The following is a 70,314-nucleotide window of genomic DNA, read 5'->3' as shown; positions in this document are numbered from 1 at the left end:
GCGAAAGGAGCTCGCTTGAGCGAGAGACCCTCTCGCCTGACCGAGACCTTTCTGCCTGAGCAAGGAGTTGCGCGAGGGTGCATTCTTCTTTTATGGCTTCTTTGTTCTTGGATGTTTGGCACATGATTGATTGGATTATTATGTTAAAAGCTTGAGATGAATAAATATGCATGAGTGAAATGGTTTATAGGTTGTGAATGATAAGTTTAATATGATATTGGCATGTGACTTGTATGGGATTGCTGGTTATCAAAATGGCAAGGTTTTGGCATGATAAATGATTCTATATTGATTGTTGGAAGTATGATGTTGGTTTGGTTAGGACGTAATTCCACGATAGTTTCGTGATGAGGCCTCATTGGTTAGGACGTAATTCCATGAGCCTCTAGGTGAGACCTAATGGTGGTACCTCAGTGGTCGGGACGTAATTTCATGACCCCTGTTAGTGGGAGTTCATGGTGGTGCCCCATCTATATAATTTAGTAAGGATTCAAGGTAAGTATTGCATCATGACACTCTAAAGAGTGAGTTAGTCTCACATAGAGCGAACTGACTAGAGTGGTGAGAGTAGCAGGATGCCTGAAATACTTTAAGGGATAACCTTGTGTGTGGGGGGAAGAAATATTGTAACAATTAGCTCGATAGAGCAGCTCGGTAGAGCAGCTCGGTAGAGCAGCTCGGTAGAACAACTCGGTAGAGCAGTAAAGACCACCACAAGTGCAAACATCCGCTGAATCAGACTAATTATATGTATCCGGATGAGTTGTGTCTTGAGTTTTATTGTATTGTTTGAAAAGTCATAACAAGATTGGTTGACATATGCATCTTGAACTATAAATTGTATGTAACTGTATGATAAATTTTTTTTTTTACTCTAGCTTACCCTTATGCTTGTTTGTGTTCCTATGTGTGGTTTTTTCCTTTTTGCGATGATCATCAATTTATTAATGTGAGCAGATGTGAGAACTCCCTATGGTCATAAGGATGACGGAGGTTTTGCTGCATAGCCATCCGAGCTGGTTCCACTCATCTGAGTTCCTCTTCGGGCTATGACCCATGTATTAACTTGTCTTTTAATCTTAATGTGGTTACTGTTGAACTTTGTACTCTATATTGTATTGGCATCGTGGTGTGCCTAAGGATTCCATTTTTAAGTACCTTGGATATCTTTAAGGAGTGATTTTTATACTCCGAACCTTTGCTCTTATATTACATTGTGTGACGTGTCGTTTAAGTAAGCTTATTTATTAAATGGGACGTTACACATTCCATTAGTATGGTGTTAACTGTGTTAGGGATGTTCCACGTGTCAGCTCCTTATTTTTTTGTTATAATTTTCTTAAATTTTTTTTCAAAATTATTCATGCCACATGTCATGTCAATATTGTGTCACGTGTCAAGTCAGTAAGGTGACACGTGTCAAGTCATTATCTGAATTTCAATTTGGTTTTGAATACTTGACTCACTTAAAAGACACAGTTGGTCACTATTGAAGCTGGTCAAACAAGTAAAGGATTTAAACTAGAAACACAAGTTGTCAGTACTGAAGTTGACTATCAATTTGCAAGTTCTGAAGCTAGCCAAGTAATAAAAGAACTAAAGTCATATCAGAAAGGATGCTGAAGCCGCTAAATGTAAAGATAATGAGTTTTTTGGCAAGGTAGTTCAGTATGGAGCCAATCACAAGATGCTCATGCATAGGAAGATTGAACCACAAAAAATATAGTTTTTTTTTTTTCACTTCAAATTTTGTACTTTGATTTTAGATTTTGTGTTAGATTAGCTATTTGATAGTTAGTGTGATTTTTTTAGGAGTTACTTTTGGAACATGGTTGAATTAGGAAATGGCAGAAAATTAATTGAACACATCCTTTGAGAATCGTTTTGAAAAAATAGGAAGTACAAGCAAGGAAGGAAAGATTGAAAAATCATTTGTGCTTAATGAGAACTTGACACCATGCAAGACAATTATGATTAGGAGTTAACATAAAAAGTGAACCTATTTTATACGATCAGTGAGTCAAACACTTCATTGGAGATTGAGAGAAGCACCCAAGTGACTGAGTCACTTGTTTTTGTGTTAAATTTTTTATATCCATTAAGCATGATTGACAAACTTTTTTGTGAATGATATGTATAAACTAGAGTCACAAAGCTGCTTTGCATAATTTTCAAGGAAAATGTCCTTTTTTAACAAACTAATTTTCACTAAAATTGTAAATTTTTAATCTAATTTGTAGCTTTTAGAAATTACAAACTCATAAAATTATATAATTTCAACTAAATTATATAGCTCTTTAAACCATGAAAACGTATACAAGTTTTAAAAACTGTAATTATTATTTAAATATTTATACTTTTAGTAATAATTATTCAATTCCGAATATTTTAACTGATAAGGTATTTTAAATTCAATATCTATTAGTCATATTATATAAATACTAGTTACATATAAATCTATATTGCATATCACAGTATTTTATTTAATTTTTTAAGCATAACATAAATATAAATTTATCATTATCAACACAACAACCAATACAGTTAAAGCCTTAAATTACGGAAATCTAAAATTAAACAACTCATTTTAAAAAGGAAGAAATACTGAGAAACAAAATAACCAATCTATCAAATAATATTTTCTAATGCAATCATTTTCTTATGAAAAAAAAAATTCTTATAAATATTTTCATTCAATAAGTGTGTATAATATTTTTTTATTTTTTTAAGTACAAAAAAGAAACAAGTTAAGAGTTAAAAATAAACTGGAAGAAAAATGAACGAATTGTTCTTAAAGATATAAAAAAACGTAAACCAAAGATTGGACAACAAAACACTCGGACAAAGATATATTTTGAATACTTATTAAAACAATTTGTTGATGAATTTTTTATCAAAAATATTTCAATTTATTATATAATTAAAGCTTAATCATATCATAAAAATATATCAACAAAATAATATCATAAAAAAATTTAACAAAATAATAAAATATAATGTAAGAGAATATGAAACAATCTATACATTCAATAAGAAATGATGTTAAGATAAAATAATTATGTATTCGTCGTCATATTTATCTATTTATTATCATATTTAACAATATTATTCATCATCATATTTTCTTTATATCTTATCATATTAAAAAATATTACTCATTATCATATATCTTACCTTAAATTATTCTTTTGATTATTCTATTTATCATGAAATATCAAATTGGTCTTCAATTTTTTTTTTCTTAATTGGTCCTAGTTTTTTTAAAAATGTTTTAATTTTGTATTTGTCATCAATTTTGACCAAACGATATTAAAGTTAATGTAACGTGTTAATTTGTGATTTTTTTAAATTTTTTAATTTTTTTTACACAAGTCACTTTACAATTATAACATATGTCAACATTATTCAATTTAATCCTTATATTTATTTTTAGTTTTAATTTAGTCATAAATTTTGTAAAAATGTAGTAATGTTGTTGTTCTTCACATTGAAACTCAATCTATTTTTTTGTATAAATTTTATGCTTATATTTTTATTAAAATTGATATTTTTATTAAATATTTGTAAAAATATTTTTAAACAAACTTTTTGTTTTTATTTTTATTTTTATTATTAAATAAAGTTAAACTTCATACCTAATATTAATTATTAGCCATTTTTGTCATTATATATAAAAATATCAAGTATATTATATATTACAAATTTATTGAAGATTAAAAATTAAATAACTTGTCATATATATAACTTTAGAAACTAAGTTGAAAACAAAACTAAAATTTAAAGTTTTGTATATAATTAATTTAAAAATATCTCTAAAAATATTTAATAAAAAATATCAATTTAAAAAAAATATAACTATAAAATTTATCAAATAGTGAATTGAGTCTTAATTTAGAAAACAATATTGTTCTATTTTTATAAAAATTTAGAATAAATATATAAAGACGGAATTGAATCATTTTAACCACTTTAAAACTGTTATAAGACAACGATAAAAATTAAATTAAATATTTTTTTAAAAATCTAGAACGAATCGAGAGAGAGAGAAAAATATTTGAGGAACAATTTGAGTCTCATTGAGAATTTAACCTATGTCTTATTTTCACATTCAACGAAATTACTCGTTATCATATATCTTATCATATTTAACATTATTCATTAAATCAACCCTATAATGATGAGTGATAAGTGAGATAGACGAAGGTGATGAAGTAAGGAACCCAATCGATCCCTTGCGCCTTTGCTTCGATCCACACGCATTCACTCCTTCACTCCCATTTGCGTTCCTCTAAGGTAGGGTTTTCTGAATTCCAATTCGTTTCTTAATCCAATTCATTCATCTACATTCCTCCACTCAATTTACCTCACACTCTCCTTTTCTGCGCATAGCTTTTTGCAGTTCCTTCGTCTTCTTGCTCCACAAGATGCTGTTGTAGCACTTGACGCAGTGTATCCCGTTCCTCTCTAATGAGGTTCTGGAACGGCTAGCTTTTAGTGCCCAAAACCCGTTCCTGTTAGGACATATTCGAATTGAATCGAGGATGGTTTCATTTTCTGTTTCGCCGATTTTCTAATTGATCTGCTTCACTTTTTCGTGCCGAGTGCCGCTATGCCTCGCAAAGTCAGTTATGGACTCGATTTGGACGATGACTATTACTACGATGATGATTATGACGATTATGATTATGATGATGTCGATGCAGAAGGCCATGGTTAGTTAATTTAAAACATTTTTTTCTTGCCCATAGTGATGCTCGCTGATTTGCTTATGTTATGTGGCTGCTTTCATCCGTATTTTTTTTTTCGTTTATTGAGGGTACTTCAAATTCGTGCAAGTCAGTTGATTGCAGTTATTAATTGGTAACATGTTTTCAGTCACTTCCCGGGCTTAGTTTTTTGTTGTCATTGTTGTTTTTTATTAAATGGGCTTTACCTTTTACAAGATAATTTTTTTGTTTGGTACCTTGTAGTTTTTCCATTGAAAATTTGAGAGAAGTTAGGTTTCTATTTGTAGTTATATTTGTTAGTTAATTAAGTTAGTTGGTTGAAAAAATTTGGCAAGCTGCCATTTGTAAGAAAATTAGGTAATTTGTAAGAGAACTGTCTTTGGCTTGGAAAGTGCAGTCCTTGAACTGTTTGGTGTGAATGTTAAGCTAATTACGTAGTTCAACCCTGTAATTCTGCAATAAAGATAAAATGGTTCTATCAATTGGATTTAGGGATGAGATGGAAAGAACTGTGAAGGATGGGATATCGATTGCAATAAGCTATAAATGAGATGAAAAACATATTCTATTGAATTGGAAATTCAATAATAGACTTGCAATTGGTCATTATTATCAAAATAAAAATTTATTAGTGGTTGGAAAGGAGTTAAGTTGGTTGTCAGCGACCATTACAGTGTCATTTTTTCTATATAACCAAAAAATTAACGGTGAAATAGATTAAGGAAGTATTTTTTCTACATTGGTGTTTGGGGAATGTTGCTATTTGCTGAGTTTATTTATTTCCTTATATTGTATATACCTCCTAAATTTTTCTGCTGTAACAGGAGGACCTGATACAAAGCAAGAGGCCATCAGGCCAGGTCTTTGGCAATGCTCCATCTGCACTTATGACAATGAAGAGAGTATGGCATTTTGTGATATATGTGGTGTTGTACGTCGACCCTTGCCTAACATTGGAACTTCCGACAGTAGTAAAACAGGTAATCCCGTTAATGAAGAATATTTTAGTTTATTGTTGGGGATTTTAATTTGTATTTTGTTTGACAAGGACATTACTTTTACATGGTCTAAAATCTAAATTAATCTCTCTGCCTCTTTCTATTTGTGGCACAGGGTATGGGGGTGAGGGGGGATGGAAGTTACCTTATTCATAGTCTAAGATGCTTTTGTTTTTCTGTTTTGATATGGCAAGATAGTGCTTAAAATTTCTTGGAATGTTAAGTTTGTGATTGTTATAGGTTATTAATATCAACAATTAGTCGATATGTGAAATTATATACATCTGTGGGATATTTTATTTCTATCTTCTATACCTAGAAAGTTAAGCTGGGATATAAACTAAACTTTGTTTACTACTTACAAGGATAGGCATGCTATTAGATGAGAAAAAATAGACTTCGTAAAACAAGATTGTTGTCCTTCTCACAGGGTATGATTAGATGTGGGAGGGAATCAAATCAAGAATGAAGCATGCTTTTCTGTCTGTGTTTGGTAGAATAGAAAACTGCCTTAAAATGGCTATGTCAGATGTACAGTTGTATTATCCCAATACAACTTTATAAGCAAGGTTGCCATGTGCACAATTTTATTATCCTGATACAGCTTTACAAGCAATGATGCCAGCATTCCTCTACATGCAAATTGTTCAAAGATGCAAAAACTGAACATTGACACTGTGTGCTGGCTTTATTGCTTCTATCAAAACCCTTAGAAATGAATGTTTAGGCTTTTCTCATAAAGGACACCCCGTGCTCATGAAGAGCCCCTAGAATATTCTGCCATGAGGGCTTAGTCCTGCAAACCTCACTCTAAATATCCTGTCCTGGGTCTAAGGTATTTTTATTAAGATGTCCTACATTGAATAGGAATATGGCTAAAGTGCTCCTTAAAAAGGCTTGGAAAATCCTATTCTTCTGAGCTAGTTTTTGAGAGTGAACTAGATCCAGTCCACTTCTTGACAAGAGAAAAATGCTACCATCTAACTAAAACAATTCATCTAAATTGATAAGCAATTGATTTTGGCTCATGTATTAGTTATTGTTTGGTTTTAACAACTTAGAGGGAATTCAACTCTGTTCCTGATACTGATCATTTTGCTTCATCCAAATAAAAAATTAATTAAAGTGAACGAGGATTAAAAACTTGCTATCAAATTTAAAAGAAAAATAGAGATCTAAACCTCAAACAAGGCCGAAAGAAGAAAATCTATCCAAAATTAAGTGAATCTTACAGCTGACTCGATCTTATGTCCGGGAGGTGGTTGTGAACTTGTAATTTTGAAAAACGGTAGTTATTGTAGTTCATTTTCATTGTTTCTGGTTTTTTAGCAATTTGCCAATTAATCTTTTAATATAAGGTTATATAATAAAAATTTTCTAATAAACGACATTTCAGTAGGACAAGGAATCCTCCATGGAGCAAAACCAGAACAAATACAAAGAAACTAATGACTAATTTTTTGCATATCTAAATAAGGAGACAAGGGGAGGGATGAGAGTCAAACAATATGAGAACATGTATCTGGCTGCTTAGTTTTAGGGCTACAACAATGACCACATATACATACCTATAACCTATTGAACAATGTCTTTGGTGCAGCTGAAGACATACACAAAATTCCTGGAGCATCCAAGTTGGCCAGGTCTCTTTTTCAATCATCACCACAACAGATTCCTAAAGAGGTTATATTATTTCCAAAGCCGGGTGATGGTTTTCTGACAGATGGCAATATCTTCTACAAGTTTGAGAATGTTCGGGGAGAATTTCATGAAATTCATAAAGATTTTAGTACTCAGAGCCATCCACACATAAAAATAGGTGTTGACCACTTTTGATTCAAGATGTGCATTTGATAATAAAAACATTTTCTTCTAAATTTGACATTTGAATGTCATACTATAATAATTAGGGCAAATGTAATAAGTTAAGGTTCGGAGTTTGAATTAAAACATGTCATGATTTTGTTCTTGTGGATTGCAACTCCTTGCACTAGATCAAATTACTTATTCTTTCTTTTTTAAGTACTAGTTATAAAACCACACTTTTTTTCATATACAGATCCTTTCAAGTTTGACGATCCATCCCCTGATGATGTCATTTTTACTGGTCTACATTCTTCCAAAGTGGGATTGAAAGGTATCATTCCCCTAACAAACCTAATTTGCCTGTAGAGCTCAAGTTGGAGGAAGAGTTTATATGTTGAGAGAGATAGTAGCCGTTATTTTGAACTGAACTCAAGCATATCAATTCTTTGCGGTTCACTTTTATATTTTTCATAAAATTCTTCGTTCTTTTTTAACTTTTTTAAAATAAAATGAAATATTATTACAAAGGAATACAAAATCCTAGTTTCTGACATTTCTTAATAACTTTTTGAGCACAAGTCTGAAAATGTAGCGGAGGGAGTAGTTTAGGCTCTAGCTTTTCAATTGTTTCTTATCAAAGTTGTGTCCTTGAATCACTCTTGAAAAGATTTCTTCTACTTCTTGGAGGTTGTTATAAGTTTGATATTTGGGAAAGGAATTATGTTCTAAAAGAATAATACCGTTGTGCTTGATGCCAATGGTGATGTTTCATGTATGGAGTATTGTATCTTCAAAGTTATATGGTGGTGGCAAGATTACGAGCAGAACCAGAATTCAAGGCAATATTGCTTAAGGATTATGTTGAATGCTCTTTCTGAAAATGATCGTAGGTAGTTTAGAGTCAAATTGGAAGGTCTTGCGAAGCCCTATTGTGACAAGTTGACCATCAAAACTGTAAAATAAAAAATGAAGGGTTGGTGTGTACGTCCTATGTTGCAATCAGATTTCAGAACATGAATTAGTTAATATTTAACAGAGGGAATGAACAGTTTGAGCATCCATAATATTATGCAAGCTGGGAATGGAAGACATATTAATGATCTTGAAGGAGGTGGTGTTGCAGTGTAAATGAGTTAATATTAGGAGAATCAGGTTGAAACCCTTGAATAAAGATATTTAGGTGGATTCATATAGATTGTTTCCAGATTTAGGCCTGGTTTAGTTTGTATATTTCTATCGTAGAGTATATGATGTTATCAATTTGTGAATAAGGTCAAATAAATTAGGAATTCTTCTCGTCATATTTTTTCACCACTTGTTTTGGAAGTAAATTTTATTGTTTTTTCATAAATTTATTTCATTTAATATATGGACCGAGTAATAAAAATGACATGAAAACATGGCAAGTCCAAAATTTGTTGTATGTTCAATAACAGTTTTTGCCATCTCTCATCGAGCAGTAGTATCTTTATCACTGTAACTTTTACCAAGAGATGAAGAAATATTTCTATGAAAAAACTGAATATATTTATTGTCTTCACATTCTAGTTAATGTACATAAATATTAATCTAACTTATTTATATATTTTTTCAGACAATGCTACAAACAGAAAAAGTTCGAAAATTTCATCAAGCATCAGAGAGATAAATGAACTCTCTGTTCAATCAAATGCTGAAAGTTCAAACAACTTATCTTCCTTAACGCAAAAAAGCAGGCAGGATAGTTCAGCCAAGAGCAAGCTTTCAAAAAATGTAGCAACTGGTCTGCAAGCAAGTGGTAAAACATCAAACAGCTTGCCAGGATCTCTGCCAAAAGACAAAGGTGAAAATATTAATAAAATAAACTCTTTGAAAAATGGTACAATTGATATTCAATCGAGCAAAGAGAAGTCTGGTAGTTCGTCTGCACTGTCAAAAGTCAAGGAAAGTGATAAGAATAGTTTCCCTTCTGCCAAAGATGGAAAACCGGAAAGTATTTCCAGCAATTTCAACATGACTGCTGATGTAAGATCTGGAAATTCAGACAATACTAATGCTAAGAAACCTCATTCACGTGTTTCTTATAAGCCAGAAAAATGGATGCTACCTCAACAAGCTGAAGATACATTGACTCAGCTGAATCTTGCAATTGTATGTGAATGGCAGCAATTCTTTTATATGCTCCAGAAAATAGTTCTAGGAATAAAAGTATAATATTTTTGAGTTTGTCTATTGTAGGTTGGCCATGTTGATTCTGGAAAATCAACCCTATCTGGTAGGTTACTGCACCTATTGGGACGGATTTCCCAGAAAGAGATGCACAAGTATGAAAGGGAGGCCAAGTTACAGGTATTTTCACTGTCGCTGTCTTTTTTTGTACTTTTAATGCCTGATTTTGTATGACTTAGTGCCAATTTCTGCTCCTTGTTTTTGTTAATCAGGGCAAGGGATCTTTTGCTTATGCTTGGGCACTAGATGAAAGCTCTGAAGAAAGAGAAAGGGGAATAACTATGACAGTTGCTGTTGCTTATTTTGACACCAAGAAATATCATGTTGTTTTGCTCGACTCTCCTGGCCATAAAGATTTTGTCCCGAACATGATTTCTGGGGCAACACAAGCAGATGCTGCAATCCTTGTTATAGATGCCTCGCTTGGTTCATTTGAAGCTGGTATGGATGGCAGCAAAGGGCAAACAAGGGAGCATGCACAACTTATCAGAAGTTTTGGTGTTGATCGGGTTATAGTTGCTGTAAACAAGATGGATGCTGTTGCGTACACCAAAGATCGGTTTGATTTTATAAGGCAGCATCTGGGAGCGTTTCTGCACTCATGTGGTTTCAAAGATTCTTCTCTATCTTGGATTCCTATGAGTGCCATGGAAAATCAAAATTTGGTGGCATCCCCTTCTGACACTCGTTTCAAAAACTGGTATATCTTTGATACTCAGTCTGATTTTTACTGTTCATTACAGGCAATAAAGAGGACTATGGAAAGGATGGGTTTATTTGTTTTTCTGTAAACTTCTGTTATATAGGTAATATTGTAAATATTAGTGAAAAAAGACACTGGAACTGTGCAATGGGATAGAGCCCATAGCCCTATACTGTTAACAAGGGTACTGCTCTAGTTGATTAAAATAAAAACACTGATAGCTTGGCAGCTTTTATGCTACCATATAGTCAGTGTTTATATATTGGAAATCTAGGTTTGCATTTGGTGTGATTGCATTTTAGCAAGTCAATTTCATTTTCGTTTCGAATTGTACGCAATTTATAATGCTATTAGAATTATGGTTGTGTTCATTGTGAACAGGTATGGTGGACCTTATCTGTTAGATGCGATTGACTCTCTCCAAGCTCCTACTAGAGAATTTTCAAAACCTCTACTAATGCCAGTATGTGATGTCATCAAATCAACTATGCTTGGACAGGCATCTGCTTCTGGTAAACTGGAAGCAGGAGCTCTTCGGACTGGATCTAAGGTACCGATTAGGAAATGTTATGTCTATTGATGTGTTATCAAATTAAAAATTTAAATTTGGTACACTCCAACAAATTAGATTATTTACTGATATGAAACTGAGTTCCTGCCAGGCATATTAATGTCAGATAAATATATCATTCCCAGTGTTTTTATTGTATGTACTTGGTAGAGAATAAAATAAATATGTTGAAAAGGACTCAGTAAAAATCCAAGGACCAAAACTTTGTAATTGAATTTACATGCACTATCAGTATAAATGTTTTGGTACAAACTTCCTCTTAGGTTTTACCATTTACTAGATTAGTATCCTACAAATTAATATATTGAGGGGATATGGTAGATTTTTGTTGAATGTTTGATTAAAAATATTTTATGCTTACAGTATATATAAATTAAACTCGAAACTTGTGAAGTTTTACTATTTATTATGAAACAACTGTTTACTTAATGAACTTATTTCATACAGTTATTTTTAAACGTGTCGTTTTCCCCCTGGCTATTTGGTTACACAATGCTTAGGCTACAAAGGATGTTTACCTACAACTTTTATCCTGGAAATTTGTGTAGCATGAAAATTGAGAAAATAATGTCTCAAAGGGCACAGCTTTTTTTCTTAGATTTTATTACGTGACATGAATCTGTTTCCCCTATAACTATTTTTTTTTATAAAATTGTAGGTCTTAGTTATGCCTTCAGCTGTAGTGGGAACAGTACGCTCATTGGAGCGTGACTCTAATGCCTGCACTGTTGCAAGAGCTGGAGATAATGTAGCTGTAACATTGCAAGGTGTCGATGGAAATCAGGTGATGGCAGGAGATGTACTATGCCATCCTGACTTTCCTGTTGCAGTTGCTAAGCATTTGGAGTTGAAAGTGCTAGTGTTGGATGGTGCAAGTCCAATATTGGTGGGCACACAGGTTTGTTCTATTCAAATGACGTTCACTTTATTTTCCATTTTATTCTTGGAGAAAAAAAAAATCAATTTTCTTATTGAATATCTGCAGTTGGAGTTTCATATACACCATGCGAAGGAACCAGCTAGAGTTTCAAGAATATTGTCACTACTTGATCCCAAGACTGGTAAGGTGACCAAAAAGTCGCCTCGTTGTCTCACTGCAAAGCAAAGTGCAGTAATTGAGGTGAAAAATCAATTCAAAACTCTGTTTCAATGATCTTCACTTTTTTTTAATCTATGATTCCTGGGATTAGCAAAACTTGGAATGACTTTTATTATATCTGATTTTTAGGTGGTTTTGAATGAGTCTGTCTGTGTGGTAGAGTTCTCTAGTTGTAAAGCTCTTGGAAGGGTGTCCCTAAGATCCATGGGAAGAACAATTGCTGTTGGAGTTGTGACAAGAATAATTGAGGACGAAGGTTAATTTATTGCATCATCAAACAAGATAAAACGATACCAAGAAGGAGCTCTCAACATACCATGTATCTTTGTTTGCCATCACAGTTTATATTAAGTTATGCTGCCAGCAGCTATACAACTCTCGATGAGGTTCATGGGTTAATATGTGAATTATTTAAGAATGGTGAAGTTTTGTGTTGTGTTTTCACCATATATGTATCATACGAGGGCGTGCTGTACCATAGAAACTAGTCGAACGAAGAGATAGAAGAGTATGTCAGATGCAATTTATTTAATTCATAACGCGTAGATTGATCTGCATATCTATAATCACATCTGTAATCACTGCATGTCTTGTTTAAATTTTGGGTTTGGAAATTTCTAGGCATTTTCCATGGGAAAAACATTATTTCTTAACTGCTGTCTTTTTTGTGTATGTGATGTGTGGGTCCCTGAATGATCTGGATAAATTACTCTTTTGTTTTCCTTTTTGGTAAGGAGTAGAGTTTTAGATCAATAGTTATATGAAGTTTTCAAAAATAATTAGAAACGCGTCATTAAGTTTACCTAATATAATTTTTTCTTTACTTTTCTTTTTTCATCAGAGAATATTATGAGAAAGTTGTCTTTTGTTTTCACAATTTATTTCAAATGTATTCTTACAGGTCTCAGTGTAAGTGAAGCTCAAATATATTATTCTTCATGTTTTAAGACAGTTTCTGGTGGAAGAATGTTCACAAAAAAGTTTAATATTAATTTTATTTGTGAAGATTTTGAATATAAAATGGAAGTTTATGGGTTTCGAAAACTTGAAAAGAAGATAATAATGGGAATGAGAATAAGTTTACTTAGTTTTAAAGTAGAGTAAGTTTAATTGAGAAAAAAGGTGAAAGAAATTAATCACTTAATTCAGATATAAGGAACTAGTATGATGAAGGCAATATTGACGAGTCATTTTATTATATACAAGTCAAGTCCGAAGGGAACTAGACTTGTTTTGTTTATATAAATTTTATTTAATTGTTTCAAATTTATGATAAATTTGAGTACCTTTAAAATTTCAATCGATTTTTTTTGGGTTTATTGACTAATAATTTTTTTATATTTTTTAATTGAACTTCTATTATTTAAATTTTTTGTTAATTAGGTAATGTGATTGTAATTTTATCCTTTATTTTTATTTTTCTTGTATCAAGAACAAATTATTTTTATTGTTTTCATTTAAAATGTGTTAGATAACAAGGACGATTTCATTAATCGTAGCAATGAAAACCATTGTAGAGTATCACAACTTCATTACTTCACATGTTTTCAATGAGAATAATAAAAGTCATTTGTTATTCTACATATTTTTATATTAACCAGAAAACCTCATATTTTTTAACACGTAGAGATAAGTAAAAATGATGATGAAACAAGATAACAATCATCATTCTAATCAACTAACAGATAAATTATACAATAAGAACTCAATTGAACAATATAAAAAATTTAATAAATCAAGAAAATTTACTGATGATTTAATTAGAAATATTCAAATCTACCGTAGACATGAAACTTAATGAAGTCTGTAAATTTTGAAGATAAAAGAAATATAAAAGGGAAGGTAAAGATAAATCTATTTTGCTCTATTTTTTAAATGATTTTTTTCTTAATATTTTGATTATATAGCTTAAAAAGAATTCAAATGTGACTAATTTAAATATTTTTTTATCAAGTAAAATGTTGATTAAATTATAATAAGAATTAAGCTATTACACTAGTACCACTCCAGATGATATAAAGATGGTGATTTGGAATCGAATAGATTGCTTGACTTGTATGAGTTAGGAGGAAAAAATCACATGCAAATGTACACCTGTAACCTTATTTTGAGTTACTTTGCCAAGTTCTCAATCCACCCACCTATAGTCATTACCTCCTTTATACCTCAATATATATATATTTGCTCTTCAAAGAAAAGGCAACCCAAAATCAATGCCATTGCACTCTTCATTCAATTGATTATGCTGTGAAATAACAAATCCTCTAAAACAGACTAAAATTTTGGACATTCTCTAATCACTTACGTACAATCCAAGCTAACACACGCATACCAATAATCAATTGTAACAAATACTCAAAGTTATTATGTTTCATCAAATTCGTTTATAGGACTTAAATTAGAGATATCAAAATGGGTTTCAACCCGTGAACCAATCCAACACACTACAGGCTTGAGTTGGATTGGGTTGAGAAAATTTCAGATTTTTCAAAGGTGGATTGATCTCAACCCGGCTTACTTAACCCACGGATTCGAATCGGGTTGAAAGTAGGTTAACCCACAAACATATTTCTACACTTTTTTTAATTTTTTTTAATAATTATTTATTATTCCTGATTATATAGTTTCACAATTTTATATTTTTAAAATAATGATCTTATTCTATAGGTGACAATCTATAAAATAAGTAATGATTTTAACAAAGATAACTCTTTAACATCCTTGATTCATGACCTTCCGAGGAACCCTCTTAATTATTAGCTAAATTCATCCAATTGCCACCTTATTTCCTTCCATTTTGCCTTCACCAGTTAATGAAACGTCTAGTGCACCAAAACATCATTTTTCTCTCTATAAAAAGACTATCTTCTCAAACTTTAAATCAGAAAATTTTCAACCAAATATGGCAATACGTGAGACATATCTGAGAGTTTCAGCTCCATTGCTGGCCTATCACTTGATGTGTCTCTTTGGAGTCATTGGTGAGGGTAATTTTTATGAAGACATTGGCATCACTTGGGGTGAACAAGGTGGTGTGAAGATACTAGGTAGCAACTTTCTCATGCTTTCTCTAGATCAGTTTTCTGGCTCTGGCTTTCGATCCAAGGCACAATATCTGTATGGAAGAATAGACATGCAGCTTAAGCTTGTCTCTGGCAACTCAGCTGGCACTGTCACTGCATATTATGTGAGAAATCTTCAGTTTCTGTTCATGCATATCATACGAGAAATCCTTGTCTGCATTAAACCAGCCAACATTAAATAATCATATGAATCTTGGCCACAAAAAATTTCTATATATCTATTGTTACACATGCTTAGGCAGAAGTGTTTACAACATTGTATAGATTTTATGATGTTTTTTTTACTGAGTTTATGTGTCATGCATGGTGATGCAGCTATCTTCTGAAGGGCCAAATCATGATGAGATAGATTTTGAGTTTTTGGGAAACATCACTGGAGAGCCCTACATAGTCCACACCAATATCTACACCCAAGGTATAGGCAATAGAGAACAGCAATTCTACCTTTGGTTTGACCCCACAAAACATTTCCACACTTACACGATTGTATGGAACCCTCAACGAATCATGTAAGAAACATAAAGCTTTCATTGTTCATCTATCCTATATTTTACTATTTATATCCAAGTTAAATATGTTTTATATTCCTTAAGTTCAGTGAAAACTGGAATCAGTTTCTCTATAAAATTTTGGTCTAATTTAATCTTTTAATTTTAAAAATGATTTATATCCTTTTAACCAAATCTTATTAAGTTTATTTGACATTTTAAACGCGTTTTTTAGTTAACATTAAAGTAAAAATGTGTCAAATGGTAAAAACAACTCAAATGTTATTATGAAACACGTTTGAAACATCAAATAAACTTAACAAAATTTGATTAAAAAAACTAAATCCACGTATTTTTAAAGTTTAGACTAAACGGAGACAAAATTTCGAAAAGAGACTAATTCCAATTTTTATTTAAAGTTAAGTGATCAAAAACATATTTAATCCTTATATCTATTATCTTTACAAAATTATATATGTTGATTAAAACAAAAGTGAAAATTTTCATGGAAGCATCTCTGTTCCACATGCAATGCATAGCTACTCCACTGATCCTCTATGTTTCAACATTTTGGCTAGTTTCTTGGTAGATAACATCCCTATTAGAGTCTTCAACAACTATGAATCCAGGGGAGTTCCATTTGCTAGCAACCAGCCCATGAGGCTGTACTCCAGTCTATGGTGTGCAGAGCAGTGGGCAACAAGAGGAGGGCTTGTGAAAACAAATTGGTCCTATGCTCCTTTCAGAGCTTACTATAGGAACTTTGATGCAAAAGCATGTGTGTGGTCCAAAGGGTCATCTTCATGTCCTTCAAACTCAGTTGCCACAACTCATAATAATACTTGGCAAGTTCTTGATTTGGATGCTTATGGTAGAAGAAGTCTGAGATGGGTGCAAAAGTATTACATGATTTACAACTACTGCACAGATTACAAGCGATTTCCTCAAGGTCGACCTCGTGAATGCAGGCTTTCTTGATTCTCTTGAGTGTGGAATAAGTAAATTCTAGATTAATTTGATTCTTTTAGTTTGTGTATTTAAATGTTCCACTCAAATACACGGTTCAATGAGTTCAATTTAGTTTACTTTTGCTTGCTTGAACTGTTAATTGTATTTGTTTGTTTACTTGATTTTTCCAATTCTGAACAGTGTAAAATTCCAAAACGAAGTAAATTCTTAATTTTAAAGGTATTCCAACCATACAATTTGATTTACAAACAGTTCTATTATGTTTTTACAAGTTTAAGCATGATAATTGATGCATTATCAACAACTGTAAGATCAAGAAAGACTCATTAAATATGACGTAATAACATATCAAAGTTTTGTGATTTTCAATAAATTCCAGTCAATGGTATACCTGTTCAAAAAAGTTTGTTGAAATAGTTTCTAAAGTTTTCTGGTGTTGCAGTTTCAATACAAAGAATGATAATAATTTCTTCTAGCGAGAAGTTAATTAACTTCACATGAGGCATGATAACCAGTTAAGCAAGCGAGTCTACACTCCAACAAACTCAAATGGTGTGAAAGTTGCATAAGAAAGCTTTTATCTGCTTTGTGGGATGTTCATGCACAAAAAGAATTCTTTGGGTTAGAGAACATGGAAACAACTCATGAGGAAGAAACAAATATTAGAGAATACTGAAAAATTGCTTAGTATGGAAACATATAGCTGCAAGGGTGAGGGAAAAAATGAGGTCAGAAGTTGGTGCTTCTACTTAGCAAACCTAACAGAGGAAACAATGAAGTCAAAAGAAAAAAAACTATAAGCATTTAAAGTAGGAAAGTTCAAGCGGCCACTATATATAGCAAATCGATGTACAACAAATGATTGATCCAGACTACATCAAACAATGTACAAATAATTCAATAATATATTACATATAAATTAAACTACTAGGACCAATGGCTTCATTCCCTATTCCAAACTTCAGGCATACCAATCCATAACTCCAATACCTTCAAGCGACAAAAAATCTTTCATGTGTTAAACAAGATGATCGATTCCTTGTGCCAGCCATCACAAATTTCGCCAAACCTGTAAAGTTCATGAGAAGTGGTAGCGCCACAATTTTAGAAGTAAAACAAAATGTTGAGGACATCAAAACAGTTATGTCAGGGAAAAGAAAACTAATGCCAGATTGTTGCCTACAAAACATAAATAATAATTAATATAAGGAAAAAAAGGATCATACAGAAAAAAGGAGGATAAGATACCATCAAAAGAAAGAAGAAAAATCAGTACATTAGGAAGAAAACAAGACATTTACAAATGCACACACACACACATGATGAGAAATCCATCTTGGCCATACAATCACAATAGAAGGTCAGGGATTAAAATTATAAGTAAAATGATTCTAGCCATACCTATTTCATTCCAGTGTAGCTACCCATATGTCTGAACTGTACTTAAGATTTTTCAATCCTATTTCACATAACCAATCTCTGTTTCAATCCCACCCCACCTCAACCAGACCCATCTTTTATCTTCACACTATCAGTATCCAGCTTTGCTTCACACAACACAAGGTTTCATGTTCAATTGTATGTTATTACACCATTACCAGTTTGTAAACTTTTTACATTGCATCCTCTACCCTTGGCGTGTGTTTGCCACAGTCAGAAAAGTCTCTTCACATTAATTCCATTTTTCAAATAACTTCCACCAAAAGGACCAGAATGATAAACGATTTTCGTTCATGAATACTATATCAATTTCTAGTGAAAAAAAAAACTTTCTTGAATTCCTTTCAGTTGAACTTCCATCTCCTAGTATGCTGGCTACACCAATCTCCTGGTTAACTCAAGACTAGTTACTCTGTTGATCATACACTATTCAATTAATAATGAGTAAGATTTTCTGCACATCAGGTATTTTGCTCTTTTGTCCAACTCCAAGTACTAACATACAACGGTGGATATAAGCAATAGCTTGGTCAAATTGTGTATTTACTATGAGAATATTGCCTAACAAGCTTGTGATGTTTATTTTAAAAGAGAAACAAAATCAGTATACATGGGTACATTCAAGGAAACACATTGGCAAAACATAACAATTGCAAGCCCCTCCAAACTTTTTCCAACTACCCAAAATCACATATATCTTGAACTTGGTCATAACAATGGAACAATTGGAGAAAACAAAATGGAAAAAAAAAATGGATTCATGAAGAAATAATTTGTTTTAGTAGGCCCCACTCTTGGAACTCCTTGCATTACCCATCCACCAAGTAAATGTTTGCAATACAAAGTAGCATTTTTACCTCTGCTCTAATAACCTGTCTCTTGGACAAATCTTCCATCAATATGCACAAGCGCATGAACTCTCAAGAAGGTAACATAAAGAAACAATCACTAAATATATTAACCCACTGAGGATGGATGCTGCACACAATCTTATTCAACCATAAACTCATATACTCGTTTCTTCCACTACCTTCTATCCATTAAGTATCAAGGATATACACTACTCATCAACCTTTATCTTCTCTACCTTCCTTCCATTAAGTAGTAAAGATAAAAAATACTCATCATCAATTTTTTTCTTCTCTACCTTCAATCCATTAAGTAGCAAAGATAAATAATACTCATCAATCTTTTTCCTAACATTCATATAAGCACGTCTATTAAGTTAAATCACTACATTAATCAAAGAAATACTCTTAAGAATAAACTAGATCAAATCCTTGGCCAAAAGACTGTATGCTCTAGTACCAAGAATAACAACATAAAGATACCCAAGAGGAGTACTAGTATAGTTGCACAATGAAAATGAAAGGAAGACTCACATCAGAAATGATGGTAATAAACTCATAGTGATAGTGCTCAGTGAGAGACACAACAAGTTCAGAACCAAAGAAGAAGCTTTGTATTAAAACTCAAAGGAAAAAACAAAAAAGATAAGTACTTTCACCATCAAAACTAAAACCCTATGAGAACAGAGCATGAAACAGAAGGAGGAGAGGGAAAAGAGTAACCTTTGGAGCAGAAAGCACGTGTTGAGGAAATGGGTATGAAAAATGCCATGGGATTGGGAAAGTGAGTTTTTATTATCTGAAGACAAACAGCAGAGATAAGAAGAGAGTGCAGGCAGATGAGACATTATATTACAGAGAAGTGTGTGTGTGAGAGAGAGAGGTTCTTTCTTTTTCCGAATTCCGAGGTAATGTATACGGTTTGAAAATGAAAAGCCCCACCTTTAGTTGTATTGTGTTGTGTGATGTGCACCCATAGTCTTTTCTTCGTGTTATGTTGTGGCTAATGAATTTAAAACATGCACTTTTAATTAAAAAAAAAACTAGTGAAACAAATAATTTGTATGTAAGAATGTTCATTATTAATTGATGATAATAATATATTCATGATACATAATTCTTAAGATATGACTTAATACTGCAATGCCACAAAGAATTTCTATAATTTCAAGAACTAAAAACACATAATATTTGAATTGTTTATAATTATATTTTCTTATTTTTTTAATAAATATTTTCTATGAAAAAAAGTAAAGAATATTATATTTTAATATTTATATTTAGATAAATTAATTAATTTTAAGATAATTTTTTTCATTTTATAAATATTTATTTTAAAATATAAATTTTTTAAAAATAAACTTTAAAAGATATTAGTCAAATTTAAATATTCAAATAAAATTTAATAATTTAATTTCTTTCATTTTTTAAGTAGATATCAAATTCAACTACTTTTAGTGGCACCGAAAGAATTAACAAATTATTAATTTATTGTTCGAAGAAAAAAAGTTAAGAATATTAGACTCTCGTTTCATAAATATGATTAGTCATTTAGTTTTAATTATTAAATATATTGAAAGTTAATTTTTGGATTTTTTGAATTGTGATAAAGAGAGTGTGTAAATATTGATAGTATTAATAAATTGAGTAGAATAAAAAATTTATCTTCTTCTATGCCTTGTGTCACTATTATGTTGTCTATTTAATATTTAATGTCCTCTAAGTACTCTTTTTATTTAGATTTATGCTCATTTTTATAGCTTATAACCTGAAGACTTCAAATTCAGTGTGATTTCTCTGCTCTTAGTTGAATCAATTGTTGCTCTATTGTGCAATACTTTCTCATCCAGCACACGGTCTAGATCTTGTGGAAGTCTCTCGCAATAGTGTGATGGTTTAATTCAGTCTTCCAACTCAATTCAAACCAGTGAAATATGATAAGTTGTCAATTTGTCCACACAAGTTAAGACCAATTTTTCAACTCAATCCAAACCAATTAAATAGATGATTGTCAATCCATCATTAAGCATAAATCAAACCACAAACTATTAAATGGAACCATAGATAAATATCCAGGAAATAAAAGTACATAAAATTATATTTGATTACATCAAACCTAGACACGAGAGAGTTCAACTACTCATAAAATATTACAACTCCATCAGCATCTAGACATAGATTTTACAATAAGAGCATCTCTCTCTAGCCTCACATGTCTATTCCACTCTACTACTACATTTTTAACTTTTCACTCGATGTCTAAAATGAGGACATGAGGTTTTTAATAAAAAATTTTGGGCGGATCTCAGTCCAACTTTTAGTGCTCATCCACGGAGGTTTCCTTCTTTGAAGGGTTTTCTTATGTCTTTGTCGCCTTTGTGGCTCAACACCACCTTCTTGTAGCTCAACCATGTACCGCCTTAAGTGTTGAACACCACTTTGTTGTGGCTCAACTCCAAAAGTCACATTCTAGATCATTCTTTAACCACCTTACTGGAGCTTAGTTACATATTTTGGGACTCAATTGCATCATATTTAATTCTTTGAGAAATTGCTGCAAAATCATCAAAAATTCATTAATTACCTATTTTTCTTCTTTTTAGTACCTTATTTTGTAATTATAAGTTAAAAAGAGTTGTTTAATTACAAAATATGGTCAATTAAAGCATAATAAGTGTCAAACTTATATGAAAATTGTAAGTATTTTAGAAACTTATCATTCGTCAATAAAGAAACCAAACTTAGGATAGAGATTGAGCTACAAAGGAAGAAGAATGTGTTGTAGAGGCCAAAGGGTATTTAATACCCTTGAACTTGTTCAAATATTCTCTCCGAGTGATGCAACCTTTGTCTTAAGTTTGTTTTCTCTATTCACTAACTCTTCTTCAACTTTATGAAAAAAATTTATTTGATACACAACACCCAAAACTAAAACAAGTTCAAAAACACTCATTTCATTATAACTTCTTTTATTGGTAGTAGAAATGAACTAAGGTGAGAACCAATATTCAATTTTTATTGTAAATGTCAAGAAAGTAAAAAAACGCAAACTTATTTTACCATTATAATGTATTATTACAATTACAAACTCGACAAATAAACACAATAAGACATTGATGCAAAGCCATGACCAATAAACAATCACAATCATAAATGAAAATGTAAAAATTTAGTAAACAAAAACATCAGCAATTATGAATCCTCAAACCAACACCTTTTCGCCACCAAAGAACAAAACCTAACTCATAAGATCGTTTTCAGTGTGTTTTCGCGTAGTAAGAAGTGAAGAGGAGAACCCTGAATCTCATATATAAAGAAAAAATAGCATGATACTTTACTACTTACTTATTGTATGTAAAACATATTATTTATATTATTTATATTGAGCACTTAAAAGTTTGACGTAAATAATATGTTTTACGTAAAGAAAATAAGAAATCTGACATAAATGATTTTCACTTATTTACAAAAATATCATATTTTTTTACGTAAATTTATTTATTGTGAAATGTAAATTAAATGTTGTAAATAAATATTTTTGTGTTAATTACTTCGGTTAACATAAGCTGATGGATCATTTGAATCGAATACATTTGGATTGAAGTGAGTGAATTCTTTACAAACATAATTCTTGTGAGCAACAACAACTAAACTTAACTTGAAAACCCTTCTTCAAAGTTAATTCATCATCAGGCATTTTTATTAATCTATTTCGATTTATTAATTGAATAAACACTAAATTTAAGGAGTGGGTGACATATCAAATATCCACATGCCATTGACAAAAGCACAATAGGTATCACCTTCTACAATTTATTTTCTATTAAATCAAACAAATTATATATGTTTTAAAATATTATTTTACTTTATTTTTTATCTATTTCTACTTCAATAAATAATTAAACATATATTTTGTATTTTATGAATGTACCTTGGTTTTGTACTTTTTTTTTCTATAAATTATCACTTTCAGAAAAGAAAAAAAAAAGTGAAGGTGTTTAAGAATGGAAGTTTAGGGTTTGGGTAAAGTATAACTTCAAATATCCTGGCATTGCTTGTTTTTTATTTGTTTTTAAAATTACTTTAAAACTGAGTTCAAGTTTCCAAACAAAACGAATAACAACACTTTTATAGGATTTCGAAAAAAAAATTATTTTACTTTCAGTTGAAAATACAAAAATAAATCATATAGGAAATATCTAATATCTGACAGGAAATGTTATGTGTATTGAACAATGTAATTTGTGTTCCCTAAGTTATTAAAGAACTTATATTTTTTAATTTAAATTTATGGTACACAATAATATTTATTATTCCAAAACAACAAAAAATGTGTTTTATTCTTAAAATTGAATTATTTAGAACGGTAGAGAAACAATTAGAAAACCTTTCAAGTAACTTTCAACAGTCTCATGAGACCATTTGAGGGAGAAAGTTACCCGAAATGGTCCAAGGAATTCCTCAACTTACCTTCAATTTGCTTTAATAAAAATAAATTTTAAAAAAATATGATAAACTAAAAAATTATATATATATATATATATATATATATATATATATATATATATTTTTATGTAAATTTAATAATAGTTTTTATTAGATCGAGTTCCTTTAAAAAGTAAATAAAACATTGTTTAAACAATTTTAGAGTGGCATATTAGCTTTCTTTAGTAAAAGAGTTTTTTCATGGACCTTAAAACAAATACCTCTCTAATACAATTTGTTTACAATAGTTGCTTATAAATAAATATATTATTTTAATATGAGTACTATATACATGCTTGCTTAATTTTAAAGCTACATTTTTAATTTTATTTTTAAAAATATCTTATAAACAAATGTTTTGAGATGCATGTTCTAATATCAAATTTCAGTTCAGAAGATGGTTAACGATAGTTGAATATATATTGTTTTGTAACTTTTATCTTTATTTTGTCAGTAAAAGTATATGCTATTTTATTTTTTTTATGCTGGAAGAACTAACTTTTACATTCTTGTTAATATTCCATTTAAACTTAAATCAAGTATTTAGTGATAAAAATAAATATATTTAATCTGAATTTGAAAATGTTTATGTATAAAGATATATATGTATATTAGAAAAGAATATTTAAGTGTAAAAGTATTTTATAAGTTTTCCAATCAATTTAAAAAAAAAAATACACTTTGAAAAACTTTATTTGGTTTATTCTAATCAATTATAAGTTATTGTCGAAAATATAAATGATGATGAATTCAAAATACGTTATATGTTATTCAAATTAATTAAATAAGCTGAAAACGGATATGAGTATAAATACAAATATCAAGTATCATAGTTTTCAATTGATACAAAACGATGATATACTTAAAAGTATTTTAAAATTGTATAGAATCAATTAATTTACGTTAATTGTTTTAAAATAGACATGTTTCAAAAATTTATATCAAACGCTTAACTAATTGATATTTATTTGAATGATTTTCAAATTTTTTTTATCACTTAGTTGCTGATGATGGATGACTTATTAATTAATTTTGAAAATTTAAAATCTTATTTTTATTTATTCAGCCATATAGTAGTTGTGATACTACTACGTCTCTCTTGATGATATGAATTTTTAGTATAATGTCTATAACTTAAAAATTAAACTGGGCATACTATTACTATTTATTTCATTATTTAGTTAAATAATTTATTCTGTGCATTTGACAACTCCTTCTAAAATTAGGCAGACATTAATACATAAACTGTAATATACATTTATAATATAATTTTAAATTAAAAATATGGAAATAATTTCATATGTAAATAAATATTATACATGAAGTAAAGTTATATAGATAATATTTCATTGTAATTATTCATTAATATAATTTTTTAGTATAATATTTATAATAAAAGCATATATAATGTAAACTAGTATTTATTTTCATTAATAAGTTAAAACCCTAATTATGCACTCAATAAAAAGTAACAAAAAATATCACAATTTAACTGAATTTTAAAATATGTAGGCAATTAATATTTTTATATGAATTTATCTTAAATTTACTATATAGTGACAATGAATAACATGGTTTGGATGGAATATAAATGCAGTGATTGGGGTGAAATAATTTTCAGAAATGCCAACATAATTGGATTCATGATATTGTCTTTTAAGAAAGGTTGAGTTCAAGAACAAATTTGGACATTTTTTAAACATACTTCTCTTGAAGGAATCTTAGGGGAAAATAAAAGGAACAATGAAATACTATTTTGTATAAGCTAATATTATTTTATACATAAATTAAAAAAAAAGTGAGATAATTTCAATATATTAGCTTAATTATGAATAAACTTATTTCATTTTACTTTTTATTTTCTCACTTAACAATTTTTCTAAAAAAGTTTGTATATTATACACTTAGATTAACAAAACAAGCAATCAGCATTAGAACAACTTTACCCCCTTCAATAAATCCGTGCCACTTAACTATAATCACTCAAAATGCAATGTAATCTCTCAAACACTGAGGATTTAAGGAATATATTTTATTTTCTTGGCAGAATATCCTAAACACATAAAAACTGCACTCCTCCTGTTATAAACTATTATCAAATCGCCAACTTAATATTTTAAAGAGACAAAAAAAAAATCTTAGCAAGATTCCATTATAAAGCAAACTATTAATGAATAAGAACCCTTGACAAAAGACAAAAAGAAAGCTCCTTTGAAAAGTAAAGTATAAAACTTGATCAAACCGTCCAAAAAAGAAGATGATCTTGCTTTAGGGTAATACTTGGCCCAGTCCTATTATTCCTGTCTTGTGAATCACGATCCTCAGTTACTATAAAATAAGACTTCTCTTTCCAGTGAACTACCTATAGGAATACCTTGGGATTGTACAAAATTCAAATCTTATCTTCATTCTTCCAATAAGTACTTCCACAAAAATGAAATGATATCAACAAAGACACATGTTTTCCAATCAATCAATAAGAATACAGAAGACAAAAGGAAATCTCAGTCTGTGGCCGAAAAGTAAAAAATATACATATATATGGAAAAACTGTCTGCAAAGCTAGTGTCAAGTATCACCCTTGAGGAAGGACAGACCACATGTATCTTACCCCACAGCTTAACACCCTTTTTCCTTTCTATCCATTCTGGGGTAGCACTTTCATCAATTTCACTATCCTTCTCCTACCCCTTTTGCTTATCAAAATTTGAACAATGTAGTGCAAAATCCAATATGGGAAATAAAGAATGAATAGCATAAGATGAGTAGAATCTAGAAAACTTCACTGGCTGAATTGCTAGAGGGGATTCTTTGTCTTTTCTCCACATATGCAGAAGGAAACCATCCTGCTCTACCATTGCATTCTCCTTCTGACCACCCTGAAGGGTTCACCTGGGCAAGCATTTAGAAATTTGGTAAACATGGAGGCTCAAAAATTGAGAATATGAGTTAATCAAGGAAATTTTGAGATGAAAAATGTTTTGCATAAACCTTTCGCACAACCACAAAATCGCCCTTTGAAAAACTCAGTTCCTTTTCTGATTCAGCACTGAAGGGATGTGTTGCCTGCAAGCGATGCACCAAAAAACAGTTGAGGAGAAAGAATGATAATCATAATAGTAATGAAATTGATAATCATCAAAATAATAATCAAAGGGAAGATTAGCTTTAGGAATATGTAGCATACTTCAGCCAAGAAGTACATAGTTTTCTCGGAGCCATTCTCAGAAATACCCACTGGAGGGGCAGATTCTTTCTTCTGTCTGTCTGAGACCATCTGAGAAGTCCCAATGAGATGATACATAATTAATATTAAGAAAATGCAAACAACTCATGGAAACAATAACACACTAGAATAACAATAAGGACAATGATATTTTGACAACTTTCTCTTCCAACCTGAGCTGACATCTTCTAAGTGATTTTGGAATATAGAGAAATGAAAAAATGAGAAGCCACTTATAATATGCCACCTTAGATTGTAAGAGAAAGTTCTCAAAATTTAGTTGTTAAAAAATATTTTCCTAAAAATAAATAATAATTATTATTATACTCTTAAAAGTTCAAGAAATTTGATTCTCACCTCAGCTTCAATTTCACCAAGAATAGCTGCAACTCTTAAATGGAAAGTCTTTTCTCCTTCAACCTAAACAATTACAAGCACAATCTTTAAAATAAAATTCTAAAACCATCACAAGTTAGGCATATATTTATATAATAACTAGCAATCACTGTTATCATACCATGGCAACAAGCCTTTGAAAAGTAAGTCTCTGTTGCTGTGCTTCAACAGCAGCCAATGCAGCTGAAGCTTCTTTACCTAGAACTGCCATGTTTGCTTTCAGCTCCTGCATCTTTGCTTCCGCAGCATGCAGTCTGGCTACGTGTTCGGCACTTTGAGATTCCCGAACCCGTATTTTTCTTCTAGCAATCTCCTCCGTCTGATTGAAATTCAAAACAAACTTGAGTTATAAGATTCAGAAAAAAAGAAAGTAACCACCACACTCTGAAGTGTGTGTTATAGATAAGAATCATGATCTAAAAATCAGTGCATTAGAATATGTTACGTAGGCCCAACAGGATGGTTCCTGTTCTGTCAGTTAAGGGAGTTAAGAGTTGGTGACAGAACTTGGAAGAGACTAGACGCATTGAATTTCAGTGAGATAGGTCCTGGGGGAGAGATTTGAGGCTCTCAAAATCCTGGCTTAAACGCTTGCAGTTATTCTCTCTCTTTCTAAACTAGATTCATCAACTATCAAGGACCCAGGGGATTTCACCTATAAAATCCCATCTTTTATTCCAATTTTTCCCTAATTTCTGAACAGTAGCTAACAGACTACCAAGATTGTTATTTTTTCGGAGTCTTACGAGGTTAGGAGTATCATTGACCTTATACTAGTTGTATTATGCCCAGTCTACGATAATAGCAAAACCTGGGGTGAGAGATCAACGTTTCCTATTTCAAATTATCATTGCTTACATCACACTACAATATTCTGAGTCTCCCTTATTCTATTTTCAATATTAGAGCAAACCCATCCACCATAACTTTGGGCCTGTTAAGAGAAATTTCTTTATGAGTTTTTCCGTAAGCTAACCTATAGAAACATTTTTATATTAACTTCTTCAAAAATTGATTTTTTTAACTTATGCATAAACTAATTTTATTTATGGAGAAATTTATTTTATTCTTTTCTTCCTATTATCTTCTCCTAAAAGTGCTCATGTAAAAGTTTGTCCAAATATACTCTCAACCAATTATCCCATTCTTGGTTGTATTCAAGCTGTACTTGCCCAAAAATATCAGTATAAATAGGAATAATAGATTAATGTTTTCATTTTAAATGATATCCTCTTAAACCACCTCATAGTTATTCAGTCTCCCTGTTTCCTACTTTTCCAATTATGTCCTCCCTCCCCTAGAGTATCTCTGTACTTTGACATTTTTCTTCCCCAGTGACTGTCTTCTGACTACAGCCACCTAAATCCAATATTCCAAATTTTTTTCACCTACTTGTGGTTCCCAGAAGTGAGCTTTCAAGACATTATTGAAGCCCATGCCGGAGATCCAGCAACTTCCAATTGTGCATAATTGCATTGCTTGAGCCAGTCCTCCTTCCTCCTTTCCATGAATTTAACTGTTTAAGGAGCTTTTCATATTATGTGGTTTAACTGTTTAAGGAGTTTTTCTCCACCTTAGTTAAGAGTGTGCATTCATAGAAAGTTGTTGCAAGGATTTTTATTAAGAGACTTGAACCTTAGGAATACCACTGAGTCAAGCTTGCTCTAGTAATTCTACCCTTGTACTTGGCCTAGAAAATCAGCATATATAGGAGTATCATGTTGCCCTTTTGTAATCTCACATCAAAATATCTTATGCGACTAAGTAACAGAAAGTAACTACAAAAATGCATATTTAGCGATATGAAAATGGTAGTGTTCACATAATCAGATAAAATGACAGAAAAATGACAATCTGTGGCATCAGGAACACCAAATGAAAATGGAAAAGGTAAGGTTAAATATCTCTCATCCCCCAGAGCTGTGAGCCAAGCCATTGGCTAAAAAGATCCCCAAAATGAAAAGTCCCTTATAGGTTTGGCATTGTCTATAGTAGAAGAAAAAACTTAACAGTTAGGACAGTTATGTCACAACTGTCACAGACTTTATAAAACAGTCTGTTTAGGTGGGTAAGGGGAATTATGTCTTTTGTATCTTAGTTTGGAGGAAAAGGTTGTGGAGAGTTAGGTCTCTTAAATTACCTCTGTTGTAATAGAATTCTTGTCTCATTCCCTACTTCATTGGTAAGGAAATAGACAGTATTGGAATAAAGAGTATCTTTCTGTACAGTTCTTTATCTAGGATCTATCAGTTGGTATCCAGAGCCCTTTCTTGGTTCTGTGGGGAGGGATAGATAGGGCATGGTGCATACCAGAATGGAGTCACGCATGGATGGGGTTGAAAAGATGGTGCAAGAATTGGTTCAAGACCTGGACAGGCAGGAAAATGAGTCTCATCAGCGGTTCCAAAATCTGGAAGATATGATTCGTGGGCTTACGGGGTGGTGGAGAAAACGTCTTCAACAAGAAAACTGGATGATGATGATAATTCAGTCACAAACGGAGGCAATGGGGGGAACAGAGAGAATGATAGAGAGCGTTCTACATCTTCATCAAGATGGAGGAAACTGGTTTATCTAGGATCTATCAGTCCCCCTCTTCACAAAAGCCATTTTGACACCACTATCCTCCTCTCAGCATAACAACTACTTTTCATATTTGATTCCAATGTGTCCTCTCTTTCCTTCTAGAATAAACTTTCCATTATTTGTCCATGGCTGAAATGATTCAATACCTGGCTCATGACATCTTTGGGCTCACCTTCTCAAACTATATCAACATCTTTATCACATAATGTCAAAACCGTGCTGCTCATTATGTATTTTAGGCAGTTTTTTCTTTTATCCTTTCTACAATTTTATGCTCATGATGTATTTTAGGAAGTTATTTATTTTATCCTTTCTATAATTATATTCTTTATTATAAATTTATAGGTGTACCTTGCTATTAAAACTAGGATTATGTATTTAAAAACAACCTCATAATTACAAGGACTTATTTCCTTAGAATTAGCTCTCTAAATTTCCTAAAATAAACAACAGGTTCGTGCACTTATAGGACCAATGGCCTCATTATTTAAATACAGAAGAAATATATTATTCTTTCTAAATTTGAGATATTACAACTTCAAAACTTCACCTTTCGTTCCATCTCATAAACGAGTTTCAGAATTCAAATCATAATTAAGTTACTGGTTGATCCAAGAGAAGACATTGCTAATTCATTCTAAACTTTGACTTACCTGTGCCTCTGCTTCTTGTCTCATTCGACTATACCGTTGAGCAAGATGGCGTGCATCCTCCAAAGGTGCACCATTGATCATTTGCCTCAAAGGATCTAACACCTGGGAAGTGAAACCATTGGATTCATGTTTCTCACCTTATAATATTTAAAGATAATGCGAATAATAAATTAAATTGACCTTCCTCGAGGATTCCAAATGTCACCTAGACCTCCTATGCAGTATTCTAAGATTTAATTTTCAGTTGTTCTGAAGGGTGTCACGAATGGTACATGTTTGAAAACAAATAAAATTTGGGACTGCTATGTTTTGAGAGTCAACGCAATATTTTATAAACTTAAGGGATATCAATGTCATTTACTCTATTATAATATAATTTTCAATAAGCAAATTGACAATTCTATTTTCCAAACCAGCTGCAATAGCATGATCAAATTGATACTCAGAATCTAGAGATCCAGATCAGAGTATTATAAACATTAGTGGGGTAATACAAAGTAACAATGAGCCCCATATATCAACACAAAAAACAGCAGAGCATGGGTATTGAGGACTTAGAATAGAAAAATACAGCCACATCCTAAGGTCAGGAAACAATATACACTGAAATGGATAGTTAAAATAGCAAAGGGAAATTATACACTCCTTTGAATCTTCCTGACAAAATTCTGTCACTGATTCATATTTTAAGCATCACTTCCTCATCTATCATCTTTTTAACCAACTACTTATTCAACAAACCATTCAATTGACAATTGGTAAATAAAATTTGGTCATTTTGGGACTTCATCTTGTTTTATGTTCCAGTAGACACCACAATAGATTATTGTACGATAAAAAACAGCATGGCAGCGAGACTAATGAAAAATGTCCAGGATTTAAAGACTCACACTACTTTTTACCTTTTTACTTTTCAAAACAGAGCAAAAAAATGATTTAATGGAGAAAAGGAACAAAGAGAGGATATGTAACACTTGTACACAGCTACGAATACTCATATATTCAAATGTGGCTAGATGATAAAACTAATAATTTAATAGATTCTCTCGTTTTGAACTTGCATTAAAACTTATACATGTGATCAACAAATGCAAAGTCCACCTGGGTAGAAAGAAGCCGATTTAACTCTTCATGCTCCTTTTCCACATGCTTGCGGGCATCACCATATACAGATGCAGCCTTAGCTAATATATTTTCACTGTTGTTCTCTGCTCCATATTTACAGCAATCCTCAGAAAGTTTTGTTCCTGTCTACCATGGGTATTGTTTATGAGGATTTAATCAAATCATAAGCCCATATACAAAATTTCTAGGTGCTTCTAATTCCTGAACATATTACTCCTCAAAGTATACTGAATTTGCAGGAAAAAAGAAGCAAAAATCAATTTCCACCTGTTTCAATATGCTTGTAACCTATAGCTGTAAACGTTTCTGCTGCTTTAACAATTTCTTTCTGGAAGTCCTGGAACAAAAGGTAGTTTTGAGCATATCAATAAACAGAACCAACATGAAAAGACAATCGTTGAAGATAAATTTATTTTACCCAAAATGATAAATGACAATTTCTGCTAGAACTGCGGTCCAAAGACGTACAGTCATACTTACTCCCACCCTCAGTTAATTAATATGTTCCCCATCTCTCACTACCTCACTCAAAGTAAATATGACAGAAACAACTCTAATAACTAAAATGTATTCCAAGAGGTATTAGGTCAAATGTAGGATAACAATGTTTTGGGGTGATGACAGCAGCAACAAGAAAATCATTCAGAATAAGTACCAACACCCATCTTTTTTGAAACGCTTTCACAGACTGCAGATCCAAGCTTGATAAGAAATGGAATTAGAAGTTACAAAAAATGCAATAAAAAAATCGTGAGTCCATAAATGATAACCACAATAACGTCACCATGCATGCATGGTCCATGGACACTGAATAAACTTCCTTAATATACATATAACATACTATATCGAGTTTATGAAGTAGGAAATTCTTTGCTGTTCAAACATTAACAATGAATCCAAACAAGAAGAGAAAATGCATACCTTCCCTGCACGTGTGGCCCTATACAGCTTTTCCAGCTGTTGATGCCTCTGCATTTCGACCTCATCAATGACCACAACATCTGAGCTCTCATAACCACTACTGGTGAACTGCTTTTTTACAGCCTGAGTAACAAGTACATTAAGAAAGATCACGAACTGGAAACTCGACAAAAAAATAAAAAATAAAAAACAGAAGTATCATTACCCTATAACTCTGAAAGTGTGAATCTAAACGACAAAAACAAAAACAAAAACAATGTGGTTGATCCACGGGAATGTGCCAAACACACCCCGAAAAATAATAATCCAATCCAACACCTTACCTAAGTAAACCAGTATCTATCTGAACCTAAAGTTCACCCAGAAAGCCGTTAGTCAACAACCACATTTTCACTTGCATTTCAGAACAATAATTAAAACGTCAAAAGTGATGACCAAATTCCACAAATTTGGGGTACCCATACGCTAATTTTAGAAGAAAACCACCGAAATTGAAGTGACAAGACAGAAAAAGACAAGCTTGAACGGAAGGAAAACGAAACCTGTTGCTGTTTGGCAACTTGCTCTCTGAACTTGGTGGCATGTTTCCTCAAAGCGTCCATGGCGGTTACTTTCTGCTATGCTCTCTAATCTTAATTCTGAAAATCAAAGGTAACAATCAAAGTACCAAATCAGATCCAAATCAAATGTTTTCTTTGAACCCCAGCTCACCGAGTCAATCAACTACAATTATGTCCCTCATCCCTTCTCCCTCTCTCTTTTTCTAAATTGTTATTTTCTTTCTTCAGTTTTTTAATAATATCCGATTTAGTCCCTTACATTTTAAATCTTCCATTTCGATGTTTTAACTTCCGGAAAGGGTCTAATTTTTAGGGAAATTATTCTGAGCGGTGAAATTTTATATGAAAATTATTAGATTTCGAAAAAATTATCTATAGTAATTTTTAAAAATAAAATCTTTTGTCTCAATGATTTTAGCTTTTTCTTTTTTTCTGGAGGAAGTTATATATATATATATATATATATATATATATTTGATTCCACGTGTAATAATATAAATTTTTGAAGTCAAAAGAAAATTACAAACATAATATTACAAGAGACAAATATTTGCTTAAAAAAGTTTTTTAATATATCTTTTTGAAATTAAAAGAATTAGAATTATAACATAAAACTGTAATACGTGTTTGAAACTTTAAATTCGCCTTTAAACATGTGAAACAAAAAACTGTGTAGATATTTTTAATGTGAGAAGAATAGATATCTACTTTAGTTTGACATAAAACAAAATGTATGCAAGTTCTGGCGCATTGTATGGGTTATTACACTACTGTAATATACATTAAACATTTACATGTGTGTGATTTTGAAAATTAATTCTTTTAGCATTCATATTTTTTTATTAATCATTTAAAAACTTTAATCAATTTGTATTTTTTCATGTCTAAGTTTTTCTGTCAAGCATTTTTTTTATTTTAATATATTTATATTTATTAATATAAATATATAAGTTTTTGCAAACACATTTATATACAAGTTATAATAATATAAGTGCAATTTCATTCTTACTTTTCTTTCCTCTAATCTATTGGAAAGTGAATTTGAGGAGAAAGTAAAATGAAAATAAATTTGTTTAAATTAAAATATATATATATATATATGAAAGATTGAGTGTGTGTTTGTTTTAGGAGTGAAATTGAGTGAATTTAAGAAAAAAGATTAACGAAAATTTGATTGTTTAGATCAAGAAAACAATGATAAGATTTAAAGTGAAATGAAAAATAGGTTTATAGAATTAGTGAGTGATATAATAATTTAAAAAATAATTTAGTTGATAGAATATAAGATTATTAGTTTACTGTTGTATATAAAAGTAATTTAAATTAAATTATAAACTGTGTAAATTATATTATAATGAAATATTAGTTATTATTTAAATTGAAAAAAAATATTGTTAAAAATAATATTTTTAGAAATTATGATGAAATAAAATTTTGGAGATTAATCTAAAAAGAAGTAATAATTTGATATTATGTAATTATTTTAAATTGATTTGTTAGTTTAAAACTAATATAAATGGGAATAATTTTGTTACAAAAAATTATACATTGATTAAAATAATTTAAATTGAAAATTATTCATCTTATGAAATCTAAGGAGAGTAAAAAAGTAAAATGAGCATAAAAGTGAAAAATTGAAAACATATAATCTAAAGACGGTAAAAAAGTAAAATGAATGTAAAAGTCAAAAATTGAAACATATAAGGATAAATGCTAATTGCATTCAGAGTGACATGACTTTCCACTCAAATCTTCTCACTTATAAAAGTTCACTCTCTCTTACTCCTTCAGATTTATTTTTGCAAATCACCTCAAATCACCTAATACAAACACAATACTTACCTCCACTTTCATCCTCTCCTATAATAAATCGACAAGAACAAAGGTTTAGGGTGCGTTTATTTTTAAATATGGATTTGAGGGAGATTAAGCATATGGATGTAGTGGAGAAAATGAAGTTTTTGTGGATGAAGAAGAGGTGTGAAATTATTTAAAGGTATAGTTTGTAAATGATTTGATGAATGTAATAGATATGAAATAATGTTTTGATAGATAAAATTGTTAGATTACAGTTTTACCCATATAATTAAAATTAGTATAAAATAAAATGTAATTATTATTATTATTAGTCTTAATATTATAATTACATTATTAATATTGTTATTGTTATAAAGTAAAAACATACATGTTAAGTTGGAATTTAAAAAAACTGAAGGGTAATTAGGTAAACGTATATATTACTGAGTCTTCCCCTCCCCATCTCTTTGTCCATGTAAAGATAAGATGAGAATATTTAGTTATACCTTAATGCACAAATCAATTATAATCCTTGGAAGTATACAAAATTAATCCATCCTCACCCATTATTTCCAATAGTAAATCCTATAAGCTAATACAAAATAAGTGATTTGAGATACAAATTTATAAGAGTTAGTGAATCATTTGATAGGTTTGATAAATTAAAAATTACTATAAAACTTTTTTATGTAAAAAAATCATATTTTAAAGTGATAATATATCATATAAATTATTTTATTTGATTAAATCTATTTTCATGCAACTATCTTCAATCCACCAAAAAAAAATTGAAATGTTTATTTTATCTTAATTTTCGAACAAATGTGTTTTGAAATTCACACTTTCGTTATCGACAAGAAATCCATGCTTTTCAATGGCCGGAAAAAAATGTTTTTAAACATAGATTTGAGAGAGTAAATTTAAGTGAATTTAAAAGAAATTAGATGAGTTAAAGTGTTTCAATTAAGAGAAAAATAATAAGAAATGAAAAAAAATTGAGAGGGATGTCAACATACAAATTTCCCCTTACTCATAATTATACTGTCTTAATTTTGAATATTCATGAAATCAAGAATGTGAACTTTATATGTAAATAGAAACTCACAAGGCAATGTATTACTAGTTTCCAATAAAAATAAATACAAATTTCATAAAATGAATACTTTTTAAAAAGATAAATGACCCTTTTTATCACAAAACGTATAAATTAGTTTTAATTTATTTCTTAAAATAAAATATTTTATTTAATTCTCGAATATGTAAAAAATGTGACAATTATATAACTTTTAAACTTTTAAACGTATAATATACAAGGTGTGTATGTAAGAAACGCTTTCTCAATATTTTATAGGAAGAAAAGAAGTTTGATGGTAATCTCTTAGTCTTCATATTCTTATTTCATACCTAATAAAAAATATTTTTTCTTTAAATTCATTTATTTTAAATGATTTAATATTGTAAAATAAAAAAATATAAAAATTGAGATGTTTCTCTATTATCATCCTATTTTACATAACTCTAAAATTTGCACTAATACAATTATTCTTTTAAGCGTTTTAGAAGTTTTCTTTTTTCTTAAACGGGTTGAAATTTAATGATTAAATTCACACAACCAATCAAAAACAGATCCATGATTTGGGATTTTTTTACCGCAAAAACCAATTTGAAAGTTTGAAACTTGTCTTCGTGGGTAGTTTCCACAGTGTGAACTTTGAAGCTTGAACATGACATGACAACCTTTTCACTAGCCCAATAATTTTCTTTGCTGTCTCACTGCATTGCACTATATATTCAGAGCAGAAGAGAAACATAGTTGTTAACCGTTCACTTTCACTCTCTCTCTCTCTCTCTCTCTCTCTCTGTAGATTTGGTTTGTGTGTGGTAGCTTCATCGTCCCCACTGAATAGTGAGGGGAAGCATAGCACCCCACCATCCTATTTCACTCTCCCAATCATGCCTTCAGGTGCTAAGAAGAGAAAAGCGGCTAGGAAAAGGAAGGAAAAGGAAAACAAAACCAATCCATCAACCAACAATCCCCAAGGTACCCTTTTTACTTCAAACCCATGTGCATCTTGCAATTAGGCATAGATGGGCCCTTTTTAATTGTATATCTCATCTGTTTTTGTTCTTTTTGTTCTATTTGGGTTTATGGGGTTCTGTTAATTATTCTTGTTTTGTTTCACTTGTATTGGGATTTTAAAAAGTTGTTGGGAGTATGCAGCTGTGATTGATTGCGCTGGGTTTGTTGATTAGAGTGTGTGGGTCTTTGTTAATTTGGTTGTATTAATTGATAATCATTTGATTGATTGTGCCATGAAAATTTTAGGAAATGGTGGTTTGAAATCAATAGGGGAGGAAGGAAGTGATAGTGGTGAGGGTAATTTTCCTGCATATAACGGACATGATGACCAGCAGAATCCATTCAAAGATGGAAGTGGAGAACTGGAATCTGTTGCACAGCCGCATGCTTCTGATGTTGAGTCCTTGAAAGTAGTCTCTAGTGAAGTAAAGATTGACCAAGTGTTTGGAGAAAAGGAAGATTGTGTTGTTTTGGTAGACAAAAGTTTAAGTTTTGAGCACAATGAGACTGCCAAGGAATCATATTTTGAGAATGAGAATGAGAATGGCAGCGATACTTCACAGGGTGAATCCCTCTCCGAGAAGAACTCGAACAATGGGAATTGTATTTCAGTCGAAGAGGCCATTGTTTGTCATGTCTCTGTTAAGTCTAATGATTATGTGTCTAAGGTAGAAAACAGTGATAGTGGAAGTGTAGTACTAGATAAGCCGGTAGTTCATCCTGAAGAAGGGAACAATCTCGCTATAAAGTTAAATGAGGATAATGTATGCTCCTTAACCAATGAGAATGTGAGAACATTAAGTATGGAGGAGCCTAAGACAAAGGAATGTGATAGTGAAACTTTAACTCCAGTGTCTGCTAGTCCTTTCACCAAATTTGCCAATGGTGCAAAACATTTTAAGGATTCTGAGCTCGCAGAACGTTCCAAGACTCAGGTTTTACATTTTCTCTCACATCTACATAACAAGTTTTTCATCACAAAATTATAATTTGTAAACTTTTTGTTTAGAAGTAATTTTAAATATTTTTTTTTTGCTGTGTTAATATGCAGCCTCATGCAGCAGCATTGGCTCCAAATATGGTGCAAAAGACCTCATGGTTGAGTTGCTGTGGATTGTTTGAAGTTCTCTCAAGTTCAAATAGATAATTTCAGGTTTTCCCTTTGAAATTATTTTACCATGTATGATCATGTTTTTGTGGACTATCTTTCAACTTAAAAGAGTGTATTTATATAGATAGAAACGCTCCCTCTTGTGTCTTGCTTGTGGTTGTTTTAAGTGCTTATCCGGTTTGTATTGTTCATAATTGGTTGGATATTTGAACTTTGTGACTTTTAAATTAGAGGGACGTTTGGTGTGTTTTCTTTATTCAGTAATTATTGCTTGTATGTATTTTTGGTGAATGCGGGGTGTCATAGGTTTCTGGACCAATTTTTAGATACTAGCTGCAAATAAAGATGCTAAATTTTTGTAACTATCAATCTTTGGTGCATTTAGGTAGAAAACTAAGATAATATTTTTTATGGGAAATGCTTGACTGAGCAGCTGTTTTAGAATGTAGGAAATTTGCTTCTATTTGATTTTAAACATGGTCTTTTAAGAGGGTTTCTATCCATTAGTGGTTTGTCTCATTCTTTGTTATTCATTTTCCAATTCTTTGTCGTGAAGAATCTCTTATCCTCTAATTGTCTCATATAACTTCACTTTCTTCATCGGATTTTCTTTGTCATTGTTGACGAGACTGTCTTGCTCATGAGATTAACTAGAACTAGCAGTGTCTGCATATCATTCTGACTGAAGCTTTTTCTTTGTTGTTATTTAAGTTCTACTTAGTCTGAGCTGAGCATTATCAAATATTCATGTTTCCTTGACAAAGATTTGAATATTAGTTCTATGTGTTGTATCAATTGATTTTTAAGTTGTACTTTCTGATAATGTTATTTGGGGATTATTGTAGTAGAATATCACTGTATCAGTATACATTTTAAACTTGCAAATAAACTTTTCTTGCAGAAATACAGCGACAGTATCTGAACTGATGGGTCAAACATGTGAAGATTTAGAAGCATTTTTGTCCAGAATTTTGCTATATGTTGATACAGATTATCTCCTTTGATGATTTTCTAAAATATAGCAGGCAACTAGACAAAACTGTATATTTTTCTAAAATATACAGATTATAATCCATACAACGTTTGTTTACATTACAGTGGATGTTTGTTTGTAGTTATTGTTTAAGCAACAATGACAATCTTTCAATGTTTTTGTTAATTCTGCGTTCTGGAATTTTTATCTTAGTACTGTTTATTTCACCCTTTATAATGTAGAGCAGCAGTGGCTAAGTTCACTTTGAAACTTCTTTAAGAAAATTCACTTTCACATTAATCATCGAATGCACGATGGAATCGTAATTCTTCATCTTCTAACATATGGTGCAAATCACATCTCTAATGTGTCCTTGTTCGTGAAATGGTCTTGGATAACCATTTATTAAAAATCAATATATTATTGGAAGTAAAGTAAACAATGAAAATATATAAGGATAAAAAAATATATTAAAATAAATAAATTAAACAATAGAAACATAAAAAAGAACTAGTTTATTACTAAAAATAAATTAAACAATAGATATGTAAAATGAAAAAAGGCTGTTTGAAATAACTTAAAAGCAACCATGTTCTCCTTTATTGCTCTTGTAAATGATGTATTATTGATTCATACAATTCCAATCATTCAAACCACACTCCAATGCTAATTTTCCTTTGACTTTTAAAGAGGAAAGAAAAAGAAAGAGAGGGAGAGAAAAATACAAGCACACCAATACAAGCCTTCACAGCAAAAAAAGGAAAAAAAAAACACCACCACCACCACCACCATATTCCCTCAACCTTCCGGTTTATCTTCTATATGCAGCAGCACCATGAATAGCAAATATGTAGAAAAGCTGTGTAGCTGAAAGTATAATTATAAAAGACTCCATTGTTTTCTGCAAAATTGGACATTTCAGAGGTCTTACATATGAACACATACTACAAGAATGTTACTAAGAGAGTAAATGAATCTTCCTGTCTTACCAGACGTGCATTTCTTACACGAAGCCCAATTTCTTTCCAAGCAAAGCTGCATTTTTTTTATCAACAAATGTTAGTTATTAGTAATTTGTTACTGCATAAATTTGATTATGGTAAGATAAGTAAAATAATACTGCATAATTATTTTTTGGGAGATGGTGAAGAATAGATAAAAGATTACTAGATTACCCCATGGCCAAGAGTGTAAGAGTCCAAGCTATGGTAGCAACTGAAGCTGCAGATGGCAAGCTTTCAGGAGTCCATGAGCGGATATGAGTGATTCCTGATATTGCTGATGCAGCACCAACAACTCCAGCAAGCAAAGCAAATGTTACAAAGAATCCAGTGGAAGCATTTCCCATTGGGAAGAACAAGGGTGAAAAGTGTGCTGGCAGTTTTAATTCTGGACCTGCATAAACAGTGTCTTAACAACATAAGCATGCTGAAGAAACATAATGGTTGGTTGGTGTTGCATTAGAGGAAACATAGGGACATTATAAATTTCCTCACCTATGATAAAACCATGATCTATTGCTCTGTTCATGGCCCAGCCACCAATGCCCAAAACTATGGCATACATGCAGAAGTTCAACACCAGAAGAAGGGTGGCAATAGGCTTCATTTGCTCATTAGCCATGTTTTCTAGATAAGGAAAAGTGTTATGTTATGGGATTTAGGGAACCTTAAAAGTAGTGAAGGAAAGGCTATGATCCAAGGAGCAGGAGATGCATGTTTTGTAGAAATGAGAGTTCCTATAAATATCTGAAATGGATAAAACACAAGTTTGGGTTCTTTTCTTGACAAGGCTGCTAGTTAGTTCAAAAGCTGATACTTCAAAGTCACACTTCACATCAAAATATGACTGATTCTTACTTGCCTCTTACTTTTAAGGTTTGTTAAACTGTAATACCTTCTCAACAGGCAACTTCTTAATAGTTGTCAGTAGTTTGTTCTGTGAGGCTAGTCATATTCTTTTCCACTCCTTCACTCTTCTCATTCACAACACTGGCCCCAATCCCACTTAAAAAAATCTTACACTGTTTCTAATGAATTTAATAATAATAATAATAATAATGCCCAAGTATTTATTACTTGGTTTTATAAGCTAGAATACTTGTTTGGTTTTATTGAAATAGTTGTTTCTAACCCAAGAAAAAAAATCAGAAAAAGAAAATTAAGTTAAAGAAAATATAAAAGTTAGTTGAAAAATGTACATTTACTATTTAATATACAACGAGAAAATAATATAAGTGTCATATAAACATAATTTTGATAGCAATAAATTATATTATAACATCAGCTGCGTTCAAAAGAAATTTAATCATAAAAAGTACTCAAGTTTGTTAATGTTATATATAACATGATAATACGTTGGTTTTGATTTGGTTGGTCTGATTTCGAATATATTCTAAGCCATCCATTATGACATGATACAATTTGAAGTCTCTTTTAAATTAACTAAATTTAACACTGAAATAAAATCTAATCTAAGTTACATTACAAAAGAAAAATGAAGCTTTTAGGGAGATCTTTTGGTCGATCGTCTTGATCCTCGAGCTCTGTTAATTCTGTAGTTTTTCTTAATATATATTTTTACCTTTAATGCGAAAAAGAACATAATGCCGATCTTTACAGATTTAGTGTGAGTACTTCAAAAGGATTATGTTTATCAATATTTCTTAAAAGTTCGTTCAGAGCCTTTGAACCATGCGCGGAAATTAACTTATTTTGAAAAAGAAAAATGTATTTTACAGTTTTCTAAAAGCAATAAAAAAATTATTTCTAAAAGAAATGTTAAATGCTCAAAATGACAGCGTCACATCCAAGCATAGGGACTTCAAGCACAAACTCAACTTACATTGTTACTTATCAAGATAAATGAGTTAGAATTAGAACAGCACGGAGTCGTTATCGGTTAAGAAACCATGAAGAAATTGTTTATTTTAATCACACTCAGCCTATAAATTTTGTTATTAAAAAGAAATAACCAATGTGTGAATATATAATTTATTCTGAGTCTCTCTCCTCTTTTTCTTCACTAGTTTTTGGGTTCTGGATAAATAATACGAAAGCAAATTTTCATTCAGAAAAAACAGTTGCCAAACTAAAATCTACCGGTTGGTAATTAGCAATAATGAAGGAAAACTAAAGCAACCTTCACTAGTTGCCCCTTCTCTGAAGCAATACACTGTGACGTTCCATGCATGCAAAAATCATACTACAAATTATTATGGCTGATAAACCTCAGGAAGCTGAAGACCAACACTTGAAGCAGATTTTCCAAGAGTCCTTTTCACTTCATCTGATCTGTCCACGGCAATATTGTACGAAAAAAGTAAATCCTGAAAAAATTGGCAACAGTGATGCATGGTCAAAGAGACAGACTGATATAACGCAGTTTTCCAAGAAAATATATATATTGCAAGCATAAAATGAGTCGAAACAAAATGATATCTGCATTCAGTTTCTCCTGGCTCAGACACGCCTTGGTGTTGTTGATCACTGGTAAAATAACACATCCTCTTCCGTGTTTCTTATTTTCGTTTAATAATATACGTGCCTTAATTAAAGCTGTTGAGGGTTGACACATCAAGTTTTTAACTGAGCAGGTTTGAGTAAATCTCATTTGATAAATAATAACTGTTCAATCAAACTTCTTACCAACAGGCATAAACAAATGACCATTTAAAATTTAAAGGAAAATGCAACAGAAAATAATAATACCTTCTGATGGTGTACACTGTTAAGAAGAAAAGTATAATCACGAGCAAGTTTTATTTTCTGTTGGACAGCCACATCATCAGACAAATTTTTGTTGTTACGGAACTCTGAGGTCACAAATCTTAAAAAATGACTCTTGTTCTCTTCATTCCCAATATGTTTCTTGACCGCCTTGAGAAGATGGCGATATATCTTAGCCGTTTGGGAGGCGTCGGATCTCATTTGTTTCTATCAGTATCCACAATCTACTTTCCTGCACAGGATGCCATATTTTAAATATTTAGGAATGTTATAAGCAGAAAAAAATAAAAAAGTAGAACTAAATGATGAGAGGATGGGGAGGTATAAAAGAAAACAATACGAGTGGAGAGGACAAAGAAGGTTTACAACAGAAAAAGGAGTATAAAATTTCATGGGAACAAAGAAACAAAGAAATGATAAAGAAAATTGTATGGAACAAAGATCTTCAATCCTTTTCATATTTGATTCCAAGACTGACAAAACAAAAGTACAAAGCAGGATCAACCTCAGGGTTTGGTAGAGTTACTAAATCAAATAACAGGCAATATCAACAGGATGTAAACATTAATTCAAGTTCATAATACAGCAATTTTCTTCATTGGAAAATCCCAGAAGACACGCAGAAAAAAGTTTATCCTATTTGATGTTAACAATCCTATTACAGCATACACAAACAAATTTTACAAATGATGTAACTAGTTCAAAACAACTTGACTTACTATGCTAAAGGGAAGCTGTGATAACTCAAATTTGAAGTCAATTCCATCCACAATTGAATGGTGGAAATACTTTGAATGAATCGATGATCATTCTAAAAAAAATCATAAACTACTGGCTTGAATATGCAGCTAGCTATTTTCCAGATTCTCCCTCTGCCAACGCTAAATTTCTTTAACAAGAAAAAAAGTCTAGGTGTGAATTTCAATGATGCATTTTAAAATTAGACAATTCATTTGCTTCCCTTGAATTCCCTTCAGTTGCAAAATGTGTTTGTCTGAATAGAGAAATTAAATTCCCTTAATCCACAAAATCCCTATTTGGATAAAGTAATTGATCTTCAAAAACAACTATAATTTTGATATATTGTGTAACTTTCTTTATAGGTTATATATACCGTGTCATATAATATATTACTAATAACAATAGCAGGAGGCATATCCAAAGAAATTGCGGTAAATATTTTCTATAAATATGAAAACTGGACCTCCTAAATCACAGTCTGTGGTCATCCTCGCTTTTAGAACACACATCAAACAGTTTGCGGGCAAAATCAAACATATCGAAAAAGAGCAATGCAACAAAAAGTGAAGCATAACAGAATGGACAAACAAATGAGAAACAAAAAGATACAAGGAAATTTTCAACTAGATATATTGAACGAACCCAGTACAGGAAAATAAATAAAATATATAAAACTCAGATCCAGAAACACCAGTATCGTAGTCGTGAACCGTTAGCAAAATAAACACAGAAGGTAAAAATCGATGAATAACAAACCATCGACAATTACACACAACAAACAACAAAATACCCATATTTAGCACATAAGAAAATTCGCGAGGTAAATTGAAGTAGTGGAATCAAAGTAACGATATTTGAAAACTGAAACAGAATCAGCGTTACTTACTTCCTTCGCTACTGCCTGTGGATGGATGATGCTGAAATCAAAGCGTCCCAAGAAACAAAAGGTGTCTCCGCCCCCTGTTCAGTCTTTTCGGTAAAAATAATAGTAATTATAATAATTAATAATAATAATAATAATAATAATAATAATAAATATAGTTCTTTCTACACTCAACATAGTTACTGAGATGCATTATTTATTTATTTATTAAAATATTTTATATGGTAGATTTTTGGACTGTACACTAGGAAATTTAGAAATATATTATAGATTGTATAAGTATTTTAGTTGCATAATTTAGAAACATTATTAAGATTAATCTAGAAACATATATTTTATGTTACGCCTAAATTACACAATTTAAAAATATATTTTATGTTTTGAAATTGTCATCCCAGAAAGAGTTTAGAACCAATTGATAAAAGAAATGGTATTAAATAACTTGTTTACAGCTTCTCCTAACCTAATCCATCTCTCCTCTTTCTCAATTTCCTACGCGAATCTACATAAATAACTAAAGTTTATATTACGAAATTGTTCTAAATTGTTTGTTAAGTTACAAGCAATTAAAGATAGTTAAAATTAATTCCAAATCATATATTTCAAATTATATTTCAAAATCCTTATTCTGAAATAAAATTTTTCTAATAATGTAACTAAAATGTGCAATTTAAAATATATTTCAATAACCTTTTTTAGAAAACGTAAGAATTAAAAAAAAAAAAAGATTTGCTTCATTTCATGGAGAGCAAGAGAGAATCAGGCAGGTGAAATACTTGAGAACAGTCAACTTTAAAAGTAAATTTTAAAATTAAAAATAAAATAAGTTCATTTCGACAATTGACAACAACAATAGATCGTCATTGACTGAAAATCATATCCAATTTTAGTAATCTCTTTCATAAAATAAGGTTGAATCTCTTGTTTGCTATTTCTTTTTCCCTCATTTACATGAGTACTAGGAAACACTATCCAAGAATCCCTTATCACTGTATATAATTCATTGAACTATTCTCTAACCTCTACTATACAAACCTTATCCAAAGAACACGCATTCAAGGAACTATATATACTACAAGAAAGCTCAAATGAGTTGGGGGTGGACGTGGTGACAGTAACCCATTCTTTGTCAACTTTCTCGACAAAGGAATGTGCCCTTGGGATTGCATCAAATTGGAGTTTGCTGCTCTGCAACTTCTTGACGAAGTCCAATGAAAATATCACGTCAAAATATTTTTCCGAATCAGATATCGTAGGCTGAATTTGCATCCCAATTTTGGCTTCCCGTGATTTAACCATCCCAAGAAGCAATGAGTTTCCACCCGCGATTTTTTCACTTGGGCAGCATAACTGCAAGAAGGTACAGCAGAAATGAACCAGGGAAAGTATATGGCCATTAAAAACCAATGAATAATAAATATAGCTTTTTGCTCATAAATTTTCTATAAACACTAACATGAATTAAGTTCTCCTATGAGTTAAAAATAAAGTAAAATGAACTAGCTTATGCATAACTTTTGGAGAAGTTAAATGCAAAAGTTTTTATAAATGTTTAAGTGCATAAATTGATTTGAGCGGAACAGTTAATTTTATTTTTTCCTTATAAATGTTTATGGAAAAATTTATCCAAACATACCCATAATCTTTCTAAACCTAGAATAGAACAGATTGTTGAATGTTTAATTTTAATTCAGTATTTCAGCACAGTATTCTAAGTTCATTCCGGATTATAGCAACAAAGCTTACTTTTAAGAAAATTAACAGCAGCAGAAAGCTAACAAATAAATAGATATGAACAACTTTGGACAAAATAACAACTTCATCAACCTGAGAAAGCTCTCGTGCTTCCTTTAAAGAAATGTATCTATGAAGAAGGCATACTAGTTCGATAGAAAAACAGGTATGAGTAAATTTGGAAAATCTTTTACACCTATTACAGAAAGAAAAGGAGTAAAAGAATAAAAAAGATAACTAAAACCATATAATGCAATAAATATCTGCAATTCTTCAACAAAATCATAGGCACAGAAAGACAGGATCCCAAGGCCTGTGGCCTTAAAATATATGCATCTCAAAGTGGTATATTTAAACAACAAGAAAAAAAACACTGCCTTAAAACATGGTTTTTCTTTAATTCATTAGAGAATGATTGACCATATATTGCAAGAGGTAATAATGACTGTGCATCTTCACATATATATCCTTATATTAATATTATTAAAACAGAGTCCTGAATTATTTTTGTGCATAAGGGAAATGACAAAAAACTATTTAAGCATCTCAAAGTGGTACACTTAAACAACAAGAAAAAAAATAACACTGCCTTAAAAGGATGATTTTTCTTTAATTCATTAGATAATGATTGACTATTTATTGCAAGAGGTAATACTGACTGTGCATATTCACATATATCCTTACATTAATATTATTTAAACAGAGTCCTGAATAATTTTTGTGCACAAGGGAAACGTCAAAAAACTATTTCAGAGAAAATCAACCATAATAATAATTGTTCATCAAAGACTAGGAATGTAAGAATAACCCAGACAGAAAAAAAGTTCAGAGAATCAAGTTGCTCATCCATTCACTAGATCTGAACTTTATTTACCTATTTGGCTAAAATGCTGAAGCAATAGAGACTACAATAATGAGTCGAAGTAAAAGTAGATGCATCAAATCAGCATAAAAAAACTAACAAAAATTATGTTGCTCTGTTTTTCTCATAGAGTTATGATTTACAGCTTAAAAACTAAAGGTATAATCCTTATAAATCTCAATATAGAGAGAAAAAAAATCTAACCTCAATGTACTCAACACCCATGTCAATAAGATTATCTGCAATGCCATGTTTTGAAAACAAGCTAATAAGTCCTCCAGATCCAACAGGAGCTTGGAGTATTTCCCAAGGTGATTTCATTAAAATCTTATATTTGTTCTGTTCCTCAGGCAAGCTGCTAACTACTGGCAGCTTCTCTTCCTCCAAAAACCATACCTGAAAGAGGGTTAAAACATGAAGTCACGAGAAAAGCCAATTATGCAATCATGAGAAGACTTTGGAACTAGAATTATATTTTAAAATAAGAAAAAAAGTGAATGCTATTTTGTGCACCAATTGAATGTTGATGCTTGCATCACTCCACTTTGTGTCTAAGATATTATCGTTCATGGTAGATATAATGAAATCTTTAAAGGTAAATACCATAAGAAGTTAAAGGTTACTTGCAATATTGAAAAATTCAGTTTCCAAGCAATGGGCCAGTGAGCAAACAACATATTCCATCCTTTAAACTTCCCCAGAATAAACTAATATGGCAGGATGATGACATTGTTAAAGCTAATTGATCTGGTCATGAGACAATTTTATCTATATCTTATCTATCTTATCTCAACCATCAATGTTACAATAGTGCAGTCTTCATAGACAAAGTCAATCTAAGCCATGCTTAATCTAAGCATAACAAATAATGCCTACTTTTGATGAACTAATATATACATATGTTTTAAAGCATGTTCTTCAGGAAAATCACAAGACCATCTCTCTATAAAGCTAAGACCATACTATGTCTTAAAAGTGTCCACGAGTTGAAGAGGCTCTTCTAATGCTCCGGCATAAGAAGAATATATTCAAATCTACTGGACCATTGTGTGAAACCATCACACTGTTGACGCACACATTCCCATAAAGGCTCTAATAGAGCTACTTTCTGCCATTGTATGCTTAAAATAGTGCAGTCGGTATAAGGAAAGCATGTTCCAAACAAGGCACGGTAAAATACAAGTTAGGTGTAGTAGAAATCTTGCTAGCTACTCATAAACAATCATATTCAAGACACATAAATAGAAGACTTGCCACGCAAAACCAACTAATGATTCTACGGCTTTGCGAAAAACTATCTAAGTGCTATTTCTCTCTGTGAAGTATATCTCTCCCAAAGAATTCTTATTTGTGTATCCTTTCATTAGAGATATCTTTATATCTTACAAACAACTCGTTTGTTGTAACAGGAAGTGACAGTTTGGGAAGGCAAGAAGTGACTTAATGAAACAAGAGTACTTGTATTCCTTATCTTAGTTGGACATAAATGGATAACCAAGAGTCTCTTGTGTATTTGTTGAAAATTAGAGGTGACTGTGAATAGTTGAAATCAATTTTCGATTAGTGGAACCTTTTACAATTTGTAAAGGAGAATTGAACCAGTATAAAGTTTAAAGTGTTTCACTACCTCATCTTTTTCTCTTGTACTAGTTTTTAGCTGTTTTTAACAAGCTGTTTGCGAAAACTTTTTTGACATCCTTTTCAACTATAAGACAATCATTCCCAGAGTGTCCAGTCACTACCGTCTTATGAAAAGTTTGCAAAGCGTTTTTATGCTCTATTGAACCTCTTTCCTAGTGCTAATTTGTTTCTTTTCAGACATCTCACTCATAACACAATATTGACCAGGAGACAAGAAAAAACGTTGTTAGATCAAGAAGTAAAGGAAAACTGGCGTTTAAAGATGAAAGCAAAGGTAATGTGGATAATACAGCCATATCAACGTTTTCTTTCAACAAAAAATTCTGAACCTTAAGTATACGTAACTTGGGATAGAACAAAGATATGCAAAACTAAAAAACTTGAGCACATATCTCTCTGAGATAATAAACAACATAGAACGAGATGCTTTATGGCAATAACCTTTTCAGAGTCAAAAGCGAAGTAATTGTTGCTTGTGAACAGATCTCTTAAAGACAGAATTCGTTGGGCCGAGGAAACCAAAATTAAAGGAACAGAAACACGACCTTTGATCTGCAAAAGATGCAAATTTATTAGATGAAGAAAAACTATTCTGTATATAGTCACTCCAAATGTTACTTATGCATATAATACCTTGTGAACAAGCTTTAGTTGTATCACCAAGGTAGAAAAAGGAAGAATATGATAGAAGATAGTGCATTCTCTTCAAAAATAGTGGAAATGAAATGAACATGAATAACAAAACTTTAAATGATGGTATCTTTATGATTTGTTCGAGTATTTGTCAAAGAGATTATTGCTTTGTTGTGATTACATCAGTAGACAAGATCCATCTGATGGATCACGGAACAGATAGATTTTTGCAACAATTAATCATCACTAGAAGGATTGTAACAAGAGAGTAAATATTTGTAAAATTTTCACTACAGTACCTTTTGAAACATTTGAAGAATTGAAGTGTTAGCTGCTTCATTTTCTACCAAGTTAGAGTCATAAATACCCTCCTGATGCTCTTTTTCATTCAAGAGGAAGACCGTAGCCATTTTGCCCTCAGACATGAGTTTATGTCCCTTCTCTTGCATATCTCTAACCAACTTATTTTCACTTCCATTTGAGAAATATTCCTCTGATAATTGGATGGAATTAATAAGCTTTGCTTCTATGGCACTGGCCAACTCAGATACTGTCCATCTGATTACAAAAATTAAAATACAAATGACGTTTCCAGCAAATGAAATCACACATATATAAAACGATATTTTCCTTTTTCAACAAAAAAAGGGTTAGAAATTGGTGACAAAAATTATTAAATTAATAAAGACAAATTTCATTGTTCCTATTGTCATATTAACTTGCCTCTTAGCCGGACGTTCAAGACTTTGTAAAGCATCCTGGAGCAATTTGGAGTTTACACCAACAATCTGATCACTAAGCAAGCTCCATTGATCTTTCTCTCCATGGTGATATCCTTGAAATACATGTTGTTGCTCCATTTCAGAGAGTTTCTTTTTTGCTGCAATGAGACGCTTTTGAAACTTTTTTCTTTCTTTCCATTCCTGACACCATTAAAGTGGATGGTAAAGGTTTTGTGATTATATTGACAACATCACTCTTGAATCAGTTTCATATGTCCTGAAATTGGACTGCAACTTACTGTCCATCAATAGATTATCAGAGATTTAAAGCGTTATTGAATTTGTTCTTTACATGTGTGAATTTCAGGATCTGGACACAGGTAGGAAGATTGGCAATGCCAAGGAATGTGCAAAGCTTTAAGTAGAAGATCCAAATAAAGCATCAAGATAGCCCATGGGTTTCTTCCAAAGATGATGCGATGATATGGTACTATCTAGGACACAATAATTTTGCTTACTTGAAAAAGTTGTTTCCCACTTTGTTGAATAAAAATTCTAATTTGATCAGTGTTATGGAAACTATCACCTAGGACATCCTATCAGTATTACAAACCATCATACCCATTTTCATTAATTCACAATGATGTATACAAGACTTCTTGACTTGAGTTAACAATGTCACTGGTTCGAAGTAGTCTGTGACATTCATATATGATCAAGTAAGGGTTGTATAGGTGTTCCTAATGAAAGAAAATTCAGAAATGGTGATGGTTTTTGAAATTATCTGTAAAATGATCCAAATTCAGTTTCAAGCCACCATTCAAGTCCTTAGAATTGACAATGGGAAGGAGTGTCTCCATAATTCTATTAGTGAATACCTACTCAAGTATGACATTGTGTACTAAACTTCATGTGTGAACTCATTGCAACAAAATAAGATAGCAGAAAGAAAGATTAAACACCTCAAGGAAGTTACTAGATCACCTATAGTAACAACTAATGAACCAAGTCACTTTTGGGGTGAAGTAGTCCTTCCTTCAGCCAACCAACCGAATAAAATGCCTTCCAAAACCCTTAATTTAAAAACCCTGTTGTCGATAATGGTATAATTAAACTTTTGCACACTTCTACAATTCATCAAATTGCTGACTATTGATCAAGGCTTTACCAACAGCAAATTATGAGCACTTGAGATTCAGGTTGGCCATGATTGACATCTATGACCCAACTTGAGGGCGAGGCTGACATGGAATAAGTTCAGATTTAGAATTAAACTGATTTGGAATTAATTCTAATATAATATTGTTGAAAATTAAGGAAAGAAACCAGAATCAAGAGATTGATATTTGGAAATCAATTAGAATTAGTGTCTTCTTATGTATGCTAATAATAATAATAAGATTTTATGTAATTAGAGTTTTTCTTTCGTTCTTTTTATCTAGAACAGTTATAGGAGTAATTGTTTTCCTGATTTTTAGGCCATACTAGTGTACAGAATTATTCTTCTACTTCTATTTATACCTTCTGATTGTATCAGTTCTATATCAGGGAAGTATATTCAGTTTTCCAAAAATTCAAACATATTCAGCGGAAACAAAAACTGCTTACAGTAACAAATTAGTAGTAAAGTATCACGGAAGTATGACTCACAAGTTGGCGCCTTTCTTTTTTGGACCTCCCATCAAATCGTAAATTTAATTCCAGGAGTCCCTTAGGTGGTGTAATATGCATTTCTCTTTTTTTCATATCAACATCTGGAACAATGGCTTCAACGAAAGGTACCAAAACAAGCTGACCAGATATATCTGTTCCTGCAGACTTTGACTTGCCACTCTTATCAAGCATATCAAAAGATGAATCAAGTGCAATTTGTAGAAGGTCGTTGGCTCCACTATTGAAAACATTTACAACAGTTCCCACAAGTGTTCCATTTTCCTGATAGGAACAAGCATGGTCAACACCTTCAAAAATTGCATTCAGGATTAAAAACTCATTATGAGGTGACAAAGATATCAGAGTAGAAAATTTAAAGCTCATACATATCAACATAACAATAACTATAAGTTATTTATAGTAGCCTTTTTCATTATTTTATCACTATATTAGCACTTGGCATTTCATTTGCTGGATCCTTGGTACAATGGGGCACCTAGCACTCAGATACGTATCTAGAAAAAGAGCTCAACAGAAAAGGAACAATCCTATTTTATGGAAGAGTATAAATTATACTGCAAACAGTTTGCATTTCTGTCATAACAGCACACAGCTGAGAGTCACAAAATTATAGAGAAACAACTGATGAATATGAGGGATAATTTTTATTTTATTAATAGGTGACCCTTTAGCAACAATTTAAATAATAAGGGGAGGTAAAGTTGTTTGTTTTCTCATATATACAAAAGATTTGTGATTGATAAGAACAAACCTTCATAAAAACTCTCATCCCTATCAAATCATGTGTGTAAAATTCCCCCTCCTCTAATTCCGGCCTATCTTCTTTTGTCACAAGCAACGTAGAACCGATGAGCATCTTAGCCTGCACGATGTATCGATTAGCCAAGACCAAAAAAAACATGTACAGATGGGCTGTGTCAATATTGGAAACTTGACGCTTTCATTCCCAAGCACAAGTGGTAGATCCCTTTCCAGGAGCAATAAATAAAGGCGGGAAGTAATTATTGTAACAAAATGTAGCATCATGTTTGTTATTGTTGCATGAAAACTGACTTTGGAATAAGATTAGTCAAAAGATATATTCTCTAAGGTGTTTCCTCTTTCTTGAAATAACATATACAGAGACATATGGGACATTTATAAGAGCTTAGACAGAGCTTGTTTGGGCTCAGGAAAATAGCTGATGACTCCTACATGAGTTATTTCATGTTAGTTTATTTTCAATAAGCCTGACTTATCAAAATAAGCTATTTTTAACTTATTCCAATAACTTTCACGATTATTAATTACGTAAAACTTTTACATTGAAAAATCAAACTCTCTAGTCCATGCATGACTATAATAGGCTAGAAAAACAAAATTTTCAATATTAGGCAGTGTATCGAAAAACCTGTTCCACTGTTTCAATTCCTCTGAATTTGAGTATCCAACTCTTGAGTCCAGGGTGTTCTCTACCTTCCTCCAGCTCGATTTCTTGAATACTCTGTGCACCTAAAACCTTGCTCTTCAACCATCTTCTCCCAGGCTACTCAACACAACACACAAAGTTACTTAGCATTTTAAATATCGACAAATACAACAAAAGAGCAGAAAATAAACATTACAGTGGCAAAACGCAGTTCAGGGAAATCAGTAGCTGGTTTCACGCGAATCTCGCCCTGAACACCATGAACACTGGATATGTAGCCAATGTTAACGAAACCCAGTTCGTTGTCGCCGTCGAAGCCCGGTTCGGTGTCGTCTACAAAGCCCGGTTCAGTGTCGTCGTCCTCAATAACAACCCCATCGGTTTCTGTAACCGTTGCAAAAGAGGGACGGAACTTAACTGACTGCGAAGAACGTGAAAATATGATGAATGAAGAGTGCAAAGGAGCGTGTTTGGTTGGAGTTTGAAAAGAAGGTTTGAAAGTGAATCCGAGAGCGAGCGGAGGAAATAGAGGCTGAAACGGGCGTTGGAGAAGTGGTGACAGTGCCTGTATCTTCATTTTCTGCTCACTGTTTTGGCAACGATAAGCTACACACACATAAATATCAAAAATATTTACAAAATTGACAAAAATACTTAATAGAATACTTTTTTATTTTTTGTGAAAATTAGAAATAAAATTTTAGAAATTTTTATACTAAAAATGGTTATTCTTTGTCAAAAAAAAAAACTTTCTTAAATTACCATTTCCCCGTAAATATCAATCACATTATAAAAGTTGTAGAGAAAAATATCATATAATTATTATCAGATTAAACATTGGAAATACTTATCCATGATTATATTATAAATTTAAATTATTATTTAAAAAACAAAAATCACTTTTATATGTTTTCATTTTCACATAATTTTTTCATGCTTTTGTTTTTCAACATAGTGTCTTACAAGGTTTTATGATCAGCTACTAATTCGGTTATATTTAATAAAAATTACAGATATAATTTGATCTGTTTTTTTTTTTTATATGAAAATATTTGTACAACACAGATAGTATTGTTGCGTTAAACTTTAGAATTTTTATCCATTGATTTTATCAATCAGTAATTTAAGTAATCATAAAACAGCGGAATATTTATTATTATTATTATTATTAGTTTTTTCCATTATTTTAAATATATATTTTCTTACCTATTTTTTTGTATATTTTGTTTTCATCTTCAAATACTATCACTATTTTAGCCATTAATAGGATTCAATCAAACTATTTTAGTCATTAATCATAATTCAACTCATTTAAACAATCAAATAAATGCTTTAGAATATAATTTTAAACAATCAAACAAATGCTTTAGAATATAATTTTAATTACTTTAGCAAGACTAAGGTGATTTTTTTTAATATTAAAATTAGTAATTTATAAGTGCAGCAATTTATTGTCTATAATTTATATAAGTTACTCCTGCATTATAATAATTACAAAAGCATCAACTATTATGTAACTAATATTTTTTTTTTATTTTCGTAAATATCACTTGTTTATTTAACAGTAATAGATAAAAAAAGTTAATAAAAAGAGGTAGAAATTAATAAAGCAGAACTCACAGGAGGGAACGGGGAAAACTCGAACCTATCTTTCTTCTCTTTCCTACTCTCACCTAGACGACGGTGCTGGGTGGTGCCTGTATTCTCTCTCATCGTTCTCTAATGGCACCAATACTTTCGTCAGGTAATCTTTCTTCTTCTTCTTGTTTTTTTTTTCCTGATTTTGTTTATTTGTTTGTATGAATGTTCATTATAATAATATTATATTAATAATTATTATATGATTGTTACTCTCTTTGCTATACGTGCATTTCTCTCTTTGCTGAGTTAGACTATTTAAACACAATCTGGGACTGTGCATGTAATTAGTTCGCCGCTGGTTTCTGAGATTATATTAGAGTGCTGTTGAAATCTATCGTCTTAAGAGGTGGATTCACACCTAATTCAACTGTTGAAGCTTATTGTAAATTTTAGTTGAGAACTTTAACATTCCTCATGAGACTAGATATTAATAGCCTCTACTCCTACGATAGACTTTGAATGACCCGTAATACCATTTTTAAGAAAAACTTTAGTTTAATTCAACTTTGTAAAATAAAAAAAGTGAGATGTGCATTTTTGTTTTATCTCTAGTTAGTATGAAATCTCCAACATTTTCAGTGGTTAGATATTATCTAAATTACAAATGCACTTAAATCTGAATGTAACTGTTGATTAATGATTGTAAGTTGATTGAAGAATAAAGGTTTGTTGGCAGTGATTCAGAACAAATTAATTGATTCATTTAGAGAATCTGCCAATGTTTATGAAGCGAATAGAAATGCTATGGCGCATTGGAATGTTTCATTGATCCAAGAATTCACTGTTCAGTTCAGTGTTTTATGTTAAATAGTAGCATGATCCATGGCTGAACTATAAGAGCGAAGTGTAAATTGTCTCAGAATGAAGAATGTGAGTTTACAATAATACGGTTTATTTAGCCAATGTAAAAAACTTCTCTTGACTAATTTGCTAACTGATTTAAGTAATCTATAAATAACACCTTATATTTATGTCTATAATAAATATGTTGCTGCCGACTAAATAGTTTAAGAATTTTGACCTGTGATAAATTGCTTCAAAATCAAACAAAGCTGGAGGTTTAGTGTTGAACGAAGTGAAATTCTGTAAATGGTTGCGTACTTTCATTGCATGTTGGAATCATGGAATATAATAATGGCTTTGTCTGACGTGCATTGGCAGCATATTTATCTGTGCATGAAAAGTTTTAGGCTATTTTTGAAAATACTGTCACTTTATTGTAGCCTGTTAGCAAATTGTTCTAACATTGTATGCTTGTATGTATAACGTAAATAATGACATGTAGGTGAGGTCTTAGCTTCTTATTTGTACTTCCTTACTTCACTACCCTTTATTTTTTAGGAACCTTCTTTGTATGTTTTTTCTTCACCATTTTTTGAGATTACTTGTTAATTAAGAGATGTATATTTATTAGTTACTTCATTGCATTCTAGTTATCGCTCTATGTCTTGTAAAGGTAATTTCTTCATCCCATCAATCTTTTCAACACAGAAAGTTAGTAAAAATGACAGAATTGGGGTTGTCATTTATTTCATTGTTGTTTGAAGGTACTGATGGCAATCTCGATCTTCAAGAAGTTATTTCTAAGGGCTTATCAGGTTTTGATGAATGGACTTTACTGATTTCAGAGGTTGAGAAATTATATCCGGTAAGTTTGATTGCAATAACTGAAAATGGTAATTGGTTTTCTTTTATTTTTTTTCATTTGTTATTGTGATCAACATAACAAACTTATGTTTGATATGAATTGTATGGCTATATTAATTTAGTTTAACCAAACAAATTGAGTAATTAAATTATTGTCTTTGTTGATTGTCTAAAATGTTGGATGATTGCCAAGATAATGTTCTTTAGGCTTCACTGAATGTCAAGATAATGTTTTTTAATCTTTACAATAAAACATATGCACACAAAAATGTTTCAATTCAAATTTAATATGCAATAGTAAAGGGCAAGAGAAAAATACCAAGAATTATATTGATACACCTTCACAACAAGAGAAGCTACATTTAGTTGCCTAATCACCTTGAGTAGATTAATCCACTATACGTTCAAGTTTTACGCGACTAACACAAGAAAACTAGAAAGAATATTCAAAACCGCAACCTTGAATCCTACAAGATCTCTTACAATCACACAAGAAAATGTTAAACCCTACAAGATCACTTGTGAAACCCTATCACAAGAAACAACCTGACCACACTGGAAGGTCTCTTGGACAAGTTGTAGAATAAGACTAGAAGAGAAAAATACAAAGGTGATTTGCCATGTGATTCACTTAATCATTAATTTTGTAAAACAAGTTAGGGAAGTGTTTCTCTCAACTATAGAGTCTTCTCTAGTGTTTAGAATGATTATGAAACTTCTCCAAATTCCATCAATGAAGATAGTGATAATTCTCTTATATAAAGTTGGTAGATTTAATTCATTTGGACAGACTTTGTAGCCCAGGAGACCATTTTTGATTGATTAATTCATATTTTTAATCCATTAAAATCTCTATGTGTCTTTAAGTGATCTTAATGGATTAAATTGCAATTTAATCAAGTAAACCAAGGATAAATTTCCAGTTTTTAAAGGTTTAAGTGAATTTAATTGATTAAAGGTTTAAGTGTTTTTAGTCAATTAAAATGTTCTCCATTCTGAAGGACTTGAAAAACATTTTAATAGATCAAAAAGATTTTTATTCCATTAAGACAACATTGGTCATTTTAAACTTGGTCAAGACACTTCAAAAACAAATTTGTACATCATCTATGCAAGACCAAAGATAGAGAGATCACTTACAACATATTAAACATTAAATTTACGACTTAAGCCCAAGATCAGATCATCATCAACACCCATTGTTCTGCACATGGTGGGTGGTTGGAGGGACCAAATCATCAAGCTTTAAGCTTCTATATCAACATACTAATAATTTTCTTTCTATCTATCTTGAAATATAATTACATATGTGGTTATAGTGAAAGATAGTGTTGATTCATTGTGATTATGGGATTTATGGGTACAACAAAGATTGAGTCCATAATATATTTTCTTCAATTTGTGCAGGCTGATGTGGACAAAATATGTCTGGTTTATAATAATTTCTTGTCCAAATTTCCTTTGTGTCATGGATATTGGAGGAAGTATGCTGCCCACATGACATGCATATCCACCACAGATAAGGTTGTTGAAGTGTTTGAAAAAGCTGTGTTGGCAGCAACATATTCCGTAGGTGTGTGGTTTGATTACTGCAGCTTTGGCATGTCAGCTTTTGAGGACCCATCTGATATTCGGAGGTAAGTATAGTTAACTTGAGAGACTTGTGCACACATTGTAGTAGAAACTGTTTGGATAAACGGTTAGGTGGACCTATTCTAGCAGTATGCATATGTTTCCACACTATCACCTCTTCTAAAGTTGTTACTTTTGCTTATGCTAAGAAAATGAGATGATGTCTTGATGTGTTTTAATCAGATTGTTCACTAGAGCCATTTCCTTTGTTGGGAAGGACTACTTATGTCATGTCTTGTGGGACAAGTATATTCACTTTGAGTTTTCCCAGCAGCAGTGGATTTCTCTTGCTCACATTTATATCCAAACTCTTAAGTTTCCAACTAAAAAGTTGCACCAGTATTATGATAGGTATGCCTTTTATCGTGAAACTTCTTAGTCTCTATAGCTGCTTTGAAAAGCTGATGGAATTGATATTAAAAAATGTTTTTTACTAGGCTATGTGTATGAAGTCATGTATAAATTTTAACCCCATTGTCTTTGTGTTACTTTTTCTCCTTCTTTGCTTGAGGTCTGAGTTAATAATGGTAACTGTGCTACACTTGCATTGTTATGAGGTCTGAAATGTGATGGGTAACTGTGCTACACAGTGCATTCTCTTTGTCAACTTTATTTTTACAAATTTGAGGACAACTTATTGGGTAGAGTGGGCTGCAGAGAGAGAGCGAGGAGGGAGGGAGATACTTTTGAGGAGATAGCTTTTACTTTAACTCTTCCAGTTTGAGTGAGGGAGTTTGTTATGTTACCTTTGGTGAGCCTTACACATTGTGTGGCAAACTAAACTAATTATTTATTTTTGTTATAGATGCTTCAAAGCCTTGTTGTTGTAGGGTAGTAGTAAACTGTTGCTATTAAATATGCTCCATTATTTCTACAAGAAGGATATAAGATAGCATGGAATGTATTAAAATAGATTTTTTATTCTTGTTGTGACTGTTGTGAGGTATCTGTACAAAGCTGTAGATTAATTATATATCTATTTATGCTTTAAACTGATTATTTGTTTTTTGTTATATTATAGGCGTACGCTTGAAAGCCTTGTAGGTGTAGGGTAGTGCACTAGGTCTATTAGACATGTTCGGTTATTTCTACAAGAAATATAAGATGGTATGGACTGTATTAAAAGACATTTTTTATTGCTCTGATGATTGTTGTGAATTATCTGTATAATGCTGTAGATTAATAATGTATTTAGGAATTGTTTTCATGTATCTTGCAAGTTAATTATGCTTTTTCTTTACCTTGGGTGGTTATGTTATGATAGTTATTCCGAAGTTCAGAGGGTTGCATGACTTGGGTGAGCCTAATGGCCTTTATTATGCATTGTGGCAGGCTCTGATTCGGGTCATAACATCTAGTATATTGTATAGTTTTGATTACCTAAAATGTTCTTCATAAGATTTTTTTATAGGGTTTAAAAATTTTAGTACGTTTACTTTGATTTGGGAAATTAATTTTCGATATAGATTAATAAAAAAATACATAATATTTGTCAAAATGTTCTTTCCAATATAATTTATAACCTTAAATTAAATTGAGTTAAATTTTTGTAGATATGGTTCTTCAAGCAGAATAACATTTAAACATATTATTATATACCTGACGTTAGTAATTTTATATACTTATTATTTTTAGAAGTTTATAATTTATATTTGTTGTATATAGTCTTTCATTTAAATGATTTGAATGAGCTGTTTCTTTACCTGTGAATATATATAATTCTCATTAACAATAATACATCATAAAGAGTGTCGTCATGGCTCATTATATTTTAAGTGGTAATTTTTCTCTTGATTAATTATGTAGTAGAACTAAAAATGAAAACAACTTTACAAAAGCATATTTATATCGTAATTGGAAGTACGGATTCTTAACAGGAAGTAGGAAGCAAGTATTTAATTTTTCAACAGTTACTTGTCATCTCTTAGAATCTGTACTTCATATCTTTTATTTTTTTTAGTATTTACTTAGATATTACATCTTTGTTTTAGTCTCTACCTTCATATTGTATTGTTTTGAATGGATCATTGTTCTTATCAAACTGTATAAAGAGTGCATGCTTAACATATGGCTGTGTTGTTTGTGGGTGCCTTTTTTATATTATATATGCATATATTTAAATAATGTGCTAACTAGATATTAATTCTACATTTCAGTTTTAAAAAGTTACTAACCATTCTGGAGGAGGGCATAGCAAACCATGAATTGCAATCTGAGACATGTTTTGATTGCGAAATTCCTATGGTTTCGTGTTACAAGGATGGTGAGATTTATCACATTATCAAAGATATGATGGATTCATCTGTTGGATCGACTAGTTCAGTAGCCCTAAGAAGGTACAGGGCAATTGGAGAAATGCTTTATCATAATGCATGTGAGCTGTATTCGAAAATTAGTCCCTTTGAGGCTAGTATTCGAAGACACTACTTTCATGTTCAGCCCCTTGATGCAAATCAATTGCAGAATTGGCACAATTATCTGGATTTTATTGAACTTCAAGGGGACTTTGACTGGGTAATTTTCCATAGCCCAGAAAATTGTCAATTGCTTATTTGATTTTTATGTTGGCTAAAATCTTTCCTTTCTCCCATTGAGATAGGCTGTGAAACTTTATGAGAGATGTTTGATTGTGTGTGCCAACTATCCTGAATACTGGATGCGTTGTGTGGATTTCATGGAAGCCAAGGGAGGAAGAGAAATCGCAAACTATTCTTTAGACCGAGCAACTGAAATTTATTTGAAGGTATCTTCATATTTATCTCAAGTTGATTGAATTTCTTTTGAATACTCTGCTTCTGCACATGCTTTTTTTGTACTTGAGTGTGTAATATTTACACTCGTTTTAATCAGTTAAATGTGATACCTTGTAACATCTCAAGTGGCTTGAAGTGAAATTTGCCAATTAAAACTTGATTTTAATTGATTAAAATGTTCTTGTTTTTCCAGCAACTTGAGGAATGTTTTAATTGATTATAATTGTTTTTAATCCAGTAAAAACTTCTACCCTTTAACCTTCAATGAAGCAATCCAAGTTGTTTCTCTACATAATTTTAGCATGACCGAAGGCAACAGCATAATTTACATGACAAGAAACATCAAAATTACAACATTATACTCAAGATTAAATTTCCAAATCAAGTTATGATCATTTGGCACTGGGTGGTTCAAAGCATCAAATATTCTAACATCAAGCTTTTTTGAATCATCAGTCATTTGTCAACAAGATTTCAAGTTCAGGAAATAACCATTCAAGTGGCTGACCAAATTCGTATACAGTTATTAGCACATTAACCTATCTCAAACATTCTCTAGGTTGGAAAAGGTTTATTTTATCTCGGTGAATGATACTCAAATAGTGGTCAATGTTTGTATTTGGAAATTTTTACTGGACTTCAACAATTTACTTCTGAAAATATATATATATATATATATATATATATATATATATATATATATATATATATATAAGTTGGAGTTGTTACCTTGGAAAAAGTCAAGTTTCCTTGGGATCAAGAACAAAATTTGCACAGGTTGGAATTGTTACGGGAAGCTGGGTGCATGAATGGTTTTATTAATTTAATAGACCCCTCAAGTTAGTCTTTTGAGCTTCTTGCGAATTTGGGCATAGGGCCTACTACAATCCCTAAAAATTGACTTATAAAACAAGGATGGTCCAACATTATACATTAGCTATATCATTAGTCAATGCAAGATTTCGACACACCTTCTCACTCCTAGGATTGAACATTTGAAGTGTGAACAAATGTGCATGCCCTAATAGCAACACCTCTAGGAATAAACATCTAAAGTAAAGGCAAATACAGGTGACCAAATCATGGATTTTGGATAAGCTTTGATAATTTCTTGAAATTTGGACTTATGACCTAATTCAAACATAGGAAACCAACTTCTAAAGGACTGTCCAAGTCATGTGAGGATTACTGTGGCCATATAAAACTACAATTTTCTTGTGTCTGAACTGTGATAATTCCTTTTTACGCACTCTTACAGTTCAATATGAAATGGAAGTGATACACTTAGTTAGAGAACCATGTAAAATGATAATCCACAAAATTGCTGATGTGTTCTTCCTGCTCCTCTTCTGCTCCAACTGAAGCTAAACAAAATATCGTGGTTCTATATAAAGAAAATTGGAAATTCTATATAACTTTGTTTTTTATATTCTAGTGTGTGGTTTTATGATGGGAAGGTTACTAATGATAAATAAAAGGAAACTCAACTATGTTTGTCCACCATTCTTTATGGCATGTTGAGTGGTATTTTTGCATTGGTTAATGAATTCTTTTTCAATCCCATTATTTCTTAACTTTAGGCCTAAGTTTTACCCTACTGAAACTTGCTTAGCACCTTTCTTCTTTAGGCTTAGTTTTCATGACCTAAATGCAATGTTTATAGCTCCATCACATGCTTGTTGCAGAGGGTGCCATCAATCCATTTATTCAATGCCAGGTTTAAGGAACAAATAGGAGATGATTTTGCTGCTCATGCTGCATATGTTCAAAGTGGTAAAGAGAGAGATTCAGACTTTGTGGACAATGTTATATCAAAAGCTAATATGGAAAAACGTTTGGTATGCAATTAGCCTTTAATCCAATTAAAGAAAAAACTGTAACACCCTGATTCGAAAAAGTGACTTTATGTGCTGCTTTATGTTTTTTTATTGCAGGGAAATATAGAGTCAGCTTTCAGTATATACAATGAAGCACTGAAAAAGGCAGCTACAGAGGAAAAGTTACATGCACTCCCTATTTTATACATACATTTCTCTCGGCTAAAATATATTGTAGGTATTATGTGCCTATCTGTTATTAAAGAGTTAGCAATTTGTTTTGACTGTTACTATAAATATTTTGATTATGATAGAAATCACTCAATCAATGTTTTTGTCCTTTTGAGAACATTCATTTTCCTCTATTTATTTCTTTCTTCTAGATTCTAGTAGATGAAGTTTAGTTCTTTGGATGTCACTAATGATAATCCAATTAGAACTTGTGAGAATTCAAGTACAAAAGGAAAATTCGTCTGAGTGAATAATCTGTACTTTGTGAAAAATTTGAGCTAAAAACACATGGTACATTATTTAGTTCCTTAATTTAATGAAAATATTCTTTATGGTATATTTTTTTATTTTATTGAGTATAAGAAATAGGAATATTTCTGACCCTAGGGTCCTCTCAAAATAGAAAAGGGGAACTATCATCCATACCCAAGAAAATAAAAGATCTAAAAGGGGCATAACCTTGAGATGGGAATTTCAGGGGTTAGCAAGTACTGCTTTAGCACTGCATTGGCATTCCACCCATTATAATGCTAACTTCAGTTATGATATCCTGATGCCATAAAGAGGTAGTCAACAGAGGAAAAAGTCAAAGCCATCTTGCTATCAGCAATTTTTTGGTTGGTGAATTTTAGAGACCCTTATCTTTTGATATCCTAAATTCCTTAATGTTGTACACGTTTTCTTTACTTTTTCTTGTCACTAAATTATTGTATATTAGGGGATGCAAACCTCACTTGCAAACTGATTTTGTGAATTTGAGTTAGATTTAAAGTCTATTTTGTAAAATAGTATTAGAGCCTATCCTAGTAAGGGTTGTTGGGCCTATTTTGTCATCTACTATTGAACCACCACAAATATCTAGTTATGCTAAAGATGTTCAGTCCTCGGTGCAAAGGAGAGTGAATTGGAAATCCCACATTGACTAGGAACATGACCAAATTATAGTATATAAGTGAGTGTAAAACTCACCTAACAAGTCGGTTTTTGTGAGGTTGATTTAATGTTAAAATCCACTTTCTAAGATTAGAAATCATGCATAATATATATGATTGTTTGGAAAGCCTTTCTTCTTTTCACTTTTTTTCTCCTCCCTCATAGAATGGAATTCAATGAGAATAACTTTGTAGAATTAAAAGACTTGCATGGGTACTTTTAGGCTGTTATTACTCATTACAATTAGTTATTTTAACTTTTGTATTAAGTGATTGACAAAGGATTGATGTAGGCATATGATAAATATATGAAGAGTTATATGAAATGGAAAACAAAAAAAAATGTCACTTCTATGAAGAATGCTGTTGTCAGTAATAATTAATTAATTCTTTTAAATTTTAAATTTTTACTTTTATTAAATGCTTGCCAAAAGGGTTGAAACAGTCATATCATCATAACTATAGAAAGAAGAGTTTTTTTTTTTTTTTAAATGGAAAACAGGAAAAGCATCTGTTGCCTTTATGACAAATGCTGTTGTCAGGTGTATCTAACTAATTTTGTTTATCATCTGTTCCTTTCTTGGTTTTAAGAGTACAAATAGTGTGGATGCTGCTAGAGATGTCTTAATTGATGGTATCCGAACTTTGCCTCACAACAAATTGCTTCTGGAGGTATGTTTGTAATATTTTATTTAAAGTAGATAAACCTAATCTGGATCTGGTGTGATAAGTATGCATGTATATACACTTTCCAAGGATTAGAACCCTAATCTTTCCAAGTCACCAACAACCAACTTAGTCTGAAACCAGTAGACCACCTAAGCACTTGGGGAACTCATCTTCAAAAACTAGCTATTAAATGTGGGGAACCAAGTACTTAAATACTACACCGAGCATTCCACGGTACTTGATGTGGGCACCTCATAATACCCATGGGGCAAATTAACGCTGACTGAATAAGTAAAAGATTTAGTTGCTACTAACCTACATGGTAAGAACTGAGACAAACCCCCATAAAATGTGACGAGGAAGAATTGTGGGTTTCCAGGTGTCCTGTTTGGCTTAATCAATAAACACTAAATTCTGAATAAAGATAGAAAGAATTTTGTTTTTTAGACCGAATTTGAGTACAAAAACAAGGGTTCCCGTAACACATAGGATTTCCCTTAAGCAAGGAGTTTCCTCCTTTAAAACACAGGAAATAACTATCCGACATCTTTATCTCCTTATACAAGTATGTAACACAACTTATATTCCACAATATCTGTCACTTCGTAACCTATAACTGTCTATTCCAAAATTAATATGAAAATAACTGCCTAATAACTCTCTAGTATAGAATTATAACTGCCTAAATATTCATTTCCACTTAAAGTTATTACACTGAGATGAGAAACTAGAAAGTGGCAGGCAGTTCATATTCCCTTCGGATTGTAGCATTGTTGAAAATGAATTCACGTGCCCATCCAGCAACCTTCTTTTTGAGCTGGTGTGAAACATAGGCTCACTATTAGCTAGTGCTTAAGTAGGCAAGATCACTTTTGGTCACTTGAGAATTGTTATTTCTGTTAAGCTTGTGCTTTCAGGTACAAGCACAGGGATGATTTTATTTTCAGAAGGTAATTTTTTGCATGTGTGGATAAAAGCACTTTTGAATTTAAATCATGATAAATTTTCTTCAGTTGATTTTAAGTACTTTTTCAGGAGTTGATAAAGTTCTCAATGATGCACGGAGGTACAAAGCACATGGCTATAATAGATTCAATTATTGCTGATACAATATCTCCAAGGTCTGATGGATCACAAGGTTTGAGTGCAGAAGATGCAGAGGATATATCAAACTTATACCTGGAGGTTATTTTCTTATGAGTTCAATTATAATAGTCTGTCATTATGATTTAGGATTAAGTAATATAGAGTGCTTTTTTGGTATTTATCAAAATAGTTATTTTTCTCAAGATTCAAGTAGTGAATATTATAAATATATATAAACTTATGCTTGTGCATGGAAGTACTGTTATTTCTGCTATAGTGTATCCACCTTGAAAAAGATTTATACTTTTACTTTATCTCTATTATTTCTTGTAAAAAGGAATCTTTTGTTCCACTGTAGGGTCCTCATCTTGTATTTAGTTTTTGAGTAGAACAAAAGTATTTTAAACATTTGGTTGTTTTTTGGTTTTACTAGTGTTGATCCTTTTTATACTGATATTTCTATTGGGAAACCTTTGCCACTTGAAGTAAGCTTAAATACCTTGAAATTTTTATTCTAACATGTCTATATTAATATACCAGTTTGTTGACTATATCGGAACTATACATGATGTAAGGAAGGCGTGGAATCGGCACATAAAATTATTTCCATACTCTGCTCGGAAAGATTTACATGAGCAATCTGCTAGACATAGAAAATTGCTTAATTTGATGGACAAGCGTGAAGAGATTTCTGTTGTCACTCCTAATCAAGCATCCAGAGATTCTATTTCTGATTTGCAAGCACATATACATAAAAAAGATGAGAAAACGGCATTACTGAAATATTGTGATAACCAGTATGATGCTACTAATGATGGATCACCACTGTTGGGGAAAAATAAAAATTCTGAATCTAATGATACGGATGCATACAAGCTTCAAAGTTTGGAATTAGATCACAGAATAGAAGAAAATGGGAGAGAAATTCCTCTTCCTGTTTCTGAGGAACCAAGGGAGAATGATCCTGAAAATAATGTGTCATCTTCCCATTTAGTGGAAGTAAAAGAGGAATCAACCAGAGTTGTTAAGAATTTAAAAAATAGTTCTGAATCCGATGTTTCATCAGAAGAATTTTTTCGTCAAACTGGCCGTGGAAACCAATCCTCACAAGCTTTTCAAACACCCTCAAATGATAATACTTACTTTTCCAAGGGAAAGTATGAGGTTGAGTCTGAAGAATTGAAGCCAAAGTCTCTGACAAGCATGTCACTGAAACCCCGGGAAAGCTCATGTCCTGATTCAGGACCAATGGTGTCTCAGGAGTGTGTAGCAATTCCAGAAAGCCATAAGGCAAATACTAGAGCAATAATTGGTGGTCATACCATAAATCAGGACAACTCTGCTGGTACTCAAGATTCTGGGTATAAAAAAGTTTACATTGATACAAAAAGCCCATATTCGGCACGCCACCGAGACCAGAGAGCAAGAAAACCATTTCCACCACCTCGGTCTTCTGGTAATAGTGGTGGAAATTGGCATAGAAGGAGAAATGCTGGTCAATTTAAAGGACCCAAATTTGGTTATAGGGGAAATACGGATAGAAAACAGCACCAACGGCAGCAGCTATCTCCACAACAGATTCATCCACCTGAAGGGGGTGCACAAATGGCTGGTGCTCCAGATTACTCCTCTCAACCTGTGTTGCAAGTTCAGCAAAGCAATCCAGGACAAAATCAGTTTCAATCTACTGCGACTACTACTGGGTTAGTGGCAGCTCATTGTTGGCCTATGCAAAACATGCAGATGCAGAACACTTCATCTCAGTCTCAAACACCAGTCAATGCGACATCACTAGTATTACAACATCCGATGCAAGGCAATGGTCAATATGGATATACGCAGAATGCCCAAGAGTATAATCAGTTATACCAATACTATTACTACCAGCAGCAGCAGCAGCAACAACAGCTGCAACTACAACAACAATATATCCAATTACAGCAGCAACCATTCCAGCAAGAACAGTCACAACAACTCCAACATAGTCCGCTGGAACCTCTTCAACCTCAACAGCTCCAACAACTCCAACATAGTTCGCTGGAACCTCTTCAAACGCAACAGCTCCAACATAGTCCGCTGGAACCTCTTCAACCGCAACAGCTCCAACAACAGGTTCTTCAGCAGCAGCAGCAGCAGCAGCAATATTATCAACAGCAGCAACCTCTGCCGCAAGAACTTCCTATTCACATTACACACCAGCAGCAGCCATCAACCCAGGTACATTAAATATCAAAATTATAGGGCTTAGCTGGGGAAGTAGGAAAAGAGAATATGATTATGTGATCATAAAGTGACTTGGTATGTGTAATTTTGTAAAATAAGAAGCACCAGCACCTCTACTGATAAAAGTTCAAGTGGACTTGATTAACGCAGTGGGTGAGACAGATTCTAGATGAACAATTTTTATTATTACAGTGAGATAGCGGAACAACTTTTCTAAACTCCGTTTGGGCTCAAATCTTTTTTTTTTTTTTTGCAGTTGCAGCATAGCAACAGTCATCCTGTAGAAAACCAAGGGCAGGCAATATTGACATCGCAGGTGAGTCGAATAATAATTCTTAATAAAAGGTGGTTCTTTGCTGGAGAATGAATTTTTTTTATGTAGGTAGTTCCAATGCGTCTTAATTAGTTGCATATATATATATATATATATATATATATATATATATATATATATATATATATATATATATATATATATATATATATGGCTTGTTTTCCGGACTATTCTATCATGAACTTGTTTATAATTTGATCATGCAGGGCAACGGAGCAACAGTATCGCAACAATCAGACAGACTTGGATCGATTTCTTCTCCAGTTTTGCATCATCCTCAAGAGAAATCTACCCAAGAGTGACATTTCTTTGTAGATATGACGGAATTTCAATTGTAAAATTAGGTATGGACACTGCAATGGCTTTAGTTCAAAGAAACTTGGTATAAGCATGAAATGTCGGTAAAAGGAAAAAATGCTTGTAGTAATTTACATTTATGAAAGAAAAGCCTTAAATATAATTGTTTTCTGCGACTCCCAAAAATCAATGTCTATGTAATAACAGTTGCCGTTCATTTTTTTAAATTAGTGTGATTGGTTTCACTTTGAAAAAATGATTTTGGAACCAGAATTTTGTTGAATTCTTTATATAAATTGACTTACACTAAGATGTAAGCTTGTTAGTAATATGTAATACTATAAAATGGAAATACAATTTATAGAACAACTAATGAGAAAATAATAAACTCTTAAGAGGCTATAAAAACCGATAGGGCAGCTTCTTCCTGCATCTTCATAATTTTTTTCATGTTCTCCCATAAATCCCTGTATTCCATATGTAAATTTTGTGTTTCAAAATGTAAAATTTGAAATATACTTCTTATTTTGTATTTGAAATATACAATTCAGAATACAAAAATGATACTGAATACAAAATTTATGGAGGTGCATGTTGAAATTATGGAGGTACAGAAAGAAATTACAATTGGTAATTTAGTAAACTTATTTTGGATCTTTTCTTTCTGCACCAATATAGTTTTTGTGATGGTTAAGGACCAAACTTCTCATGCTACCATGTGTAATTCAAAAAATAACTTTTGGATCCAATAATTTGGAAGTTTTTTTATGAACAAATAACTTGTAGATCGTGCTCAGAAGTTGTCTTTTACGAAAACAATGATTTCTTACACAATTTGAAAGTAAAAAAAAAAGAAAAATTACTTTTGAGTTGTGCAATCCAATTTTTTTTTTCCTAAAAAAATGTTTTTGAATTATTCAATCAGAAAACTTCTTTTATGAACGTTAAAATTTTGTTTTGAGAGAAAGTATTAAAGCTGGGCTTATTGACTAAAGTAAAATTTAATCTTTTGGTTAGACTAATATAACAATGAAATATTTCTCTCTCAATAAATGGGGCAAAAAGAAATTGTTATAAAAGAGGGCATATCACAATGTATCTAAATATCTAATAAAAATATAAAAATCTAAATTACATTACTTCAAAATCAATTTTGTCAAAGCTTATTATTTAGAAAATTTGAAGAAGGATAAGTTATTAAAAAAAAGTACTTTTACCGGGATTATCATTGCCTCTTTCTAGAAAGCATTGAAAGTGTCATTCTATCTTTTAATACATTTTTAGAGCATCAATTCCTCAATCTGCTTATTGTAGTTTCAGTTGAGTGTGCAATTTAATCGAGTTTGTGAATTGGTAATTAAGATTTTAAGCACTCAATTGTGTTTTGTTTTTGTCAACGAGTGTATACAAATCTAACATTGATAAATTTTGATGTTCTTAAACATATGTATTATTATCACCATTACTGTTTCAAAATTTGGACTCATTGTTGTTAATAATACCATATGAATGTTGCCATTTCGCAAGTCAACTTATCACTCTTTTTGCTAGCTGAGAGCAGACCAATTTGGTGGAAACAATATCTAAGATCCAATTAATACTCAGATCTCTAACATTTTATCAAAGTTTTGAAAGGTGCACTGAACCATGGATATTCAAGATTAAAAAATGTTCTAACCTGATCAAAGTCCGTCCGACAATATTGTTAAGAACAATCATCACATTCTCATTTTTAAGAACAATCACTGCATTGTCATGATTTTACCTTTAAAAAACATCTCAAAGATAGAATGAGAAGAGGAAGGAGTATTTAGAGTGCACTTAATCTCAAATCCTAAGTGATGTGAGACTATTGAATGTATCAGAACAAAAAATAAATATTATATAACATTAAATTTTTTTATAAAATCTATTAAAAAACATAATATTCATTATATAGTATACTGTCATGCTTATGTTTTAAATAGAAACGACAAGTTGTTAAGACTAACTGTAATACAATATTATGTTTTAGTCTTTGAACCAACTTGTTGTATTGTTTTTACTTTTTAGTTTGCTACACTGTCAGAAGTTCTTATATTAAACAGTTTATTATATAATTATTTTTATAGTTTTTAGTAGACTATATAGTTCTTCCAGTCATGCTTAAGGTTTAGAAATGGAAGAAAGAAAG

At 31.5% G+C, this 70,314-nt stretch overlaps 8 protein-coding genes and 2 long non-coding RNA genes across 15 annotated transcripts in view; 5 read left to right on the top strand and 5 right to left on the bottom strand.

The window, feature by feature from the left end:
• The window catches only part of LOC114176643, a 1,792-nt gene extending 625 nt beyond the window's left edge, over nt 1–1,167 (top strand). Inside the window, exon 3 of the long non-coding RNA XR_003603034.1 lies at nt 958–1,167. This is a non-coding gene — a long non-coding RNA (uncharacterized LOC114176643). The remainder of the gene's footprint in view (nt 1–957) is intronic.
• Nucleotides 1,168–4,124: 2,957 nt separating this feature from the next.
• LOC114177607 (elongation factor 1-alpha) lies at nt 4,125–12,678 on the top strand. 4 transcript variants are annotated; one of them, XM_028063020.1, is made up of 12 exons: nt 4,125–4,293; nt 4,390–4,712; nt 5,552–5,707; nt 7,326–7,544; nt 7,785–7,862; nt 9,126–9,661; nt 9,749–9,859; nt 9,952–10,439; nt 10,824–10,992; nt 11,672–11,911; nt 11,999–12,133; nt 12,242–12,678. In XM_028063020.1, the coding sequence occupies exons 2-12, from the start codon at nt 4,610–4,612 to the stop codon at nt 12,371–12,373; spliced, it is 2,367 nt and encodes a 788-aa protein (XP_027918821.1). In that variant the 5' UTR covers nt 4,125–4,293; nt 4,390–4,609; the 3' UTR covers nt 12,374–12,678. The 4 variants fall into 4 exon arrangements, with proteins under 4 accessions (XP_027918821.1, XP_027918824.1, XP_027918822.1 ...); XM_028063023.1 differs by lacking the exon at nt 7,326–7,544; XM_028063021.1 differs by lacking the exon at nt 7,785–7,862.
• Nucleotides 12,679–14,985: 2,307 nt separating this feature from the next.
• On the top strand, nt 14,986–16,875 carry LOC114177608 (probable xyloglucan endotransglucosylase/hydrolase protein 16). The gene is made up of 3 exons (XM_028063025.1): nt 14,986–15,299; nt 15,511–15,704; nt 16,262–16,875. The coding sequence occupies exons 1-3, from the start codon at nt 15,015–15,017 to the stop codon at nt 16,659–16,661; spliced, it is 879 nt and encodes a 292-aa protein (XP_027918826.1). The 5' UTR covers nt 14,986–15,014; the 3' UTR covers nt 16,662–16,875.
• A 580-nt stretch (nt 16,876–17,455) lies between these two features.
• On the bottom strand, nt 17,456–19,876 carry LOC114177609. Its single transcript, XR_003603156.1, has 2 exons — nt 19,664–19,876; nt 17,456–17,721 (listed from the first exon to the last, which is right to left on the bottom strand). It is a non-coding gene; the product is annotated as an uncharacterized LOC114177609 (long non-coding RNA).
• Nucleotides 19,877–25,806: 5,930 nt separating this feature from the next.
• Nucleotides 25,807–33,131, bottom strand: LOC114179515 (SH3 domain-containing protein 3). The gene is made up of 10 exons (XM_028065882.1): nt 32,875–33,131; nt 32,333–32,455; nt 31,679–31,748; nt 31,388–31,533; nt 30,287–30,388; nt 27,169–27,366; nt 27,009–27,071; nt 26,613–26,702; nt 26,417–26,491; nt 25,807–26,317 (listed from the first exon to the last, which is right to left on the bottom strand). Exons 1-10 carry the CDS (start codon nt 32,932–32,934, stop codon nt 26,198–26,200), a joined length of 1,047 nt encoding a protein of 348 aa, XP_027921683.1. The 5' UTR covers nt 32,935–33,131; the 3' UTR covers nt 25,807–26,197.
• Nucleotides 33,132–36,450: 3,319 nt separating this feature from the next.
• On the top strand, nt 36,451–39,039 carry LOC114175774. The gene is made up of 4 exons (XM_028060568.1): nt 36,451–36,730; nt 37,016–37,704; nt 37,821–37,922; nt 38,782–39,039. Exons 1-3 carry the CDS (start codon nt 36,643–36,645, stop codon nt 37,914–37,916), a joined length of 873 nt encoding a protein of 290 aa, XP_027916369.1. The 5' UTR covers nt 36,451–36,642; the 3' UTR covers nt 37,917–37,922; nt 38,782–39,039.
• Nucleotides 39,040–39,419: 380 nt separating this feature from the next.
• Nucleotides 39,420–40,591, bottom strand: LOC114179129 (membrane protein PM19L-like). Its single transcript, XM_028065353.1, has 4 exons — nt 40,350–40,591; nt 40,029–40,248; nt 39,843–39,888; nt 39,420–39,754 (listed from the first exon to the last, which is right to left on the bottom strand). The coding sequence occupies exons 1-4, from the start codon at nt 40,474–40,476 to the stop codon at nt 39,665–39,667; spliced, it is 483 nt and encodes a 160-aa protein (XP_027921154.1). The 5' UTR covers nt 40,477–40,591; the 3' UTR covers nt 39,420–39,664.
• A 1,243-nt stretch (nt 40,592–41,834) lies between these two features.
• On the bottom strand, nt 41,835–44,306 carry LOC114176919. Of its 2 annotated transcripts, none has more exons than XM_028062121.1 (3): nt 44,209–44,306; nt 42,564–42,813; nt 41,835–42,181 (listed from the first exon to the last, which is right to left on the bottom strand). In XM_028062121.1, the coding sequence occupies exons 2-3, from the start codon at nt 42,780–42,782 to the stop codon at nt 42,068–42,070; spliced, it is 333 nt and encodes a 110-aa protein (XP_027917922.1). In that variant the 5' UTR covers nt 42,783–42,813; nt 44,209–44,306; the 3' UTR covers nt 41,835–42,067. The 2 variants fall into 2 exon arrangements, with proteins under 2 accessions (XP_027917922.1, XP_027917923.1); XM_028062122.1 differs by lacking the exon at nt 44,209–44,306 and adding an exon at nt 44,113–44,131.
• Nucleotides 44,307–45,068: 762 nt separating this feature from the next.
• On the bottom strand, nt 45,069–53,480 carry LOC114178838. Its single transcript, XM_028064955.1, has 9 exons — nt 53,076–53,480; nt 52,862–52,996; nt 52,223–52,333; nt 51,448–51,732; nt 49,799–49,998; nt 49,375–49,633; nt 48,884–48,994; nt 47,006–47,197; nt 45,069–45,555 (listed from the first exon to the last, which is right to left on the bottom strand). Exons 1-9 carry the CDS (start codon nt 53,454–53,456, stop codon nt 45,214–45,216), a joined length of 2,016 nt encoding a protein of 671 aa, XP_027920756.1. The 5' UTR covers nt 53,457–53,480; the 3' UTR covers nt 45,069–45,213.
• A 1,007-nt stretch (nt 53,481–54,487) lies between these two features.
• On the top strand, nt 54,488–68,386 carry LOC114177943. 2 transcript variants are annotated; one of them, XM_028063555.1, is made up of 13 exons: nt 54,488–54,623; nt 56,068–56,168; nt 57,575–57,804; nt 57,983–58,150; nt 59,956–60,313; nt 60,399–60,542; nt 62,238–62,390; nt 62,487–62,603; nt 64,124–64,204; nt 65,237–65,386; nt 65,828–67,504; nt 67,767–67,826; nt 68,051–68,386. In XM_028063555.1, exons 1-13 carry the CDS (start codon nt 54,602–54,604, stop codon nt 68,144–68,146), a joined length of 3,357 nt encoding a protein of 1,118 aa, XP_027919356.1. In that variant the 5' UTR covers nt 54,488–54,601; the 3' UTR covers nt 68,147–68,386. The 2 variants fall into 2 exon arrangements, with proteins under 2 accessions (XP_027919356.1, XP_027919357.1); XM_028063556.1 differs by lacking the exon at nt 57,983–58,150.
• The last annotated feature ends 1,928 nt before the right edge of the window (nt 68,387–70,314 follow it).

The sequence above is a fragment of the Vigna unguiculata genome, chromosome 3 (assembly GCF_004118075.2).
Source record: "Vigna unguiculata cultivar IT97K-499-35 chromosome 3, ASM411807v1, whole genome shotgun sequence".
Lineage (NCBI taxonomy): Eukaryota > Viridiplantae > Streptophyta > Magnoliopsida > Fabales > Fabaceae > Vigna > Vigna unguiculata.
This window is presented reverse-complemented; position numbering and strand designations above follow the sequence as displayed.

Coding starts and splice junctions, on each gene's coding strand:
- LOC114177943 (XM_028063555.1), top strand. CDS start 54,602: ATGGCACCAATACTTTCGTCAG. Junction 60,543..62,237: donor CAACTGAAATTTATTTGAAG/GTATCTTCATAT, acceptor TGCTTGTTGCAG/AGGGTGCCATCAATCCATTT. Junction 67,827..68,050: donor AGGCAATATTGACATCGCAG/GTGAGTCGAATA, acceptor TTGATCATGCAG/GGCAACGGAGCAACAGTATC.
- LOC114177607 (XM_028063020.1), top strand. CDS start 4,610: ATGCCTCGCAAAGTCAGTTATGGACTCGATTTGGACGATGACTATTAC. Junction 7,545..7,784: donor CCATCCACACATAAAAATAG/GTGTTGACCACT, acceptor TTTCATATACAG/ATCCTTTCAAGTTTGACGAT. Junction 10,993..11,671: donor CTCTTCGGACTGGATCTAAG/GTACCGATTAGG, acceptor ATAAAATTGTAG/GTCTTAGTTATGCCTTCAGC.
- LOC114179515 (XM_028065882.1), bottom strand. CDS start 32,934: ATGGACGCTTTGAGGAAACATGCCACCAAGTTCAGAGAGCAAGTTGCC. Junction 31,534..31,678: donor TTACAAGCATATTGAAACAG/GTGGAAATTGAT, acceptor CATGGTAGACAG/GAACAAAACTTTCTGAGGAT. Junction 30,389..31,387: donor ATCGGCTTCTTTCTACCCAG/GTGGACTTTGCA, acceptor TTCACTTCCCAG/GTGTTAGATCCTTTGAGGCA.
- LOC114178838 (XM_028064955.1), bottom strand. CDS start 53,456: ATGAAGATACAGGCACTGTCACCACTTCTCCAACGCCCGTTTCAGCCT. Junction 52,334..52,861: donor GAATTGAAACAGTGGAACAG/GTTTTTCGATAC, acceptor TACATCGTGCAG/GCTAAGATGCTCATCGGTTC. Junction 49,999..51,447: donor AAAAAGAAAGGCGCCAACTT/GTGAGTCATACT, acceptor TAATGGTGTCAG/GAATGGAAAGAAAGAAAAAA.
- LOC114175774 (XM_028060568.1), top strand. CDS start 36,643: ATGCCTTCAGGTGCTAAGAAGAGAAAAGCGGCTAGGAAAAGGAAGGAA. Junction 36,731..37,015: donor ATCAACCAACAATCCCCAAG/GTACCCTTTTTA, acceptor TGAAAATTTTAG/GAAATGGTGGTTTGAAATCA. Junction 37,705..37,820: donor CAGAACGTTCCAAGACTCAG/GTTTTACATTTT, acceptor GTTAATATGCAG/CCTCATGCAGCAGCATTGGC.
- LOC114177608 (XM_028063025.1), top strand. CDS start 15,015: ATGGCAATACGTGAGACATATCTGAGAGTTTCAGCTCCATTGCTGGCC. Junction 15,300..15,510: donor GCACTGTCACTGCATATTAT/GTGAGAAATCTT, acceptor ATGGTGATGCAG/CTATCTTCTGAAGGGCCAAA. Junction 15,705..16,261: donor TGGAACCCTCAACGAATCAT/GTAAGAAACATA, acceptor CATTTTGGCTAG/TTTCTTGGTAGATAACATCC.
- LOC114179129 (XM_028065353.1), bottom strand. CDS start 40,476: ATGGCTAATGAGCAAATGAAGCCTATTGCCACCCTTCTTCTGGTGTTG. Junction 40,249..40,349: donor AGATCATGGTTTTATCATAG/GTGAGGAAATTT, acceptor CTGTTTATGCAG/GTCCAGAATTAAAACTGCCA. Junction 39,889..40,028: donor CTTACACTCTTGGCCATGGG/GTAATCTAGTAA, acceptor AAAAAAATGCAG/CTTTGCTTGGAAAGAAATTG.
- LOC114176919 (XM_028062121.1), bottom strand. CDS start 42,782: ATGAGATCCGACGCCTCCCAAACGGCTAAGATATATCGCCATCTTCTC. Junction 42,182..42,563: donor ACAGTGTACACCATCAGAAG/GTATTATTATTT, acceptor CAATTTTTTCAG/GATTTACTTTTTTCGTACAA.